Source organism: Homalodisca vitripennis, chromosome 3 (assembly GCF_021130785.1).
Source record: "Homalodisca vitripennis isolate AUS2020 chromosome 3, UT_GWSS_2.1, whole genome shotgun sequence".
NCBI classification, from domain to species: domain Eukaryota; kingdom Metazoa; phylum Arthropoda; class Insecta; order Hemiptera; family Cicadellidae; genus Homalodisca; species Homalodisca vitripennis.
Window position 1 is genome coordinate 39,483,523 of NC_060209.1, and position 72,089 is coordinate 39,555,611.

The 72,089-nt window shown below is 33.3% G+C and overlaps 1 long non-coding RNA gene across 6 annotated transcripts; it reads right to left on the reverse strand.

Moving 5' to 3' along the window:
* Positions 1 to 3,898: 3,898 nt before the first annotated feature.
* Positions 3,899 to 43,661, reverse strand: LOC124356834. 6 transcript variants are annotated; one of them, XR_006921899.1, is made up of 9 exons: positions 39,633 to 40,575; positions 36,198 to 36,287; positions 32,764 to 32,853; positions 25,901 to 29,422; positions 22,467 to 22,556; positions 19,033 to 19,122; positions 15,601 to 15,690; positions 12,170 to 12,259; positions 3,899 to 8,827 (listed from the first exon to the last, which is right to left on the reverse strand). It is a non-coding gene; the product is annotated as an uncharacterized LOC124356834 (long non-coding RNA). The 6 variants fall into 6 exon arrangements; XR_006921900.1 differs by having other exon boundaries at positions 3,899 to 5,396; positions 8,738 to 8,827; positions 12,170 to 15,690; XR_006921897.1 differs by adding an exon at positions 43,109 to 43,661 and having other exon boundaries at positions 3,899 to 15,690; positions 39,633 to 39,722.
* Between the last annotated feature and the right edge of the window lie 28,428 nt (positions 43,662 to 72,089).

Here is a 72,089-nt window from a genome sequence, read left to right on the forward strand (position 1 = left end):
CAAAAGCCTACACCTCAGACCCTCTCTGACATAAACCGCGACACCGCCACCAATCTTTAGAATTCTATCATTTCTTAGCAGCACATAGCCAGAGAGGGCCACCTCACTTGACAAAACACTCGGCTTAAGCCATGATTCTGATACGCCAATAATGTCAAATGTTTGAGGCCGAAAAATTTCTCTGATTTCGTCTATATGTCCAGGCAGTGATTGAGCGTTAATATGAGCAGCTTTAAAAAGTTTGTGATAAGGAGACAATGTTGAGGACAGGAGTTGAGCTGTGGAGATCACGTTTAAAGGAAGGGAAGAGAGTGCCGGCCCAGGACCGCGGTCGTCACCACGCGAACCCGCTAAAATGGATCCGCTGGTAGCATCGGCGGGACACGGCCGACCAGGCAACCGCACACAAGCTGAACCGGCAGGAGCTCCTGTACACGCACACACTCACACTTACATTCATACAACATGTAATAAAAAACAGATTCTAGAAATAGATATATACATAAGAAAAAACAAACAATTTTTTTATAACTAACGATCATAACAATGATGATCTATAGCACTTTTAAGCTCTAAGCTCATTTGTGTAGAAGAAAGAAAATTATATTTAAAATTTCCAGGGGTTCAGAACATTATATAAATTTGATCAATTAGGTCAGTAAGTAATTGCAATTTAAATCAATGCAATATAAGTAAGTAGTAAAAATAAATTTAGAAATATAATGTAAGTATAAATAAACAGTAAAATTAGTACTAGCTATAACTTGTTATATAATTTAAAGAAATAAATAAATAAAAAATAATAAGAAAAATAAAAATTTTCATCAATACCACATTACACTGACACATTACATTAAAAAAATAAATGAAACAAACAATACAATTTAAATCAAATATAAAATATATGTGAGTTTTTTGTATGGAGCTTCTAAGCTGAAGGAATATCATCCACAGACGTGGCAACTCTCTTTTGTCCATCCCTGTCAACCCAGAAAACCCTGCCATCAAGAGTCCAGACACTCCTAGGCCCAAATTTTTCAGTGGCCCTCTTGAGCGTCTCCATCCTGGCAGCAGTGAGGTCCTCCCGTATTGTTATTCTTGTTCCTTTGAGTTTTTTCTCAATGTATGTAGACATTTATTTGAAAGTGGTTGGACACTTTGGGTTGACACAACATATATTTGTGTATGTTTATCCTTCCTTTGAAAATTGTTAACTTTTAAAACCTCACAAATGTATCTTGAAGCTATACTAACTATATTTGAATGTATATGTACATTAATATTTTAGGGATGTGGCTCCATGATCAAACATTATTTTACACTAGTATTCTAGACGAGTTGTGGTCGGATAGATTGGCACCAAAATTGCCATTAAAATGTCTCTAAACTAAATACCCTATGACGGTTTCCGGTTCCTTTTGGGATAAGGAGGTGGTCAAAACAGTTTTCCTCGATTCTTCTAGGCCAGTTTCAAAATACTAAACTACATCCTTTAATGGAAGTCTACCTGAATCGTAAGGGCTGTGGTCTAAAACAGTAAACAGAATCTAAGTAATGTTCAAAAATATCTTATACTGGTTAAACTACCGCATTGAGCACAATATACCACAATTTTTTAAAAACAGACAGAGACAAATAACAATAAAAAAACATTAATTATTAATACCACATTTTATAACCAACTATTAGAATAAATTGATGCTAAGCCCAAACCTACAATTTCAATGCCTATACAAATAAGTTACACGCCACCGAGACTACCGGTGTATGAAAATTATTAAAACTTGATCTGGCTGGCCCGAACTCTAAACCAGACGTGATGGCGTGGTGGCGACAGAGGTAGATAGTTATTGCTTGTGCAGTTACTTACTGTCTGACTGTATCCGAATTGATTGGTAATCAATTGGCTTGATTGGAATTGTCCACTTCCTGTGAACCGTTATGGCCGCCCACCATCAAACAGTATTAAAACATACAAACGCCAACATACAATGGGCGGGGCCGTATCTGTTATTCAAATGAATTCTATTGATTACTTCAGTATTGGATTTTACCGAGATAAAAGTTTACCCCCAATAAACAGTGTATAATGGTGGATAGCCATTATTTTGTCATTTAAAAATTTCCAGCTTGTGTTGTAAAATGAATAACCATTGTTTGTACTATCTCTCTTACACACAAACGAAACTGGTCACCATAATCAATTAAACACGTAGCGTCCGTTAAATCTCTCAATTTACTTACATACTGAATATTAGTTTTTATTTTATTCGAAATCGTACTTGACCGACATAAATTTAAATCAAGAAGAAAGCGATTATACAAAATAATGTTTTTAACTATCGATAAGAATACTGCATATTACATATTGTGTATTGTGTAATGTATTATTGTATTAGATTTCAAATTACTTGGCCTTGTTCTATCGTCAGTTTGGAAGCTTATGTATAGATTATAGTCTTTTAAATGTACTTTTACTCTTATACATCATAATATTTTATTAAAGAGGATTTTGTTATAGGTGTATGTTTGGCACTTGTTTCCCATCACGTCAACGCATCCGAGCATTGCACTGAAATTATTAATTGAATTTAAACATCGATTTACTTAAAATGATGCTTAAAATACTGGATATGTAAGGATTAAAAATAATTTGATATATACTACACAAAAACGTTTATAATAACTTATACAGAAGATAATATAATATAGTAGCACTACGGTGTGAATTGTAATTTATATTTTTATAATTGTCTGTTTGTGTAAACATTTTCCTGTTTGTGCGTCAAGTCAAGTCATTGACTGTGGGGGGGGGGGGTGGTGGATCCCCCACATCTCTCAAGGCCTCTGCCGTGAAAGATGTGGGGGATCCACCCCCCACAGTCACAGCGACTTGACTTGACCGCAAACAGGAAAATGTTAAACAAATGGAATTGTGAGAAAAATAATGTTTGAAAGTGTGGATATTTCTATGTTTGAGTGTTCAGATGCTTGATAATCCATCACACAGAATCTAGTGAACGGATTTAAACGAAATTTGGCTTGGCCATTGCTTAGATATGAGAATAAAACATAGACATATTTTTATTCTGAAATAATACTTATTATACAATATTTTATTTCAGACTTTAATATTTTGTTGAACAAATACCATTTTTATATTGTGCTGCAAATAGATATGACAATAATGTTATTTAACTTTTGCTATAGATGGCAGCAGTGATGAATGAATTCGAACAATTTAGTTTGTTTTAGATGTTGAAAATTACCTTTGACATTATGGGACGATATATATGTACAGTAGCTGAAGAAACCAAAAAAGTGACTGCAATGACTCTGTGACTACAATTTGAGGAAACAAACGAGCGCAGTGACACAAAGTGCAATATGGCAGAAACCCAGCGAGGGGACAGTGGCTCTGTTTTGCACTGAAGATAGGTACGATACTGATTATGTATATAACAATGTACATATTTACTCCAAGACTGAACCAAGAAAATAGAATGATATAACGAACAAGACTGGTTATTGTAGGTTGTCATACCTTTGAAGAATTTATAACACAGGACTAAGCAGACATCGAACTGTGTAGCCAGCAAAGTAGGCATGCATTTCATCTTAGATATTAAAATATATAGCCTCTGCCGGTTAGGCTTTTGCCTTGTATCTCGAGGGTCAAAGCCCTAGTAGCTTTCGCTACCTGTCAGTGGGATGTCTCAAAATTTATATTTAATGTTATAATAAACAATTAGATTTATTTTATAAACGGGAAGGTAAACAACAAAGGTAAAATAATCTTGTTTCTGTGAATTTTATAGTATTATATAGTCATGGTCTTCCAATTACAATGTCACAGACGCATGTACATTTTAAATGACGAATTAAGGTAGACATGTTTTATTTTAAATTATAATTATTCATTTACATCAGAAGACCAAACAGCGGCACACAAAGTACGCATAAACTAACATTGTCGGCTGCTACCTGGCGGACAAGGACAGAACTAGAACGACCGTTAACTTGATGGCGAACTCATGACAGACGAGCTCCTCAAGGGCTGCGGTGTATGATCACCCCATCCAGGTGGCCCATGATGACCTCGTGAACAGACAGGGCTCTTTCAGTGCGTGTCCGACAGATAAAATGTGAAGCCCAAACGGACACGAGAGGTTAAAGTCCTCGCGAGCGTTGTTTGCAAGAATTGGAGAAGTTTGGGTCATTAAAATTCCGATTCTTAATTGAAGGGTTACAACATCCACTTGGATAACAAATAATAGATAAGCAAACATGATGGGTTTATCTGATATTAACTGTATTGAAGTTTAAACCCTTACTGCTGATTATTTTACAACGGTGTTTTTCTGTTAACATCTGCCATTTAAGAACCCAGGCTAGTAATTAAACTACTTTTATATTTAAGGTTTGAACAGTAAATCAATTGACCATTAAGAACAGAATTTCACTCATAAAAGTTTTGTAATACAAAAGTTTTGCTTTTAGGATAAAATAAACAGTAAATATATTTTAGTTGTAATGGTTTGACTATGAAGGACCATTGGCCTATGTAGACATTTATTTGAAAGTGGTCGGTCACTTTGGGTTGACACAACATATATTTGTGTATGTTTATCCTTCCTTTGAAAATTGTTGACTTTTAAAACCTTACAAATGTATCTTGAAGCTATACTAACTATATTTGAATGTATATGTACATTAATATTTTAGGGGTGTAGCTCCATGATCAAAGAGTATTTTACACTAGTATTCTAGATGAGTTGTGGTCGGATAGATTGGAACCAAAATTGGCATGAAAATGTCTCTAAAATAAATAACCTATGTTGGTTTTCGGTTCCTTTTGGATAAGGAGATGGTCAAAACAGTTTTTCCTCGATTATTCTAGGCAAGTTTCAAAATACTAAACATTATATTCTTTAATGGAAGTCTACCTAAATAATAAGGGCTGTGGTCCAAAACAGTAAACAAAATCTAAGTAATGTTAAAAAATATTCTACTGATAAACTACCGCATTGAGCACAATACACCACCATTTTTTAAAAACAGAGACAAATAATAATAATAAACAAAACATTAATTATTAATACCACATTTTATAACCAACTATTAGAATAAATTGATACTAAGCACAAACCTACAATTTCAATACCTATACAAATAAGTTACACGCCACCGAGCCTACCGCTGTATGAAAATTATTAAAACTTGATCTGGCTGGCCCGAACTCTAAACCAGGCGTGATGGCGTGGTGGCGACAGAGGTAGTTAGTTATTGCTTGTGCGGTTACTTACTGTCTGACTGTATCCGAATTGATTGGTAATCAATTGGCTTGATTGGAATTGTCCACTTCCTGTGAACCGTTATGGCCGCCCACCATCAAACTGTATTAAAACAAACAAACGCCAACATTCAATGGGGGTATCTGTTATTCAAATGAATTCTATTGTTAAATTACTTCGGTATTGGATTTTGCCGAGATAAAGGTTTACCCCAATAAAGAGTGTATAATGGTGGATAGCCATTATTTTGTCATTTAAAAATTTCCAGCTTGTGTTGTAAAATGAATAACCATTGTTTGTACTATCTCTCTTACACACAAACGAAACTGGTCACCATAATCAATTAAACACGTAGCGTCCGTTAAATCTCTCAATTTACTTACATACTGAATATTAGTTTTTATTTTATTCGAAATCATACTTGACCGACATAAATTTAAATCAAGAAGAAAGCGATTATACAAAATAATGTTTTTAACTATCGATAAGAATACTGCATATTACATATTGTGTATTGTGTAATGTATTATTGTATTAGATTTCAAATTACTTGGCCTTGTTCTATCGTCAGTTTGGAAGCTTATGTATAGATTATAGTCTTTTAAATGTACTTTTACTCTTATACATCATAATATTTTATTAAAGAGGATTTTGTTATAGGTGTATGTTTGGCACTTGTTTCCCATCACGTCAACGCATCCGAGCATTGCACTGAAATTATTAATTGAATTTAAACATCGATTTACTTAAAATGATGCTTAAAATACTGGATATGTAAGGATTAAAAATAATTTGATATATACTACACAAAAACGTTTATAATAACTTATACAGAAGATAATATAATATAGTAGCACTACGGTGTGAATTGTAATTTATATTTTTATAATTGTCTGTTTGTGTAAACATTTTCCTGTTTGTGCGTCAAGTCAAGTCATTGACTGTGGGGGGGGGGTGGTGGATCCCCCACATCTCTCAAGGCCTCTGCCGTGAAAGATGTGGGGGATCCACCCCCCACAGTCACAGCGACTTGACTTGACCGCAAACAGGAAAATGTTAAACAAATGGAATTGTGAGAAAAATAATGTTTGAAAGTGTGGATATTTCTATGTTTGAGTGTTCAGATGCTTGATAATCCATCACACAGAATCTAGTGAACGGATTTAAACGAAATTTGGCTTGGCCATTGCTTAGATATGAGAATAAAACATAGACATATTTTTATTCTGAAATAATACTTATTATACAATATTTTATTTCAGACTTTAATATTTTGTTGAACAAATACCATTTTTATATTGTGCTGCAAATAGATATGACAATAATGTTATTTAACTTTTGCTATAGATGGCAGCAGTGATGAATGAATTCGAACAATTTAGTTTGTTTTAGATGTTGAAAATTACCTTTGACATTATGGGACGATATATATGTACAGTAGCTGAAGAAACCAAAAAAGTGACTGCAATGACTCTGTGACTACAATTTGAGGAAACAAACGAGCGCAGTGACACAAAGTGCAATATGGCAGAAACCCAGCGAGGGGACAGTGGCTCTGTTTTGCACTGAAGATAGGTACGATACTGATTATGTATATAACAATGTACATATTTACTCCAAGACTGAACCAAGAAAATAGAATGATATAACGAACAAGACTGGTTATTGTAGGTTGTCATACCTTTGAAGAATTTATAACACAGGACTAAGCAGACATCGAACTGTGTAGCCAGCAAAGTAGGCATGCATTTCATCTTAGATATTAAAATATATAGCCTCTGCCGGTTAGGCTTTTGCCTTGTATCTCGAGGGTCAAAGCCCTAGTAGCTTTCGCTACCTGTCAGTGGGATGTCTCAAAATTTATATTTAATGTTATAATAAACAATTAGATTTATTTTATAAACGGGAAGGTAAACAACAAAGGTAAAATAATCTTGTTTCTGTGAATTTTATAGTATTATATAGTCATGGTCTTCCAATTACAATGTCACAGACGCATGTACATTTTAAATGACGAATTAAGGTAGACATGTTTTATTTTAAATTATAATTATTCATTTACATCAGAAGACCAAACAGCGGCACACAAAGTACGCATAAACTAACATTGTCGGCTGCTACCTGGCGGACAAGGACAGAACTAGAACGACCGTTAACTTGATGGCGAACTCATGACAGACGAGCTCCTCAAGGGCTGCGGTGTATGATCACCCCATCCAGGTGGCCCATGATGACCTCGTGAACAGACAGGGCTCTTTCAGTGCGTGTCCGACAGATAAAATGTGAAGCCCAAACGGACACGAGAGGTTAAAGTCCTCGCGAGCGTTGTTTGCAAGAATTGGAGAAGTTTGGGTCATTAAAATTCCGATTCTTAATTGAAGGGTTACAACATCCACTTGGATAACAAATAATAGATAAGCAAACATGATGGGTTTATCTGATATTAACTGTATTGAAGTTTAAACCCTTACTGCTGATTATTTTACAACAGTGTTTTTCTGTTAACATCTGCCATTTAAGAACCCAGGCTAGTAATTAAACTACTTTTATATTTAAGGTTTGAACAGTAAATCAATTGACCATTAAGAACAGAATTTCACTCATAAAAGTTTTGTAATACAAAAGTTTTGCTTTTAGGATAAAATAAACAGTAAATATATTTTAGTTGTAATGGTTTGACTATGAAGGACCATTGGCCTATGTAGACATTTATTTGAAAGTGGTCGGTCACTTTGGGTTGACACAACATATATTTGTGTATGTTTATCCTTCCTTTGAAAATTGTTGACTTTTAAAACCTTACAAATGTATCTTGAAGCTATACTAACTATATTTGAATGTATATGTACATTAATATTTTAGGGGTGTAGCTCCATGATCAAAGAGTATTTTACACTAGTATTCTAGATGAGTTGTGGTCGGATAGATTGGAACCAAAATTGGCATGAAAATGTCTCTAAAATAAATAACCTATGTTGGTTTTCGGTTCCTTTTGGATAAGGAGATGGTCAAAACAGTTTTTCCTCGATTATTCTAGGCAAGTTTCAAAATACTAAACATTATATTCTTTAATGGAAGTCTACCTAAATAATAAGGGCTGTGGTCCAAAACAGTAAACAAAATCTAAGTAATGTTAAAAAATATTCTACTGATAAACTACCGCATTGAGCACAATACACCACCATTTTTTAAAAACAGAGACAAATAATAATAATAAACAAAACATTAATTATTAATACCACATTTTATAACCAACTATTAGAATAAATTGATACTAAGCACAAACCTACAATTTCAATACCTATACAAATAAGTTACACGCCACCGAGCCTACCGCTGTATGAAAATTATTAAAACTTGATCTGGCTGGCCCGAACTCTAAACCAGGCGTGATGGCGTGGTGGCGACAGAGGTAGTTAGTTATTGCTTGTGCGGTTACTTACTGTCTGACTGTATCCGAATTGATTGGTAATCAATTGGCTTGATTGGAATTGTCCACTTCCTGTGAACCGTTATGGCCGCCCACCATCAAACTGTATTAAAACAAACAAACGCCAACATTCAATGGGGGTATCTGTTATTCAAATGAATTCTATTGTTAAATTACTTCGGTATTGGATTTTGCCGAGATAAAGGTTTACCCCAATAAAGAGTGTATAATGGTGGATAGCCATTATTTTGTCATTTAAAAATTTCCAGCTTGTGTTGTAAAATGAATAACCATTGTTTGTACTATCTCTCTTACACACAAACGAAACTGGTCACCATAATCAATTAAACACGTAGCGTCCGTTAAATCTCTCAATTTACTTACATACTGAATATTAGTTTTTATTTTATTCGAAATCATACTTGACCGACATAAATTTAAATCAAGAAGAAAGCGATTATACAAAATAATGTTTTTAACTATCGATAAGAATACTGCATATTACATATTGTGTATTGTGTAATGTATTATTGTATTAGATTTCAAATTACTTGGCCTTGTTCTATCGTCAGTTTGGAAGCTTATGTATAGATTATAGTCTTTTAAATGTACTTTTACTCTTATACATCATAATATTTTATTAAAGAGGATTTTGTTATAGGTGTATGTTTGGCACTTGTTTCCCATCACGTCAACGCATCCGAGCATTGCACTGAAATTATTAATTGAATTTAAACATCGATTTACTTAAAATGATGCTTAAAATACTGGATATGTAAGGATTAAAAATAATTTGATATATACTACACAAAAACGTTTATAATAACTTATACAGAAGATAATATAATATAGTAGCACTACGGTGTGAATTGTAATTTATATTTTTATAATTGTCTGTTTGTGTAAACATTTTCCTGTTTGTGCGTCAAGTCAAGTCATTGACTGTGGGGGGGGGGGTGGTGGATCCCCCACATCTCTCAAGGCCTCTGCCGTGAAAGATGTGGGGGATCCACCCCCCACAGTCACAGCGACTTGACTTGACCGCAAACAGGAAAATGTTAAACAAATGGAATTGTGAGAAAAATAATGTTTGAAAGTGTGGATATTTCTATGTTTGAGTGTTCAGATGCTTGATAATCCATCACACAGAATCTAGTGAACGGATTTAAACGAAATTTGGCTTGGCCATTGCTTAGATATGAGAATAAAACATAGACATATTTTTATTCTGAAATAATACTTATTATACAATATTTTATTTCAGACTTTAATATTTTGTTGAACAAATACCATTTTTATATTGTGCTGCAAATAGATATGACAATAATGTTATTTAACTTTTGCTATAGATGGCAGCAGTGATGAATGAATTCGAACAATTTAGTTTGTTTTAGATGTTGAAAATTACCTTTGACATTATGGGACGATATATATGTACAGTAGCTGAAGAAACCAAAAAAGTGACTGCAATGACTCTGTGACTACAATTTGAGGAAACAAACGAGCGCAGTGACACAAAGTGCAATATGGCAGAAACCCAGCGAGGGGACAGTGGCTCTGTTTTGCACTGAAGATAGGTACGATACTGATTATGTATATAACAATGTACATATTTACTCCAAGACTGAACCAAGAAAATAGAATGATATAACGAACAAGACTGGTTATTGTAGGTTGTCATACCTTTGAAGAATTTATAACACAGGACTAAGCAGACATCGAACTGTGTAGCCAGCAAAGTAGGCATGCATTTCATCTTAGATATTAAAATATATAGCCTCTGCCGGTTAGGCTTTTGCCTTGTATCTCGAGGGTCAAAGCCCTAGTAGCTTTCGCTACCTGTCAGTGGGATGTCTCAAAATTTATATTTAATGTTATAATAAACAATTAGATTTATTTTATAAACGGGAAGGTAAACAACAAAGGTAAAATAATCTTGTTTCTGTGAATTTTATAGTATTATATAGTCATGGTCTTCCAATTACAATGTCACAGACGCATGTACATTTTAAATGACGAATTAAGGTAGACATGTTTTATTTTAAATTATAATTATTCATTTACATCAGAAGACCAAACAGCGGCACACAAAGTACGCATAAACTAACATTGTCGGCTGCTACCTGGCGGACAAGGACAGAACTAGAACGACCGTTAACTTGATGGCGAACTCATGACAGACGAGCTCCTCAAGGGCTGCGGTGTATGATCACCCCATCCAGGTGGCCCATGATGACCTCGTGAACAGACAGGGCTCTTTCAGTGCGTGTCCGACAGATAAAATGTGAAGCCCAAACGGACACGAGAGGTTAAAGTCCTCGCGAGCGTTGTTTGCAAGAATTGGAGAAGTTTGGGTCATTAAAATTCCGATTCTTAATTGAAGGGTTACAACATCCACTTGGATAACAAATAATAGATAAGCAAACATGATGGGTTTATCTGATATTAACTGTATTGAAGTTTAAACCCTTACTGCTGATTATTTTACAACAGTGTTTTTCTGTTAACATCTGCCATTTAAGAACCCAGGCTAGTAATTAAACTACTTTTATATTTAAGGTTTGAACAGTAAATCAATTGACCATTAAGAACAGAATTTCACTCATAAAAGTTTTGTAATACAAAAGTTTTGCTTTTAGGATAAAATAAACAGTAAATATATTTTAGTTGTAATGGTTTGACTATGAAGGACCATTGGCCTATGTAGACATTTATTTGAAAGTGGTCGGTCACTTTGGGTTGACACAACATATATTTGTGTATGTTTATCCTTCCTTTGAAAATTGTTGACTTTTAAAACCTTACAAATGTATCTTGAAGCTATACTAACTATATTTGAATGTATATGTACATTAATATTTTAGGGGTGTAGCTCCATGATCAAAGAGTATTTTACACTAGTATTCTAGATGAGTTGTGGTCGGATAGATTGGAACCAAAATTGGCATGAAAATGTCTCTAAAATAAATAACCTATGTTGGTTTTCGGTTCCTTTTGGATAAGGAGATGGTCAAAACAGTTTTTCCTCGATTATTCTAGGCAAGTTTCAAAATACTAAACATTATATTCTTTAATGGAAGTCTACCTAAATAATAAGGGCTGTGGTCCAAAACAGTAAACAAAATCTAAGTAATGTTAAAAAATATTCTACTGATAAACTACCGCATTGAGCACAATACACCACCATTTTTTAAAAACAGAGACAAATAATAATAATAAACAAAACATTAATTATTAATACCACATTTTATAACCAACTATTAGAATAAATTGATACTAAGCACAAACCTACAATTTCAATACCTATACAAATAAGTTACACGCCACCGAGCCTACCGCTGTATGAAAATTATTAAAACTTGATCTGGCTGGCCCGAACTCTAAACCAGGCGTGATGGCGTGGTGGCGACAGAGGTAGTTAGTTATTGCTTGTGCGGTTACTTACTGTCTGACTGTATCCGAATTGATTGGTAATCAATTGGCTTGATTGGAATTGTCCACTTCCTGTGAACCGTTATGGCCGCCCACCATCAAACTGTATTAAAACAAACAAACGCCAACATTCAATGGGGGTATCTGTTATTCAAATGAATTCTATTGTTAAATTACTTCGGTATTGGATTTTGCCGAGATAAAGGTTTACCCCAATAAAGAGTGTATAATGGTGGATAGCCATTATTTTGTCATTTAAAAATTTCCAGCTTGTGTTGTAAAATGAATAACCATTGTTTGTACTATCTCTCTTACACACAAACGAAACTGGTCACCATAATCAATTAAACACGTAGCGTCCGTTAAATCTCTCAATTTACTTACATACTGAATATTAGTTTTTATTTTATTCGAAATCATACTTGACCGACATAAATTTAAATCAAGAAGAAAGCGATTATACAAAATAATGTTTTTAACTATCGATAAGAATACTGCATATTACATATTGTGTATTGTGTAATGTATTATTGTATTAGATTTCAAATTACTTGGCCTTGTTCTATCGTCAGTTTGGAAGCTTATGTATAGATTATAGTCTTTTAAATGTACTTTTACTCTTATACATCATAATATTTTATTAAAGAGGATTTTGTTATAGGTGTATGTTTGGCACTTGTTTCCCATCACGTCAACGCATCCGAGCATTGCACTGAAATTATTAATTGAATTTAAACATCGATTTACTTAAAATGATGCTTAAAATACTGGATATGTAAGGATTAAAAATAATTTGATATATACTACACAAAAACGTTTATAATAACTTATACAGAAGATAATATAATATAGTAGCACTACGGTGTGAATTGTAATTTATATTTTTATAATTGTCTGTTTGTGTAAACATTTTCCTGTTTGTGCGTCAAGTCAAGTCATTGACTGTGGGGGGGGGGTGGTGGATCCCCCACATCTCTCAAGGCCTCTGCCGTGAAAGATGTGGGGGATCCACCCCCCACAGTCACAGCGACTTGACTTGACCGCAAACAGGAAAATGTTAAACAAATGGAATTGTGAGAAAAATAATGTTTGAAAGTGTGGATATTTCTATGTTTGAGTGTTCAGATGCTTGATAATCCATCACACAGAATCTAGTGAACGGATTTAAACGAAATTTGGCTTGGCCATTGCTTAGATATGAGAATAAAACATAGACATATTTTTATTCTGAAATAATACTTATTATACAATATTTTATTTCAGACTTTAATATTTTGTTGAACAAATACCATTTTTATATTGTGCTGCAAATAGATATGACAATAATGTTATTTAACTTTTGCTATAGATGGCAGCAGTGATGAATGAATTCGAACAATTTAGTTTGTTTTAGATGTTGAAAATTACCTTTGACATTATGGGACGATATATATGTACAGTAGCTGAAGAAACCAAAAAAGTGACTGCAATGACTCTGTGACTACAATTTGAGGAAACAAACGAGCGCAGTGACACAAAGTGCAATATGGCAGAAACCCAGCGAGGGGACAGTGGCTCTGTTTTGCACTGAAGATAGGTACGATACTGATTATGTATATAACAATGTACATATTTACTCCAAGACTGAACCAAGAAAATAGAATGATATAACGAACAAGACTGGTTATTGTAGGTTGTCATACCTTTGAAGAATTTATAACACAGGACTAAGCAGACATCGAACTGTGTAGCCAGCAAAGTAGGCATGCATTTCATCTTAGATATTAAAATATATAGCCTCTGCCGGTTAGGCTTTTGCCTTGTATCTCGAGGGTCAAAGCCCTAGTAGCTTTCGCTACCTGTCAGTGGGATGTCTCAAAATTTATATTTAATGTTATAATAAACAATTAGATTTATTTTATAAACGGGAAGGTAAACAACAAAGGTAAAATAATCTTGTTTCTGTGAATTTTATAGTATTATATAGTCATGGTCTTCCAATTACAATGTCACAGACGCATGTACATTTTAAATGACGAATTAAGGTAGACATGTTTTATTTTAAATTATAATTATTCATTTACATCAGAAGACCAAACAGCGGCACACAAAGTACGCATAAACTAACATTGTCGGCTGCTACCTGGCGGACAAGGACAGAACTAGAACGACCGTTAACTTGATGGCGAACTCATGACAGACGAGCTCCTCAAGGGCTGCGGTGTATGATCACCCCATCCAGGTGGCCCATGATGACCTCGTGAACAGACAGGGCTCTTTCAGTGCGTGTCCGACAGATAAAATGTGAAGCCCAAACGGACACGAGAGGTTAAAGTCCTCGCGAGCGTTGTTTGCAAGAATTGGAGAAGTTTGGGTCATTAAAATTCCGATTCTTAATTGAAGGGTTACAACATCCACTTGGATAACAAATAATAGATAAGCAAACATGATGGGTTTATCTGATATTAACTGTATTGAAGTTTAAACCCTTACTGCTGATTATTTTACAACGGTGTTTTTCTGTTAACATCTGCCATTTAAGAACCCAGGCTAGTAATTAAACTACTTTTATATTTAAGGTTTGAACAGTAAATCAATTGACCATTAAGAACAGAATTTCACTCATAAAAGTTTTGTAATACAAAAGTTTTGCTTTTAGGATAAAATAAACAGTAAATATATTTTAGTTGTAATGGTTTGACTATGAAGGACCATTGGCCTATGTAGACATTTATTTGAAAGTGGTCGGTCACTTTGGGTTGACACAACATATATTTGTGTATGTTTATCCTTCCTTTGAAAATTGTTGACTTTTAAAACCTTACAAATGTATCTTGAAGCTATACTAACTATATTTGAATGTATATGTACATTAATATTTTAGGGGTGTAGCTCCATGATCAAAGAGTATTTTACACTAGTATTCTAGATGAGTTGTGGTCGGATAGATTGGAACCAAAATTGGCATGAAAATGTCTCTAAAATAAATAACCTATGTTGGTTTTCGGTTCCTTTTGGATAAGGAGATGGTCAAAACAGTTTTTCCTCGATTATTCTAGGCAAGTTTCAAAATACTAAACATTATATTCTTTAATGGAAGTCTACCTAAATAATAAGGGCTGTGGTCCAAAACAGTAAACAAAATCTAAGTAATGTTAAAAAATATTCTACTGATAAACTACCGCATTGAGCACAATACACCACCATTTTTTAAAAACAGAGACAAATAATAATAATAAACAAAACATTAATTATTAATACCACATTTTATAACCAACTATTAGAATAAATTGATACTAAGCACAAACCTACAATTTCAATACCTATACAAATAAGTTACACGCCACCGAGCCTACCGCTGTATGAAAATTATTAAAACTTGATCTGGCTGGCCCGAACTCTAAACCAGGCGTGATGGCGTGGTGGCGACAGAGGTAGTTAGTTATTGCTTGTGCGGTTACTTACTGTCTGACTGTATCCGAATTGATTGGTAATCAATTGGCTTGATTGGAATTGTCCACTTCCTGTGAACCGTTATGGCCGCCCACCATCAAACTGTATTAAAACAAACAAACGCCAACATTCAATGGGGGTATCTGTTATTCAAATGAATTCTATTGTTAAATTACTTCGGTATTGGATTTTGCCGAGATAAAGGTTTACCCCAATAAAGAGTGTATAATGGTGGATAGCCATTATTTTGTCATTTAAAAATTTCCAGCTTGTGTTGTAAAATGAATAACCATTGTTTGTACTATCTCTCTTACACACAAACGAAACTGGTCACCATAATCAATTAAACACGTAGCGTCCGTTAAATCTCTCAATTTACTTACATACTGAATATTAGTTTTTATTTTATTCGAAATCATACTTGACCGACATAAATTTAAATCAAGAAGAAAGCGATTATACAAAATAATGTTTTTAACTATCGATAAGAATACTGCATATTACATATTGTGTATTGTGTAATGTATTATTGTATTAGATTTCAAATTACTTGGCCTTGTTCTATCGTCAGTTTGGAAGCTTATGTATAGATTATAGTCTTTTAAATGTACTTTTACTCTTATACATCATAATATTTTATTAAAGAGGATTTTGTTATAGGTGTATGTTTGGCACTTGTTTCCCATCACGTCAACGCATCCGAGCATTGCACTGAAATTATTAATTGAATTTAAACATCGATTTACTTAAAATGATGCTTAAAATACTGGATATGTAAGGATTAAAAATAATTTGATATATACTACACAAAAACGTTTATAATAACTTATACAGAAGATAATATAATATAGTAGCACTACGGTGTGAATTGTAATTTATATTTTTATAATTGTCTGTTTGTGTAAACATTTTCCTGTTTGTGCGTCAAGTCAAGTCATTGACTGTGGGGGGGGGGGTGGTGGATCCCCCACATCTCTCAAGGCCTCTGCCGTGAAAGATGTGGGGGATCCACCCCCCACAGTCACAGCGACTTGACTTGACCGCAAACAGGAAAATGTTAAACAAATGGAATTGTGAGAAAAATAATGTTTGAAAGTGTGGATATTTCTATGTTTGAGTGTTCAGATGCTTGATAATCCATCACACAGAATCTAGTGAACGGATTTAAACGAAATTTGGCTTGGCCATTGCTTAGATATGAGAATAAAACATAGACATATTTTTATTCTGAAATAATACTTATTATACAATATTTTATTTCAGACTTTAATATTTTGTTGAACAAATACCATTTTTATATTGTGCTGCAAATAGATATGACAATAATGTTATTTAACTTTTGCTATAGATGGCAGCAGTGATGAATGAATTCGAACAATTTAGTTTGTTTTAGATGTTGAAAATTACCTTTGACATTATGGGACGATATATATGTACAGTAGCTGAAGAAACCAAAAAAGTGACTGCAATGACTCTGTGACTACAATTTGAGGAAACAAACGAGCGCAGTGACACAAAGTGCAATATGGCAGAAACCCAGCGAGGGGACAGTGGCTCTGTTTTGCACTGAAGATAGGTACGATACTGATTATGTATATAACAATGTACATATTTACTCCAAGACTGAACCAAGAAAATAGAATGATATAACGAACAAGACTGGTTATTGTAGGTTGTCATACCTTTGAAGAATTTATAACACAGGACTAAGCAGACATCGAACTGTGTAGCCAGCAAAGTAGGCATGCATTTCATCTTAGATATTAAAATATATAGCCTCTGCCGGTTAGGCTTTTGCCTTGTATCTCGAGGGTCAAAGCCCTAGTAGCTTTCGCTACCTGTCAGTGGGATGTCTCAAAATTTATATTTAATGTTATAATAAACAATTAGATTTATTTTATAAACGGGAAGGTAAACAACAAAGGTAAAATAATCTTGTTTCTGTGAATTTTATAGTATTATATAGTCATGGTCTTCCAATTACAATGTCACAGACGCATGTACATTTTAAATGACGAATTAAGGTAGACATGTTTTATTTTAAATTATAATTATTCATTTACATCAGAAGACCAAACAGCGGCACACAAAGTACGCATAAACTAACATTGTCGGCTGCTACCTGGCGGACAAGGACAGAACTAGAACGACCGTTAACTTGATGGCGAACTCATGACAGACGAGCTCCTCAAGGGCTGCGGTGTATGATCACCCCATCCAGGTGGCCCATGATGACCTCGTGAACAGACAGGGCTCTTTCAGTGCGTGTCCGACAGATAAAATGTGAAGCCCAAACGGACACGAGAGGTTAAAGTCCTCGCGAGCGTTGTTTGCAAGAATTGGAGAAGTTTGGGTCATTAAAATTCCGATTCTTAATTGAAGGGTTACAACATCCACTTGGATAACAAATAATAGATAAGCAAACATGATGGGTTTATCTGATATTAACTGTATTGAAGTTTAAACCCTTACTGCTGATTATTTTACAACAGTGTTTTTCTGTTAACATCTGCCATTTAAGAACCCAGGCTAGTAATTAAACTACTTTTATATTTAAGGTTTGAACAGTAAATCAATTGACCATTAAGAACAGAATTTCACTCATAAAAGTTTTGTAATACAAAAGTTTTGCTTTTAGGATAAAATAAACAGTAAATATATTTTAGTTGTAATGGTTTGACTATGAAGGACCATTGGCCTATGTAGACATTTATTTGAAAGTGGTCGGTCACTTTGGGTTGACACAACATATATTTGTGTATGTTTATCCTTCCTTTGAAAATTGTTGACTTTTAAAACCTTACAAATGTATCTTGAAGCTATACTAACTATATTTGAATGTATATGTACATTAATATTTTAGGGGTGTAGCTCCATGATCAAAGAGTATTTTACACTAGTATTCTAGATGAGTTGTGGTCGGATAGATTGGAACCAAAATTGGCATGAAAATGTCTCTAAAATAAATAACCTATGTTGGTTTTCGGTTCCTTTTGGATAAGGAGATGGTCAAAACAGTTTTTCCTCGATTATTCTAGGCAAGTTTCAAAATACTAAACATTATATTCTTTAATGGAAGTCTACCTAAATAATAAGGGCTGTGGTCCAAAACAGTAAACAAAATCTAAGTAATGTTAAAAAATATTCTACTGATAAACTACCGCATTGAGCACAATACACCACCATTTTTTAAAAACAGAGACAAATAATAATAATAAACAAAACATTAATTATTAATACCACATTTTATAACCAACTATTAGAATAAATTGATACTAAGCACAAACCTACAATTTCAATACCTATACAAATAAGTTACACGCCACCGAGCCTACCGCTGTATGAAAATTATTAAAACTTGATCTGGCTGGCCCGAACTCTAAACCAGGCGTGATGGCGTGGTGGCGACAGAGGTAGTTAGTTATTGCTTGTGCGGTTACTTACTGTCTGACTGTATCCGAATTGATTGGTAATCAATTGGCTTGATTGGAATTGTCCACTTCCTGTGAACCGTTATGGCCGCCCACCATCAAACTGTATTAAAACAAACAAACGCCAACATTCAATGGGGGTATCTGTTATTCAAATGAATTCTATTGTTAAATTACTTCGGTATTGGATTTTGCCGAGATAAAGGTTTACCCCAATAAAGAGTGTATAATGGTGGATAGCCATTATTTTGTCATTTAAAAATTTCCAGCTTGTGTTGTAAAATGAATAACCATTGTTTGTACTATCTCTCTTACACACAAACGAAACTGGTCACCATAATCAATTAAACACGTAGCGTCCGTTAAATCTCTCAATTTACTTACATACTGAATATTAGTTTTTATTTTATTCGAAATCATACTTGACCGACATAAATTTAAATCAAGAAGAAAGCGATTATACAAAATAATGTTTTTAACTATCGATAAGAATACTGCATATTACATATTGTGTATTGTGTAATGTATTATTGTATTAGATTTCAAATTACTTGGCCTTGTTCTATCGTCAGTTTGGAAGCTTATGTATAGATTATAGTCTTTTAAATGTACTTTTACTCTTATACATCATAATATTTTATTAAAGAGGATTTTGTTATAGGTGTATGTTTGGCACTTGTTTCCCATCACGTCAACGCATCCGAGCATTGCACTGAAATTATTAATTGAATTTAAACATCGATTTACTTAAAATGATGCTTAAAATACTGGATATGTAAGGATTAAAAATAATTTGATATATACTACACAAAAACGTTTATAATAACTTATACAGAAGATAATATAATATAGTAGCACTACGGTGTGAATTGTAATTTATATTTTTATAATTGTCTGTTTGTGTAAACATTTTCCTGTTTGTGCGTCAAGTCAAGTCATTGACTGTGGGGGGGGGGGGGTGGTGGATCCCCCACATCTCTCAAGGCCTCTGCCGTGAAAGATGTGGGGGATCCACCCCCCACAGTCACAGCGACTTGACTTGACCGCAAACAGGAAAATGTTAAACAAATGGAATTGTGAGAAAAATAATGTTTGAAAGTGTGGATATTTCTATGTTTGAGTGTTCAGATGCTTGATAATCCATCACACAGAATCTAGTGAACGGATTTAAACGAAATTTGGCTTGGCCATTGCTTAGATATGAGAATAAAACATAGACATATTTTTATTCTGAAATAATACTTATTATACAATATTTTATTTCAGACTTTAATATTTTGTTGAACAAATACCATTTTTATATTGTGCTGCAAATAGATATGACAATAATGTTATTTAACTTTTGCTATAGATGGCAGCAGTGATGAATGAATTCGAACAATTTAGTTTGTTTTAGATGTTGAAAATTACCTTTGACATTATGGGACGATATATATGTACAGTAGCTGAAGAAACCAAAAAAGTGACTGCAATGACTCTGTGACTACAATTTGAGGAAACAAACGAGCGCAGTGACACAAAGTGCAATATGGCAGAAACCCAGCGAGGGGACAGTGGCTCTGTTTTGCACTGAAGATAGGTACGATACTGATTATGTATATAACAATGTACATATTTACTCCAAGACTGAACCAAGAAAATAGAATGATATAACGAACAAGACTGGTTATTGTAGGTTGTCATACCTTTGAAGAATTTATAACACAGGACTAAGCAGACATCGAACTGTGTAGCCAGCAAAGTAGGCATGCATTTCATCTTAGATATTAAAATATATAGCCTCTGCCGGTTAGGCTTTTGCCTTGTATCTCGAGGGTCAAAGCCCTAGTAGCTTTCGCTACCTGTCAGTGGGATGTCTCAAAATTTATATTTAATGTTATAATAAACAATTAGATTTATTTTATAAACGGGAAGGTAAACAACAAAGGTAAAATAATCTTGTTTCTGTGAATTTTATAGTATTATATAGTCATGGTCTTCCAATTACAATGTCACAGACGCATGTACATTTTAAATGACGAATTAAGGTAGACATGTTTTATTTTAAATTATAATTATTCATTTACATCAGAAGACCAAACAGCGGCACACAAAGTACGCATAAACTAACATTGTCGGCTGCTACCTGGCGGACAAGGACAGAACTAGAACGACCGTTAACTTGATGGCGAACTCATGACAGACGAGCTCCTCAAGGGCTGCGGTGTATGATCACCCCATCCAGGTGGCCCATGATGACCTCGTGAACAGACAGGGCTCTTTCAGTGCGTGTCCGACAGATAAAATGTGAAGCCCAAACGGACACGAGAGGTTAAAGTCCTCGCGAGCGTTGTTTGCAAGAATTGGAGAAGTTTGGGTCATTAAAATTCCGATTCTTAATTGAAGGGTTACAACATCCACTTGGATAACAAATAATAGATAAGCAAACATGATGGGTTTATCTGATATTAACTGTATTGAAGTTTAAACCCTTACTGCTGATTATTTTACAACAGTGTTTTTCTGTTAACATCTGCCATTTAAGAACCCAGGCTAGTAATTAAACTACTTTTATATTTAAGGTTTGAACAGTAAATCAATTGACCATTAAGAACAGAATTTCACTCATAAAAGTTTTGTAATACAAAAGTTTTGCTTTTAGGATAAAATAAACAGTAAATATATTTTAGTTGTAATGGTTTGACTATGAAGGACCATTGGCCTATGTAGACATTTATTTGAAAGTGGTCGGTCACTTTGGGTTGACACAACATATATTTGTGTATGTTTATCCTTCCTTTGAAAATTGTTGACTTTTAAAACCTTACAAATGTATCTTGAAGCTATACTAACTATATTTGAATGTATATGTACATTAATATTTTAGGGGTGTAGCTCCATGATCAAAGAGTATTTTACACTAGTATTCTAGATGAGTTGTGGTCGGATAGATTGGAACCAAAATTGGCATGAAAATGTCTCTAAAATAAATAACCTATGTTGGTTTTCGGTTCCTTTTGGATAAGGAGATGGTCAAAACAGTTTTTCCTCGATTATTCTAGGCAAGTTTCAAAATACTAAACATTATATTCTTTAATGGAAGTCTACCTAAATAATAAGGGCTGTGGTCCAAAACAGTAAACAAAATCTAAGTAATGTTAAAAAATATTCTACTGATAAACTACCGCATTGAGCACAATACACCACCATTTTTTAAAAACAGAGACAAATAATAATAATAAACAAAACATTAATTATTAATACCACATTTTATAACCAACTATTAGAATAAATTGATACTAAGCACAAACCTACAATTTCAATACCTATACAAATAAGTTACACGCCACCGAGCCTACCGCTGTATGAAAATTATTAAAACTTGATCTGGCTGGCCCGAACTCTAAACCAGGCGTGATGGCGTGGTGGCGACAGAGGTAGTTAGTTATTGCTTGTGCGGTTACTTACTGTCTGACTGTATCCGAATTGATTGGTAATCAATTGGCTTGATTGGAATTGTCCACTTCCTGTGAACCGTTATGGCCGCCCACCATCAAACTGTATTAAAACAAACAAACGCCAACATTCAATGGGGGTATCTGTTATTCAAATGAATTCTATTGTTAAATTACTTCGGTATTGGATTTTGCCGAGATAAAGGTTTACCCCAATAAAGAGTGTATAATGGTGGATAGCCATTATTTTGTCATTTAAAAATTTCCAGCTTGTGTTGTAAAATGAATAACCATTGTTTGTACTATCTCTCTTACACACAAACGAAACTGGTCACCATAATCAATTAAACACGTAGCGTCCGTTAAATCTCTCAATTTACTTACATACTGAATATTAGTTTTTATTTTATTCGAAATCATACTTGACCGACATAAATTTAAATCAAGAAGAAAGCGATTATACAAAATAATGTTTTTAACTATCGATAAGAATACTGCATATTACATATTGTGTATTGTGTAATGTATTATTGTATTAGATTTCAAATTACTTGGCCTTGTTCTATCGTCAGTTTGGAAGCTTATGTATAGATTATAGTCTTTTAAATGTACTTTTACTCTTATACATCATAATATTTTATTAAAGAGGATTTTGTTATAGGTGTATGTTTGGCACTTGTTTCCCATCACGTCAACGCATCCGAGCATTGCACTGAAATTATTAATTGAATTTAAACATCGATTTACTTAAAATGATGCTTAAAATACTGGATATGTAAGGATTAAAAATAATTTGATATATACTACACAAAAACGTTTATAATAACTTATACAGAAGATAATATAATATAGTAGCACTACGGTGTGAATTGTAATTTATATTTTTATAATTGTCTGTTTGTGTAAACATTTTCCTGTTTGTGCGTCAAGTCAAGTCATTGACTGTGGGGGGGGGGGGGTGGTGGATCCCCCACATCTCTCAAGGCCTCTGCCGTGAAAGATGTGGGGGATCCACCCCCCACAGTCACAGCGACTTGACTTGACCGCAAACAGGAAAATGTTAAACAAATGGAATTGTGAGAAAAATAATGTTTGAAAGTGTGGATATTTCTATGTTTGAGTGTTCAGATGCTTGATAATCCATCACACAGAATCTAGTGAACGGATTTAAACGAAATTTGGCTTGGCCATTGCTTAGATATGAGAATAAAACATAGACATATTTTTATTCTGAAATAATACTTATTATACAATATTTTATTTCAGACTTTAATATTTTGTTGAACAAATACCATTTTTATATTGTGCTGCAAATAGATATGACAATAATGTTATTTAACTTTTGCTATAGATGGCAGCAGTGATGAATGAATTCGAACAATTTAGTTTGTTTTAGATGTTGAAAATTACCTTTGACATTATGGGACGATATATATGTACAGTAGCTGAAGAAACCAAAAAAGTGACTGCAATGACTCTGTGACTACAATTTGAGGAAACAAACGAGCGCAGTGACACAAAGTGCAATATGGCAGAAACCCAGCGAGGGGACAGTGGCTCTGTTTTGCACTGAAGATAGGTACGATACTGATTATGTATATAACAATGTACATATTTACTCCAAGACTGAACCAAGAAAATAGAATGATATAACGAACAAGACTGGTTATTGTAGGTTGTCATACCTTTGAAGAATTTATAACACAGGACTAAGCAGACATCGAACTGTGTAGCCAGCAAAGTAGGCATGCATTTCATCTTAGATATTAAAATATATAGCCTCTGCCGGTTAGGCTTTTGCCTTGTATCTCGAGGGTCAAAGCCCTAGTAGCTTTCGCTACCTGTCAGTGGGATGTCTCAAAATTTATATTTAATGTTATAATAAACAATTAGATTTATTTTATAAACGGGAAGGTAAACAACAAAGGTAAAATAATCTTGTTTCTGTGAATTTTATAGTATTATATAGTCATGGTCTTCCAATTACAATGTCACAGACGCATGTACATTTTAAATGACGAATTAAGGTAGACATGTTTTATTTTAAATTATAATTATTCATTTACATCAGAAGACCAAACAGCGGCACACAAAGTACGCATAAACTAACATTGTCGGCTGCTACCTGGCGGACAAGGACAGAACTAGAACGACCGTTAACTTGATGGCGAACTCATGACAGACGAGCTCCTCAAGGGCTGCGGTGTATGATCACCCCATCCAGGTGGCCCATGATGACCTCGTGAACAGACAGGGCTCTTTCAGTGCGTGTCCGACAGATAAAATGTGAAGCCCAAACGGACACGAGAGGTTAAAGTCCTCGCGAGCGTTGTTTGCAAGAATTGGAGAAGTTTGGGTCATTAAAATTCCGATTCTTAATTGAAGGGTTACAACATCCACTTGGATAACAAATAATAGATAAGCAAACATGATGGGTTTATCTGATATTAACTGTATTGAAGTTTAAACCCTTACTGCTGATTATTTTACAACGGTGTTTTTCTGTTAACATCTGCCATTTAAGAACCCAGGCTAGTAATTAAACTACTTTTATATTTAAGGTTTGAACAGTAAATCAATTGACCATTAAGAACAGAATTTCACTCATAAAAGTTTTGTAATACAAAAGTTTTGCTTTTAGGATAAAATAAACAGTAAATATATTTTAGTTGTAATGGTTTGACTATGAAGGACCATTGGCCTATGTAGACATTTATTTGAAAGTGGTCGGTCACTTTGGGTTGACACAACATATATTTGTGTATGTTTATCCTTCCTTTGAAAATTGTTGACTTTTAAAACCTTACAAATGTATCTTGAAGCTATACTAACTATATTTGAATGTATATGTACATTAATATTTTAGGGGTGTAGCTCCATGATCAAAGAGTATTTTACACTAGTATTCTAGATGAGTTGTGGTCGGATAGATTGGAACCAAAATTGGCATGAAAATGTCTCTAAAATAAATAACCTATGTTGGTTTTCGGTTCCTTTTGGATAAGGAGATGGTCAAAACAGTTTTTCCTCGATTATTCTAGGCAAGTTTCAAAATACTAAACATTATATTCTTTAATGGAAGTCTACCTAAATAATAAGGGCTGTGGTCCAAAACAGTAAACAAAATCTAAGTAATGTTAAAAAATATTCTACTGATAAACTACCGCATTGAGCACAATACACCACCATTTTTTAAAAACAGAGACAAATAATAATAATAAACAAAACATTAATTATTAATACCACATTTTATAACCAACTATTAGAATAAATTGATACTAAGCACAAACCTACAATTTCAATACCTATACAAATAAGTTACACGCCACCGAGCCTACCGCTGTATGAAAATTATTAAAACTTGATCTGGCTGGCCCGAACTCTAAACCAGGCGTGATGGCGTGGTGGCGACAGAGGTAGTTAGTTATTGCTTGTGCGGTTACTTACTGTCTGACTGTATCCGAATTGATTGGTAATCAATTGGCTTGATTGGAATTGTCCACTTCCTGTGAACCGTTATGGCCGCCCACCATCAAACTGTATTAAAACAAACAAACGCCAACATTCAATGGGGGTATCTGTTATTCAAATGAATTCTATTGTTAAATTACTTCGGTATTGGATTTTGCCGAGATAAAGGTTTACCCCAATAAAGAGTGTATAATGGTGGATAGCCATTATTTTGTCATTTAAAAATTTCCAGCTTGTGTTGTAAAATGAATAACCATTGTTTGTACTATCTCTCTTACACACAAACGAAACTGGTCACCATAATCAATTAAACACGTAGCGTCCGTTAAATCTCTCAATTTACTTACATACTGAATATTAGTTTTTATTTTATTCGAAATCATACTTGACCGACATAAATTTAAATCAAGAAGAAAGCGATTATACAAAATAATGTTTTTAACTATCGATAAGAATACTGCATATTACATATTGTGTATTGTGTAATGTATTATTGTATTAGATTTCAAATTACTTGGCCTTGTTCTATCGTCAGTTTGGAAGCTTATGTATAGATTATAGTCTTTTAAATGTACTTTTACTCTTATACATCATAATATTTTATTAAAGAGGATTTTGTTATAGGTGTATGTTTGGCACTTGTTTCCCATCACGTCAACGCATCCGAGCATTGCACTGAAATTATTAATTGAATTTAAACATCGATTTACTTAAAATGATGCTTAAAATACTGGATATGTAAGGATTAAAAATAATTTGATATATACTACACAAAAACGTTTATAATAACTTATACAGAAGATAATATAATATAGTAGCACTACGGTGTGAATTGTAATTTATATTTTTATAATTGTCTGTTTGTGTAAACATTTTCCTGTTTGTGCGTCAAGTCAAGTCATTGACTGTGGGGGGGGGGGTGGTGGATCCCCCACATCTCTCAAGGCCTCTGCCGTGAAAGATGTGGGGGATCCACCCCCCACAGTCACAGCGACTTGACTTGACCGCAAACAGGAAAATGTTAAACAAATGGAATTGTGAGAAAAATAATGTTTGAAAGTGTGGATATTTCTATGTTTGAGTGTTCAGATGCTTGATAATCCATCACACAGAATCTAGTGAACGGATTTAAACGAAATTTGGCTTGGCCATTGCTTAGATATGAGAATAAAACATAGACATATTTTTATTCTGAAATAATACTTATTATACAATATTTTATTTCAGACTTTAATATTTTGTTGAACAAATACCATTTTTATATTGTGCTGCAAATAGATATGACAATAATGTTATTTAACTTTTGCTATAGATGGCAGCAGTGATGAATGAATTCGAACAATTTAGTTTGTTTTAGATGTTGAAAATTACCTTTGACATTATGGGACGATATATATGTACAGTAGCTGAAGAAACCAAAAAAGTGACTGCAATGACTCTGTGACTACAATTTGAGGAAACAAACGAGCGCAGTGACACAAAGTGCAATATGGCAGAAACCCAGCGAGGGGACAGTGGCTCTGTTTTGCACTGAAGATAGGTACGATACTGATTATGTATATAACAATGTACATATTTACTCCAAGACTGAACCAAGAAAATAGAATGATATAACGAACAAGACTGGTTATTGTAGGTTGTCATACCTTTGAAGAATTTATAACACAGGACTAAGCAGACATCGAACTGTGTAGCCAGCAAAGTAGGCATGCATTTCATCTTAGATATTAAAATATATAGCCTCTGCCGGTTAGGCTTTTGCCTTGTATCTCGAGGGTCAAAGCCCTAGTAGCTTTCGCTACCTGTCAGTGGGATGTCTCAAAATTTATATTTAATGTTATAATAAACAATTAGATTTATTTTATAAACGGGAAGGTAAACAACAAAGGTAAAATAATCTTGTTTCTGTGAATTTTATAGTATTATATAGTCATGGTCTTCCAATTACAATGTCACAGACGCATGTACATTTTAAATGACGAATTAAGGTAGACATGTTTTATTTTAAATTATAATTATTCATTTACATCAGAAGACCAAACAGCGGCACACAAAGTACGCATAAACTAACATTGTCGGCTGCTACCTGGCGGACAAGGACAGAACTAGAACGACCGTTAACTTGATGGCGAACTCATGACAGACGAGCTCCTCAAGGGCTGCGGTGTATGATCACCCCATCCAGGTGGCCCATGATGACCTCGTGAACAGACAGGGCTCTTTCAGTGCGTGTCCGACAGATAAAATGTGAAGCCCAAACGGACACGAGAGGTTAAAGTCCTCGCGAGCGTTGTTTGCAAGAATTGGAGAAGTTTGGGTCATTAAAATTCCGATTCTTAATTGAAGGGTTACAACATCCACTTGGATAACAAATAATAGATAAGCAAACATGATGGGTTTATCTGATATTAACTGTATTGAAGTTTAAACCCTTACTGCTGATTATTTTACAACGGTGTTTTTCTGTTAACATCTGCCATTTAAGAACCCAGGCTAGTAATTAAACTACTTTTATATTTAAGGTTTGAACAGTAAATCAATTGACCATTAAGAACAGAATTTCACTCATAAAAGTTTTGTAATACAAAAGTTTTGCTTTTAGGATAAAATAAACAGTAAATATATTTTAGTTGTAATGGTTTGACTATGAAGGACCATTGGCCTATGTAGACATTTATTTGAAAGTGGTCGGTCACTTTGGGTTGACACAACATATATTTGTGTATGTTTATCCTTCCTTTGAAAATTGTTGACTTTTAAAACCTTACAAATGTATCTTGAAGCTATACTAACTATATTTGAATGTATATGTACATTAATATTTTAGGGGTGTAGCTCCATGATCAAAGAGTATTTTACACTAGTATTCTAGATGAGTTGTGGTCGGATAGATTGGAACCAAAATTGGCATGAAAATGTCTCTAAAATAAATAACCTATGTTGGTTTTCGGTTCCTTTTGGATAAGGAGATGGTCAAAACAGTTTTTCCTCGATTATTCTAGGCAAGTTTCAAAATACTAAACATTATATTCTTTAATGGAAGTCTACCTAAATAATAAGGGCTGTGGTCCAAAACAGTAAACAAAATCTAAGTAATGTTAAAAAATATTCTACTGATAAACTACCGCATTGAGCACAATACACCACCATTTTTTAAAAACAGAGACAAATAATAATAATAAACAAAACATTAATTATTAATACCACATTTTATAACCAACTATTAGAATAAATTGATACTAAGCACAAACCTACAATTTCAATACCTATACAAATAAGTTACACGCCACCGAGCCTACCGCTGTATGAAAATTATTAAAACTTGATCTGGCTGGCCCGAACTCTAAACCAGGCGTGATGGCGTGGTGGCGACAGAGGTAGTTAGTTATTGCTTGTGCGGTTACTTACTGTCTGACTGTATCCGAATTGATTGGTAATCAATTGGCTTGATTGGAATTGTCCACTTCCTGTGAACCGTTATGGCCGCCCACCATCAAACTGTATTAAAACAAACAAACGCCAACATTCAATGGGGGTATCTGTTATTCAAATGAATTCTATTGTTAAATTACTTCGGTATTGGATTTTGCCGAGATAAAGGTTTACCCCAATAAAGAGTGTATAATGGTGGATAGCCATTATTTTGTCATTTAAAAATTTCCAGCTTGTGTTGTAAAATGAATAACCATTGTTTGTACTATCTCTCTTACACACAAACGAAACTGGTCACCATAATCAATTAAACACGTAGCGTCCGTTAAATCTCTCAATTTACTTACATACTGAATATTAGTTTTTATTTTATTCGAAATCATACTTGACCGACATAAATTTAAATCAAGAAGAAAGCGATTATACAAAATAATGTTTTTAACTATCGATAAGAATACTGCATATTACATATTGTGTATTGTGTAATGTATTATTGTATTAGATTTCAAATTACTTGGCCTTGTTCTATCGTCAGTTTGGAAGCTTATGTATAGATTATAGTCTTTTAAATGTACTTTTACTCTTATACATCATAATATTTTATTAAAGAGGATTTTGTTATAGGTGTATGTTTGGCACTTGTTTCCCATCACGTCAACGCATCCGAGCATTGCACTGAAATTATTAATTGAATTTAAACATCGATTTACTTAAAATGATGCTTAAAATACTGGATATGTAAGGATTAAAAATAATTTGATATATACTACACAAAAACGTTTATAATAACTTATACAGAAGATAATATAATATAGTAGCACTACGGTGTGAATTGTAATTTATATTTTTATAATTGTCTGTTTGTGTAAACATTTTCCTGTTTGTGCGTCAAGTCAAGTCATTGACTGTGGGGGGGGGGTGGTGGATCCCCCACATCTCTCAAGGCCTCTGCCGTGAAAGATGTGGGGGATCCACCCCCCACAGTCACAGCGACTTGACTTGACCGCAAACAGGAAAATGTTAAACAAATGGAATTGTGAGAAAAATAATGTTTGAAAGTGTGGATATTTCTATGTTTGAGTGTTCAGATGCTTGATAATCCATCACACAGAATCTAGTGAACGGATTTAAACGAAATTTGGCTTGGCCATTGCTTAGATATGAGAATAAAACATAGACATATTTTTATTCTGAAATAATACTTATTATACAATATTTTATTTCAGACTTTAATATTTTGTTGAACAAATACCATTTTTATATTGTGCTGCAAATAGATATGACAATAATGTTATTTAACTTTTGCTATAGATGGCAGCAGTGATGAATGAATTCGAACAATTTAGTTTGTTTTAGATGTTGAAAATTACCTTTGACATTATGGGACGATATATATGTACAGTAGCTGAAGAAACCAAAAAAGTGACTGCAATGACTCTGTGACTACAATTTGAGGAAACAAACGAGCGCAGTGACACAAAGTGCAATATGGCAGAAACCCAGCGAGGGGACAGTGGCTCTGTTTTGCACTGAAGATAGGTACGATACTGATTATGTATATAACAATGTACATATTTACTCCAAGACTGAACCAAGAAAATAGAATGATATAACGAACAAGACTGGTTATTGTAGGTTGTCATACCTTTGAAGAATTTATAACACAGGACTAAGCAGACATCGAACTGTGTAGCCAGCAAAGTAGGCATGCATTTCATCTTAGATATTAAAATATATAGCCTCTGCCGGTTAGGCTTTTGCCTTGTATCTCGAGGGTCAAAGCCCTAGTAGCTTTCGCTACCTGTCAGTGGGATGTCTCAAAATTTATATTTAATGTTATAATAAACAATTAGATTTATTTTATAAACGGGAAGGTAAACAACAAAGGTAAAATAATCTTGTTTCTGTGAATTTTATAGTATTATATAGTCATGGTCTTCCAATTACAATGTCACAGACGCATGTACATTTTAAATGACGAATTAAGGTAGACATGTTTTATTTTAAATTATAATTATTCATTTACATCAGAAGACCAAACAGCGGCACACAAAGTACGCATAAACTAACATTGTCGGCTGCTACCTGGCGGACAAGGACAGAACTAGAACGACCGTTAACTTGATGGCGAACTCATGACAGACGAGCTCCTCAAGGGCTGCGGTGTATGATCACCCCATCCAGGTGGCCCATGATGACCTCGTGAACAGACAGGGCTCTTTCAGTGCGTGTCCGACAGATAAAATGTGAAGCCCAAACGGACACGAGAGGTTAAAGTCCTCGCGAGCGTTGTTTGCAAGAATTGGAGAAGTTTGGGTCATTAAAATTCCGATTCTTAATTGAAGGGTTACAACATCCACTTGGATAACAAATAATAGATAAGCAAACATGATGGGTTTATCTGATATTAACTGTATTGAAGTTTAAACCCTTACTGCTGATTATTTTACAACGGTGTTTTTCTGTTAACATCTGCCATTTAAGAACCCAGGCTAGTAATTAAACTACTTTTATATTTAAGGTTTGAACAGTAAATCAATTGACCATTAAGAACAGAATTTCACTCATAAAAGTTTTGTAATACAAAAGTTTTGCTTTTAGGATAAAATAAACAGTAAATATATTTTAGTTGTAATGGTTTGACTATGAAGGACCATTGGCCTATGTAGACATTTATTTGAAAGTGGTCGGTCACTTTGGGTTGACACAACATATATTTGTGTATGTTTATCCTTCCTTTGAAAATTGTTGACTTTTAAAACCTTACAAATGTATCTTGAAGCTATACTAACTATATTTGAATGTATATGTACATTAATATTTTAGGGGTGTAGCTCCATGATCAAAGAGTATTTTACACTAGTATTCTAGATGAGTTGTGGTCGGATAGATTGGAACCAAAATTGGCATGAAAATGTCTCTAAAATAAATAACCTATGTTGGTTTTCGGTTCCTTTTGGATAAGGAGATGGTCAAAACAGTTTTTCCTCGATTATTCTAGGCAAGTTTCAAAATACTAAACATTATATTCTTTAATGGAAGTCTACCTAAATAATAAGGGCTGTGGTCCAAAACAGTAAACAAAATCTAAGTAATGTTAAAAAATATTCTACTGATAAACTACCGCATTGAGCACAATACACCACCATTTTTTAAAAACAGAGACAAATAATAATAATAAACAAAACATTAATTATTAATACCACATTTTATAACCAACTATTAGAATAAATTGATACTAAGCACAAACCTACAATTTCAATACCTATACAAATAAGTTACACGCCACCGAGCCTACCGCTGTATGAAAATTATTAAAACTTGATCTGGCTGGCCCGAACTCTAAACCAGGCGTGATGGCGTGGTGGCGACAGAGGTAGTTAGTTATTGCTTGTGCGGTTACTTACTGTCTGACTGTATCCGAATTGATTGGTAATCAATTGGCTTGATTGGAATTGTCCACTTCCTGTGAACCGTTATGGCCGCCCACCATCAAACTGTATTAAAACAAACAAACGCCAACATTCAATGGGGGTATCTGTTATTCAAATGAATTCTATTGTTAAATTACTTCGGTATTGGATTTTGCCGAGATAAAGGTTTACCCCAATAAAGAGTGTATAATGGTGGATAGCCATTATTTTGTCATTTAAAAATTTCCAGCTTGTGTTGTAAAATGAATAACCATTGTTTGTACTATCTCTCTTACACACAAACGAAACTGGTCACCATAATCAATTAAACACGTAGCGTCCGTTAAATCTCTCAATTTACTTACATACTGAATATTAGTTTTTATTTTATTCGAAATCATACTTGACCGACATAAATTTAAATCAAGAAGAAAGCGATTATACAAAATAATGTTTTTAACTATCGATAAGAATACTGCATATTACATATTGTGTATTGTGTAATGTATTATTGTATTAGATTTCAAATTACTTGGCCTTGTTCTATCGTCAGTTTGGAAGCTTATGTATAGATTATAGTCTTTTAAATGTACTTTTACTCTTATACATCATAATATTTTATTAAAGAGGATTTTGTTATAGGTGTATGTTTGGCACTTGTTTCCCATCACGTCAACGCATCCGAGCATTGCACTGAAATTATTAATTGAATTTAAACATCGATTTACTTAAAATGATGCTTAAAATACTGGATATGTAAGGATTAAAAATAATTTGATATATACTACACAAAAACGTTTATAATAACTTATACAGAAGATAATATAATATAGTAGCACTACGGTGTGAATTGTAATTTATATTTTTATAATTGTCTGTTTGTGTAAACATTTTCCTGTTTGTGCGTCAAGTCAAGTCATTGACTGTGGGGGGGGGGGGGTGGTGGATCCCCCACATCTCTCAAGGCCTCTGCCGTGAAAGATGTGGGGGATCCACCCCCCACAGTCACAGCGACTTGACTTGACCGCAAACAGGAAAATGTTAAACAAATGGAATTGTGAGAAAAATAATGTTTGAAAGTGTGGATATTTCTATGTTTGAGTGTTCAGATGCTTGATAATCCATCACACAGAATCTAGTGAACGGATTTAAACGAAATTTGGCTTGGCCATTGCTTAGATATGAGAATAAAACATAGACATATTTTTATTCTGAAATAATACTTATTATACAATATTTTATTTCAGACTTTAATATTTTGTTGAACAAATACCATTTTTATATTGTGCTGCAAATAGATATGACAATAATGTTATTTAACTTTTGCTATAGATGGCAGCAGTGATGAATGAATTCGAACAATTTAGTTTGTTTTAGATGTTGAAAATTACCTTTGACATTATGGGACGATATATATGTACAGTAGCTGAAGAAACCAAAAAAGTGACTGCAATGACTCTGTGACTACAATTTGAGGAAACAAACGAGCGCAGTGACACAAAGTGCAATATGGCAGAAACCCAGCGAGGGGACAGTGGCTCTGTTTTGCACTGAAGATAGGTACGATACTGATTATGTATATAACAATGTACATATTTACTCCAAGACTGAACCAAGAAAATAGAATGATATAACGAACAAGACTGGTTATTGTAGGTTGTCATACCTTTGAAGAATTTATAACACAGGACTAAGCAGACATCGAACTGTGTAGCCAGCAAAGTAGGCATGCATTTCATCTTAGATATTAAAATATATAGCCTCTGCCGGTTAGGCTTTTGCCTTGTATCTCGAGGGTCAAAGCCCTAGTAGCTTTCGCTACCTGTCAGTGGGATGTCTCAAAATTTATATTTAATGTTATAATAAACAATTAGATTTATTTTATAAACGGGAAGGTAAACAACAAAGGTAAAATAATCTTGTTTCTGTGAATTTTATAGTATTATATAGTCATGGTCTTCCAATTACAATGTCACAGACGCATGTACATTTTAAATGACGAATTAAGGTAGACATGTTTTATTTTAAATTATAATTATTCATTTACATCAGAAGACCAAACAGCGGCACACAAAGTACGCATAAACTAACATTGTCGGCTGCTACCTGGCGGACAAGGACAGAACTAGAACGACCGTTAACTTGATGGCGAACTCATGACAGACGAGCTCCTCAAGGGCTGCGGTGTATGATCACCCCATCCAGGTGGCCCATGATGACCTCGTGAACAGACAGGGCTCTTTCAGTGCGTGTCCGACAGATAAAATGTGAAGCCCAAACGGACACGAGAGGTTAAAGTCCTCGCGAGCGTTGTTTGCAAGAATTGGAGAAGTTTGGGTCATTAAAATTCCGATTCTTAATTGAAGGGTTACAACATCCACTTGGATAACAAATAATAGATAAGCAAACATGATGGGTTTATCTGATATTAACTGTATTGAAGTTTAAACCCTTACTGCTGATTATTTTACAACGGTGTTTTTCTGTTAACATCTGCCATTTAAGAACCCAGGCTAGTAATTAAACTACTTTTATATTTAAGGTTTGAACAGTAAATCAATTGACCATTAAGAACAGAATTTCACTCATAAAAGTTTTGTAATACAAAAGTTTTGCTTTTAGGATAAAATAAACAGTAAATATATTTTAGTTGTAATGGTTTGACTATGAAGGACCATTGGCCTATGTAGACATTTATTTGAAAGTGGTCGGTCACTTTGGGTTGACACAACATATATTTGTGTATGTTTATCCTTCCTTTGAAAATTGTTGACTTTTAAAACCTTACAAATGTATCTTGAAGCTATACTAACTATATTTGAATGTATATGTACATTAATATTTTAGGGGTGTAGCTCCATGATCAAAGAGTATTTTACACTAGTATTCTAGATGAGTTGTGGTCGGATAGATTGGAACCAAAATTGGCATGAAAATGTCTCTAAAATAAATAACCTATGTTGGTTTTCGGTTCCTTTTGGATAAGGAGATGGTCAAAACAGTTTTTCCTCGATTATTCTAGGCAAGTTTCAAAATACTAAACATTATATTCTTTAATGGAAGTCTACCTAAATAATAAGGGCTGTGGTCCAAAACAGTAAACAAAATCTAAGTAATGTTAAAAAATATTCTACTGATAAACTACCGCATTGAGCACAATACACCACCATTTTTTAAAAACAGAGACAAATAATAATAATAAACAAAACATTAATTATTAATACCACATTTTATAACCAACTATTAGAATAAATTGATACTAAGCACAAACCTACAATTTCAATACCTATACAAATAAGTTACACGCCACCGAGCCTACCGCTGTATGAAAATTATTAAAACTTGATCTGGCTGGCCCGAACTCTAAACCAGGCGTGATGGCGTGGTGGCGACAGAGGTAGTTAGTTATTGCTTGTGCGGTTACTTACTGTCTGACTGTATCCGAATTGATTGGTAATCAATTGGCTTGATTGGAATTGTCCACTTCCTGTGAACCGTTATGGCCGCCCACCATCAAACTGTATTAAAACAAACAAACGCCAACATTCAATGGGGGTATCTGTTATTCAAATGAATTCTATTGTTAAATTACTTCGGTATTGGATTTTGCCGAGATAAAGGTTTACCCCAATAAAGAGTGTATAATGGTGGATAGCCATTATTTTGTCATTTAAAAATTTCCAGCTTGTGTTGTAAAATGAATAACCATTGTTTGTACTATCTCTCTTACACACAAACGAAACTGGTCACCATAATCAATTAAACACGTAGCGTCCGTTAAATCTCTCAATTTACTTACATACTGAATATTAGTTTTTATTTTATTCGAAATCATACTTGACCGACATAAATTTAAATCAAGAAGAAAGCGATTATACAAAATAATGTTTTTAACTATCGATAAGAATACTGCATATTACATATTGTGTATTGTGTAATGTATTATTGTATTAGATTTCAAATTACTTGGCCTTGTTCTATCGTCAGTTTGGAAGCTTATGTATAGATTATAGTCTTTTAAATGTACTTTTACTCTTATACATCATAATATTTTATTAAAGAGGATTTTGTTATAGGTGTATGTTTGGCACTTGTTTCCCATCACGTCAACGCATCCGAGCATTGCACTGAAATTATTAATTGAATTTAAACATCGATTTACTTAAAATGATGCTTAAAATACTGGATATGTAAGGATTAAAAATAATTTGATATATACTACACAAAAACGTTTATAATAACTTATACAGAAGATAATATAATATAGTAGCACTACGGTGTGAATTGTAATTTATATTTTTATAATTGTCTGTTTGTGTAAACATTTTCCTGTTTGTGCGTCAAGTCAAGTCATTGACTGTGGGGGGGGGGGGTGGTGGATCCCCCACATCTCTCAAGGCCTCTGCCGTGAAAGATGTGGGGGATCCACCCCCCACAGTCACAGCGACTTGACTTGACCGCAAACAGGAAAATGTTAAACAAATGGAATTGTGAGAAAAATAATGTTTGAAAGTGTGGATATTTCTATGTTTGAGTGTTCAGATGCTTGATAATCCATCACACAGAATCTAGTGAACGGATTTAAACGAAATTTGGCTTGGCCATTGCTTAGATATGAGAATAAAACATAGACATATTTTTATTCTGAAATAATACTTATTATACAATATTTTATTTCAGACTTTAATATTTTGTTGAACAAATACCATTTTTATATTGTGCTGCAAATAGATATGACAATAATGTTATTTAACTTTTGCTATAGATGGCAGCAGTGATGAATGAATTCGAACAATTTAGTTTGTTTTAGATGTTGAAAATTACCTTTGACATTATGGGACGATATATATGTACAGTAGCTGAAGAAACCAAAAAAGTGACTGCAATGACTCTGTGACTACAATTTGAGGAAACAAACGAGCGCAGTGACACAAAGTGCAATATGGCAGAAACCCAGCGAGGGGACAGTGGCTCTGTTTTGCACTGAAGATAGGTACGATACTGATTATGTATATAACAATGTACATATTTACTCCAAGACTGAACCAAGAAAATAGAATGATATAACGAACAAGACTGGTTATTGTAGGTTGTCATACCTTTGAAGAATTTATAACACAGGACTAAGCAGACATCGAACTGTGTAGCCAGCAAAGTAGGCATGCATTTCATCTTAGATATTAAAATATATAGCCTCTGCCGGTTAGGCTTTTGCCTTGTATCTCGAGGGTCAAAGCCCTAGTAGCTTTCGCTACCTGTCAGTGGGATGTCTCAAAATTTATATTTAATGTTATAATAAACAATTAGATTTATTTTATAAACGGGAAGGTAAACAACAAAGGTAAAATAATCTTGTTTCTGTGAATTTTATAGTATTATATAGTCATGGTCTTCCAATTACAATGTCACAGACGCATGTACATTTTAAATGACGAATTAAGGTAGACATGTTTTATTTTAAATTATAATTATTCATTTACATCAGAAGACCAAACAGCGGCACACAAAGTACGCATAAACTAACATTGTCGGCTGCTACCTGGCGGACAAGGACAGAACTAGAACGACCGTTAACTTGATGGCGAACTCATGACAGACGAGCTCCTCAAGGGCTGCGGTGTATGATCACCCCATCCAGGTGGCCCATGATGACCTCGTGAACAGACAGGGCTCTTTCAGTGCGTGTCCGACAGATAAAATGTGAAGCCCAAACGGACACGAGAGGTTAAAGTCCTCGCGAGCGTTGTTTGCAAGAATTGGAGAAGTTTGGGTCATTAAAATTCCGATTCTTAATTGAAGGGTTACAACATCCACTTGGATAACAAATAATAGATAAGCAAACATGATGGGTTTATCTGATATTAACTGTATTGAAGTTTAAACCCTTACTGCTGATTATTTTACAACGGTGTTTTTCTGTTAACATCTGCCATTTAAGAACCCAGGCTAGTAATTAAACTACTTTTATATTTAAGGTTTGAACAGTAAATCAATTGACCATTAAGAACAGAATTTCACTCATAAAAGTTTTGTAATACAAAAGTTTTGCTTTTAGGATAAAATAAACAGTAAATATATTTTAGTTGTAATGGTTTGACTATGAAGGACCATTGGCCTATGTAGACATTTATTTGAAAGTGGTCGGTCACTTTGGGTTGACACAACATATATTTGTGTATGTTTATCCTTCCTTTGAAAATTGTTGACTTTTAAAACCTTACAAATGTATCTTGAAGCTATACTAACTATATTTGAATGTATATGTACATTAATATTTTAGGGGTGTAGCTCCATGATCAAAGAGTATTTTACACTAGTATTCTAGATGAGTTGTGGTCGGATAGATTGGAACCAAAATTGGCATGAAAATGTCTCTAAAATAAATAACCTATGTTGGTTTTCGGTTCCTTTTGGATAAGGAGATGGTCAAAACAGTTTTTCCTCGATTATTCTAGGCAAGTTTCAAAATACTAAACATTATATTCTTTAATGGAAGTCTACCTAAATAATAAGGGCTGTGGTCCAAAACAGTAAACAAAATCTAAGTAATGTTAAAAAATATCTTCTACTGATAAACTACCGCATTGAGCACAATACACCACCATTTTTTAAAAACAGAGACAAATAATAATAATAAACAAAACATTAATTATTAATACCACATTTTATAACCAACTATTAGAATAAATTGATACTAAGCACAAACCTACAATTTCAATACCTATACAAATAAGTTACACGCCACCGAGCCTACCGCTGTATGAAAATTATTAAAACTTGATCTGGCTGGCCCGAACTCTAAACCAGGCGTGATGGCGTGGTGGCGACAGAGGTAGTTAGTTATTGCTTGTGCGGTTACTTACTGTCTGACTGTATCCGAATTGATTGGTAATCAATTGGCTTGATTGGAATTGTCCACTTCCTGTGAACCGTTATGGCCGCCCACCATCAAACTGTATTAAAACAAACAAACGCCAACATTCAATGGGGGTATCTGTTATTCAAATGAATTCTATTGTTAAATTACTTCGGTATTGGATTTTGCCGAGATAAAGGTTTACCCCAATAAAGAGTGTATAATGGTGGATAGCCATTATTTTGTCATTTAAAAATTTCCAGCTTGTGTTGTAAAATGAATAACCATTGTTTGTACTATCTCTCTTACACACAAACGAAACTGGTCACCATAATCAATTAAACACGTAGCGTCCGTTAAATCTCTCAATTTACTTACATACTGAATATTAGTTTTTATTTTATTCGAAATCATACTTGACCGACATAAATTTAAATCAAGAAGAAAGCGATTATACAAAATAATGTTTTTAACTATCGATAAGAATACTGCATATTACATATTGTGTATTGTGTAATGTATTATTGTATTAGATTTCAAATTACTTGGCCTTGTTCTATCGTCAGTTTAAACTTTGGAAGCTTATGTATAGATTATAGTCTTTTAAATGTACTTTTACTCTTATACATCATAATATTTTATTAAAGAGGATTTTGTTATAGGTGTATGTTTGGCACTTGTTTCCCATCACGTCAACGCATCCGAGCATTGCACTGAAATTATTAATTGAATTTAAACATCGATTTACTTAAAATGATGCTTAAAATACTGGATATGTAAGGATTAAAAATAATTTGATATATACTACACAAAAACGTTTATAATAACTTATACAGAAGATAATATAATATAGTAGCACTACGGTGTGAATTGTAATTTATATTTTTATAATTGTCTGTTTGTGTAAACATTTTCCTGTTTGTGCGTCAAGTCAAGTCATTGACTGTGGGTGGTGGATCCCCCACATCTCTCAAGGCCTCTGCCGTGAAAGATGTGGGGGATCCACCCCCCACAGTCACAGCGACTTGACTTGACCGCAAACAGGAAAATGTTAAACAAATGGAATTGTGAGAAAAATAATGTTTGAAAGTGTGGATATTTCTATGTTTGAGTGTTCAGATGCTTGATAATCCATCACACAGAATCTAGTGAACGGATTTAAACGAAATTTGGCTTGGCCATTGCTTAGATATGAGAATAAAACATAGACATATTTTTATTCTGAAATAATACTTATTATACAATATTTTATTTCAGACTTTAATATTTTGTTGAACAAATACCATTTTTATATTGTGCTGCAAATAGATATGACAATAATGTTATTTAACTTTTGCTATAGATGGCAGCAGTGATGAATGAATTCGAACAATTTAGTTTGTTTTAGATGTTGAAAATTACCTTTGACATTATGGGACGATATATATGTACAGTAGCTGAAGAAACCAAAAAAGTGACTGCAATGACTCTGTGACTACAATTTGAGGAAACAAACGAGCGCAGTGACACAAAGTGCAATATGGCAGAAACCCAGCGAGGGGACAGTGGCTCTGTTTTGCACTGAAGATAGGTACGATACTGATTATGTATATAACAATGTACATATTTACTCCAAGACTGAACCAAGAAAATAGAATGATATAACGAACAAGACTGGTTATTGTAGGTTGTCATACCTTTGAAGAATTTATAACACAGGACTAAGCAGACATCGAACTGTGTAGCCAGCAAAGTAGGCATGCATTTCATCTTAGATATTAAAATATATAGCCTCTGCCGGTTAGGCTTTTGCCTTGTATCTCGAGGGTCAAAGCCCTAGTAGCTTTCGCTACCTGTCAGTGGGATGTCTCAAAATTTATATTTAATGTTATAATAAACAATTAGATTTATTTTATAAACAGGAAGGAAAGGTAAAATAATCTTGTTTCTGTGAATTTTATAGTATTATATAGTCATGGTCTTCCAATTACAATGTCACAGACGCATGTACATTTTAAATGACGAATTAAGGTAGACATGTTGTATTTTAAATTATAATTATTCATTTACATCAGAAGACCAAACAGCGGCACACAAAGTACGCATAAACTAACATTGTCGGCTGCTACCTGGCGGACAAGGACAGAACTAGAACGACCGTTAACTTGATGGCGAACTCATGACAGACGAGCTCCTCAAGGGCTGCGGTGTATGATCACCCCATCCAGGTGGCCCATGATGACCTCGTGAACAGACAGGGCTCTTTCAGTGCGTGTTAGTGGTGGTTAAAGCTACCTTTACATTGGAAAGAAATTGCGCAAGTTGTGTGTCCGACAGATAAAATGTGAAGCCCAAACGGACACGAGAGGTTAAAGTCCTCGCGAGCGTTGTTTGCAAGAATTGGAGAAGTTTGGGTCATTAAAATTCCGATTCTTAATTGAAGGGTTACAACATCCACTTGGATAACAAATAATAGATAAGCAAACATGATGGGTTTATCTGATATTAACTGTATTGAAGTTTAAACCCTTACTGCTGATTATTTTACAACGGTGTTTTTCTGTTAACATCTGCCATTTAAGAACCCAGGCTAGTTATTAAAATACTTTTATATTTTTTAAGGTTTAAACAGTAAATCAATTGACTATTAAGCACAGAATTTCACTCATAAAAGTTTTGTAATACAAAAGTTTTGCTTTTAGGATAAAATAAATAGTAAATATATTTTAGTTGTAATGGTTTGACTATGAAGGACCATTGGCCTATGTAGACATTTATTTGAAAGTGGTCGGTCACTTTGGGTTGACACAACATATATTTGTGTATGTTTATCCTTCCTTTGAAAATTGTTGACTTTTAAAACCTTACAAATGTATCTTGAAGCTATACTAACTTTATATGAATGTATATGTACATTAATATTTTAGGGGTGTAGCTCCATGATCAAAGAGTATTTTACACTAGTATTCTAGATGAGTTGTGGTCGGATAGATTGGAACCAAAATTGGCATGAAAATGTCTCTAAAATAAATAACCTATGTTGGTTTTCGGTTCCTTTTGGGATAAGGAGATGGTCAAAACGGGTTTCCTCGATTATTCTAGGCAAGTTTCAAAATACTAAACATTACATCCTTTAATGGAAGTCTACCTAAATCATAAAGGCTGTGGTCAAAAACAGTAAACAAAATCTAAGTAATGATCAAAAATATCTTATACTGGTAAACTACCGCATTGAGCACAACATACCACAAGTTTTTAAAAACAGAGACAAATAATAATAATAAACAAAACATTAATTATTAATACCACATTTTATAACCAACTATTAGAAGAAATTGATGCCCAAACCTACAATTTCAATGTCTACACAAATAAGTTACACGCCACCGAGCCTACCGCTGTATGAAAATTATTAAAACCATTCTGGCTAGCCCGAACTCTAAACCAGGCGTGATGGCGTGGTGGCGTCAGAGGTAGTTAGTTATGGCTTGTGCGGTTACTTACTGTCTGACTGTATCAGAATTGATTGGCAATCAATTGGCTTGATTGGAATTGTCCACTTCCTGTGAACCGTTATGGCCGCCCACCATCAAACTGTATTAAAACAAACAAACGCCAACATACAATGGGGGTATCTGTTATTCAAATGGATTCTATTGTTAAATTACTTCAGTATTGGATTTTACCGAGATAAAAGTTTACCCCAATAAAGAGTGTATAATGGTGGATAGCCATTATTTTGTCATTTAAAAATTTCCAGCTTGTGTTGTAAAATGAATAACCATTGTTTGTACTATCTCTCTTACACACAAACGAAACTGGTCACCATAATCAATTAAACACGTAGCGTCCGTTAAATCTCTCAATTTACTTACATACTGAATATTAGTTTTTATTTTATTCGAAATCGTACTTGACCGACATAAATTTAAATCAAGAAGAAAGCGATTATACAAAATAATGTTTTTAACTATCGATAAGAATACTGCATATTACATATTGTGTATTGTGTAATGTATTATTGTATTAGATTTCAAATTACTTGGCCTTGTTCTATCGTCAGTTTTTGGAAGCTTATGTATAGATTATAGTCTTTTAAATGTACTTTTACTCTTATACATCATAATATTTTATTAAAGAGGATTTTGTTATAGGTGTATGTTTGGCACTTGTTTCCCATCACGTCAACGCATCCGAGCATTGCACTGAAATTATTAATTGAATTTAAACATCGATTTACTTAAAATGATGCTTAAAATACTGGATATGTAAGGATTAAAAATAATTTGATATATACTACACAAAAACGTTTATAATAACTTATACAGAAGATAATATAATATAGTAGCACTACGGTGTGAATTGTAATTTATATTTTTATAATTGTCTGTTTGTGTAAACATTTTCCTGTTTGTGCGTCAAGTCAAGTCATTGACTGTGACTGTGGATCCCCCACATCTCTCAAGGCCTCTGCCGTGAAAGATGTGGGGGATCCACCCCCCCACAGTCACAGCGACTTGACTTGACCGCAAACAGGAAAATGTTAAACAAATGGAATTGTGAGAAAAATAATGTTTGAAAGTGTGGATATTTCTATGTTTGAGTGTTCAGATGCTTGATAATCCATCACACAGAATCTAGTGAACGGATTTAAACGAAATTTGGCTTGGCCATTGCTTAGATATGAGAATAAAACATAGACATATTTTTATTCTGAAATAATACTTATTATACAATATTTTATTTCAGACTTTAATATTTTGTTGAACAAATACCATTTTTATATTGTGCTGCAAATAGATATGACAATAATGTTATTTAACTTTTGCTATAGATGGCAGCAGTGATGAATGAATTCGAACAATTTAGTTTGTTTTAGATGTTGAAAATTACCTTTGACATTATGGGACGATATATATGTACAGTAGCTGAAGAAACCAAAAAAGTGACTGCAATGACTCTGTGACTACAATTTGAGGAAACAAACGAGCGCAGTGACACAAAGTGCAATATGGCAGAAACCCAGCGAGGGGACAGTGGCTCTGTTTTGCACTGAAGATAGGTACGATACTGATTATGTATATAACAATGTACATATTTACTCCAAGACTGAACCAAGAAAATAGGATGATATAACGAACAAGACTGGTTATTGTAGGTTGTCATACCTTTGAAGAATTTATAACACAGGACTAAGCAGACATCGAACTGTGTAGCCAGCAAAGTAGGCATGCATTTCATCTTAGATATTAAAACAATAATAAATATTAATAGTACATCGGAACGGTATAAATAGATCTTAGTATGTGATTGTGTGTGTCTGCACGCACATTATCTAGAGAACCGTTGACGTTAAGTTGAGACATTTATTAGCAAACGGTGGTCTACTGTGTGTGACACACACATCCGGAGGAAGCTAGTTTTCCCCTCTATCCCGTATACAGAACCAGGTTATAAGCGCCGGAAGTTGTCACCTTTTGAAAATAGTGGCTTCTTAAGTCGTATATGTAATATTCCTTCACCAGAACAACAAGGAGGTAAGCTACGGCGGCAAAAATATAATTCTTTCGAACTAAAAGTGGTAAACTATCTTACATAAGTGTCAGTTTCCAGTTTGCTTATTCTCTGATCCTCCTAATCACAAACATTGGAACAATATACTTCATACATGACTATTTCCTTTTTTTAACCATCACAGGACTCCATCATAAGTGCTACATTATAAGTGCTTTCACTAAAAAGACTACGAAATCTGATTTGATTACTCCTTCTGAGAATATGTTCTGTAATAAACAGCTTTTCAACTGAGTGATTATCGTGTCAGCTTATCACCCTAGAGATAAGAATTTAAATTCAACAATTGTCCCGCCATCCTCGGACGCTGACAAATAATCATAAAAGCCTAGTTTGATATAATATAATGCACTGAACAGGAGTAGACCAGCCTGTCATGTTACTGTATAATGAACTGAAGTGGGAGAGCCTAGCTTAACATAGTATAATGAACTAAAACGGATGAGCTTATCAGAATGTAGTACAATGAATTGAAGTGGGAGAGCCTAGATTAACATAGTATAATAAACTGAACCGGACGACCATAGCCGAATATAGTATAATGAAGTGGGAAAGCCTAGATTGACATAGATAGTATAATGAACTGAACCGGACGAGCTTAGCCGAATATAGTATAATGAAGTGGGAAAGCCTAGATTGACATAGTATAATGAACTGAACCGGACGAGCTTAGCCGAATATAGTATAATGAAGTGGTAAAGCCTCTAGATTGACATAGTATAATGAACTGAACCGGACGAGCTTAGCCGAATATAGTATAATGAAGTGGGAAAGCCTAGATTGACATAGTATAATTGAACTGAACCGGATGAGCTTAGCCGAATATAGTATAATGAAGTGGGAAAGCCTAGATTGACATAGTATAATGAACTGAACCGGATGAGCTTAGCCGAATATAGTATAATGAAGTGGTAAAGCCTAGATTGACATAGTATAATGAACTGAACCGGATGAGCGTCGTCGAATATAGTACAATGCACCGAAGTGAGCCTAATTTGATGAAAAAAATGTAATCAGTACAGTTTGATGGGTTTGGTTACATAATTATTTACAAAATAAATTTAGTTTTAATATTGTTTCATATAGATAAATGTATTTCTAAACAGTATTCTAAATTCCATTCATTCTGTTTGAATGGCAATAAAATTAATACTGAAATAAATTAAGACTACTACACAGTAAAACAAATATAATTAGTCAACAGATAGTAGGATGAATATTCTCCTGAACAATATTAAAATTTATAAATTTAGCTAATTTTATTTAGAATTTTGCTAGTGACATAAAGTATATATATATATGTATATATGTATATCATTGTGTCTAGCCTGCAAAAAGTAAAACAGTGAATATAAATTGTGCAGCAAGTTTTCTAAAGTGGTTTTTATTATTAAAACGCAACTGGGAAAAAGTTAAGATTATTTCATCTACCACTGCTAACTTGTTAAAGTTGAGGTGGGTGGAGTTGGCAATCCAATCAACAATATTAAATATTTCACTTGAGGCAACGAGTTCCTAAACCGCAGAGTTTGCAGATAATTACCTCTGTGTTTCGCACTATTATGTATTTTACTTGACATATCCGAGATAACGTACTGACTCAAAACCAAAGTTAATAGATCGTGATATTATAGTGACTGTTTATTTTTGTTTAGATAAGTAGAGTGAACATCAACTCATTTGGATATAAAAGTTATCACCGTAAGTAATGCATCGGATAGTCACAGATTATTACATATTACTAACATTTACTAATCGATAAGTGACTTCAACATGATTGTTGTTATGGTCTATGGAATGTTAGAGGTTATATAATCAAAGGAAATGGCCACTGCGTCCTCGCATATGGCATTGCTGGTGAAATTATAAATTAACATACATACATATTTGAAATATGTATACATTCAATTGAAACATTATAAAAGTCTTAACATGTATATAATAAACAGCGAGTCTATGAAATATGGTAGACACGATTCGTAATTATTGAAAATCTTTATTGATATTTCAATCGGAACGGCGCTTATAGATAAGTGACACAGATAACACCGTAGGCAACTGATATAAATCAGTGATACTTGATCATCTATGATATGTTCATCACTACTTCATTACCATTAGACAACTAACAAACTGCACATCAACATTCAGGTGAGATTGACTGATGTGAAGTTCCCAAACAATAAGTTATATGCGTGCGAAGCCACGGGTAACATGTCTCAAAATTTATATTTAATGTTATAATAAACAATTAGATTTATTTTATAAACAGGAAGGAAAGGTAAAATAATCTTGTTTCTGTGAATTTTATAGTATTATATAGTCATGGTCTTCCAATTACAATGTCACAGACGCATGTACATTTTAAATGACGAATTAAGGTAGACATGTTGTATTTTAAATTATAATTATTCATTTACATCAGAAGACCAAACAGCGGCACACAAAGTACGCATAAACTAACATTGTCGGCTGCTACCTGGCGGACAAGGACAGAACTAGAACGACCGTTAACTTGATGGCGAACTCATGACAGACGAGCTCCTCAAGGGCTGCGGTGTATGATCACCCCATCCAGGTGGCCCATGATGACCTCGTGAACAGACAGGGCTCTTTCAGTGCGTGTTAGTGGTGGTTAAAGCTACCTTTACATTGGAAAGAAATTGCGCAAGTTGTGTGTCCGACAGATAAAATGTGAAGCCCAAACGGACACGAGAGGTTAAAGTCCTCGCGAGCGTTGTTTGCAAGAATTGGAGAAGTTTGGGTCATTAAAATTCCGATTCTTAATTGAAGGGTTACAACATCCACTTGGATAACAAATAATAGATAAGCAAACATGATGGGTTTATCTGATATTAACTGTATTGAAGTTTAAACCCTTACTGCTGATTATTTTACAACGGTGTTTTTCTGTTAACATCTGCCATTTAAGAACCCAGGCTAGTTATTAAAATACTTTTATATTTTTTAAGGTTTAAACAGTAAATCAATTGACTATTAAGCACAGAATTTCACTCATAAAAGTTTTGTAATACAAAAGTTTTGCTTTTAGGATAAAATAAATAGTAAATATATTTTAGTTGTAATGGTTTGACTATGAAGGACCATTGGCCTATGTAGACATTTATTTGAAAGTGGTCGGTCACTTTGGGTTGACACAACATATATTTGTGTATGTTTATCCTTCCTTTGAAAATTGTTGACTTTTAAAACCTCACAAATGTATCTTGTAGCTATACTAACTTTATATGAATGTATATGTACATTAATATTTTAGGGGTGTAGCTCCATGATCAAACAGTATTTTACACTAGTATTCTAGACGAGTTGTGGTCGGATAGATTGGAACCAAAATTGGCATGAAAATGTCTCTAAAATAAATAACCTATGTTGGTTTTCGGTTCCTTTTGGGATAAGGAGATGGTCAAAACAGTTTTTCCTCGATTATTCTAGGCAAGTTTCAAAATACTAAACATTATATCCTTTAATGGAAGTCTACCTAAATAATAAAGGCTGTGGTCAAAAACAGTAAACAAAATCTAAGTAATGATCAAAAATATCTTATACTGGTAAACTACCGCATTGAGCACAACATACCACAAGTTTTTAAAAACAGAGACAAATAATAATAATAAACAAAACATTAATTATTAATACCACATTTTATAACCAACTATTAGAAGAAATTGATACTAAGCACAAACCTACAATTTCAATGTCTACACAAATAAGTTACACGCCACCGAGCCTACCGCTGTATGAAAATTATTAAAACCATTCTGGCTAGCCCGAACTCTAAACCAGGCGTGATGGCGTGGTGGCGTCAGAGGTAGTTAGTTATTGCTTGTGCGGTTACTTACTGTCTGACTGTATCAGAATTGATTGGCAATCAATTGGCTTGATTGGAATTGTCCACTTCCTGTGAACCGTTATGGCCGCCCACCATCAAACTGTATTAAAACAAACAAACGCCAACATACAATGGGCGGGGCGTATCTGTTATTCAAATGGATTCTATTGTTAAATTACTTCAGTATTGGATTTTGCCGAGATAAAAGTTTACCCCAATAAAGAGTGTATAATGGTGGATAGCCATTATTTTGTCATTTAAAAATTTCCAGCTTGTGTTGTAAAATGAATAACCATTGTTTGTACTATCTCTCTTACACACAAACGAAACTGGTCACCATAATCAATTAAACACGTAGCGTCCGTTAAATCTCTCAATTTACTTACATACTGAATATTAGTTTTTATTTTATTCGAAATCATACTTGACCGACATAAATTTAAATCAAGAAGAAAGCGATTATACAAAATAATGTTTTTAACTATCGATAAGAATACTGCATATTACATATTGTGTATTGTGTAATGTATTATTGTATTAGATTTCAAATTACTTGGCCTTGTTCTATCGTCAGTTTAAACTTTGGAAGCTTATGTATAGATTATAGTCTTTTAAATGTACTTTTACTCTTATACATCATAATATTTTATTAAAGAGGATTTTGTTATAGGTGTATGTTTGGCACTTGTTTCCCATCACGTCAACGCATCCGAGCATTGCACTGAAATTATTAATTGAATTTAAACATCGATTTACTTAAAATGATGCTTAAAATACTGGATATGTAAGGATTAAAAATAATTTGATATATACTACACAAAAACGTTTATAATAACTTATACAGAAGATAATATAATATAGTAGCACTACGGTGTGAATTGTAATTTATATTTTTATAATTGTCTGTTCCCCCCCACCCCCCCCCCCCCCCACCCCCCCCCCCCCCCACCCCCCCCCCCCCCCACCCCCCCCCCCCCCCACCCCCCCCCCCCCCCACCCCCCCCCCCAGCACGAAATTGGGCCCTTCTCTCATATGTGAAATCGTAAAGGTTAAGAAAACTAAAATTTTAGAATCGGATGACTATACAATAACTCAATTATAATTGTTGACTGCATAAAAGTATAATATAAAAGGTATATTTTGAAGAGAAATAACTCACTATATTTTTATTTCTAACAATCCTAATTGCATTTGAACCTGAAGTAAAAATGTTATCTTTAATTAAATAGATCATAAGTTTTAATCTAGGGCTACGATATCTAGAACAGTTTTATTAAACCACCTGTTTGTATTTTCAATTTAAGTCTCAAGAATTGTATCTGTCACATCGGTAATGCAGTATATCTATTTTAATTTTCGTTTATTTAAATCATAAACAAATATACCTTTATTTTTCACACTAAAACGTGTATTTTTAATGATAATCTCATCGTAGAATTACTCACAGTAGAATTACTATTATTCTACGCAGTATAACCTCTTGCACTACCTCACCTACATTCCGACCAACAGTGGCGCGAACTGTAATATGTGACGGTATTAAATTTTTTTGATCGTACAGTAGTAAATATTTTATTTATATTTGTGGTTTTCTAACTGCCATCATGGTATACCCATATGACTTGTAAAAACATTTACGCTTCTAGTTCGCTTAGCTGAATCACAAGGAATGACATGCACCATAATCGAACTCGATGTTTCCTTTACAGAAATCAAGCTTTATGCAACATTTGAAGACTATATAGATCAATACTACAAAGAGTGCTGTCCTGACCTATACAAGAAGGAATGATCCTATTCTTTTTTACTACGATCCAGTCGGCACTGCATTGAGAGAGTATCGTGTTTTAGGGACCTGGGCGTGACAATGGCCTCGGATCTCGGTCCTGGGGAGCACATTGCTCTCATGTGTAGCAAAGCTAAATCCTCGCTGGGCTTTCTGTGTAGAGCGTCGAGTGACATTCGATCTCCAAAATCCTTGGTAACAATTTTTAAAACTATTGTTAGACCTATTCCTGGAATACGCCTCCGTCATCAAGTGTCCTTACCAATCAGGCCACATTGAACTCTGGAGCGGCTGCAGACTAAATTCATAAGATTGATGGGATTGCGGCTTGGCTACTCATATCTGGACGTTCCAGTTCAGAGCTTGAGAAAGGATTTTGGCCGTCCTTCCTTGCGGGCGAGAAGAAAATTGGCTGACCTCTCGTTGCTGCACAAACTGGTGAACGGGGTAATTTTACTGTCCCTCAGCTAATTGCACTACTGGAATTTCGCCTTCCAGGAAACACTCGCTCTCGAGGACATCTTATCCGACTCCGGAAGTCTCCGGTGAGGTGGACTTCTTCAGCACCACTCTGGCTGCCTTCAAAAAGTGCCTAAGACAAATGATCTTTCCACCACAGACATAATGTGAATACTCCTATAGATTCAATAGATCTTGCTGTTCTGCGTGGTTCTCTGTTGTTGTACTTACTATTTTCGTTTATTACCATTTATTATTTATTACTACTGTTGTGAAGCTCGACTGTTTGGTTTTTCTATAATATGTTCAGTTCTCATATCGTAATTGCACTGTTGATCTATTGTTATCTTACTTCATACTTTATTATCTGTTACTTGTTACTGTCTATAGTTTATATTATTACCCTACTCATGTTTCTATTAGTATCTTTGTTATTTATGAAAACATTGTTAGTTACTTTTGTATTATTATATTTTGTTCAAGCATGCTATCTCTACCATAATATAATCAATTGTAAAAATGGTTTACCGTTGGAAATGAAATAAATAAATGTGTTGTCGAGGTATCGTCGGTAAAGAAAAATATTTATTTTTACAGTCCCTTGAGTGACAAGTTTACTTAAGAAGTTTTTGAACATTTACATTAATGAACAAGTACTGCTACTATTTTTTATATATTTTAATTGCTATAAAAATTAAGCACTGCCAGGTAGAATTTTATAGGAGGCAGTATATCATATTATATCTTATGATATCATTAAATGTTTCAAACAAATTTATATATTATGGGTGTCATTTGCAGTAAATTAGTTTTAACTAAAATTTTACCTTGTAGAAGTAAGTAGAACTACCTGTTAAATCCAGCAATGGTATCCACTTTTATACCTGGTACTATAAAGTGATAACGTCATACGAACTTTAAGTTAGTGATTTCTCAATTGGCGGGGTAGCACGGCGCGGTGCGATAGCAGTCTGTCTACGGGCAGCAATACAAGTGATTGATAGGAGGATAATGGAGACTTGGGATAGGTCAATTTAGTCACTTCGGTAATGTAACACTTGTTATGATTGAGCGACGTTTCAAAATAAATCATCCGTACCTCACTAAATGCATATAAGCATTACAAATTTCGTTATTGCCAAGCATTTGTCATATTTTGATTCATAACAAATTTTTAATTTATTTTTAAATTTAGTCCTCTCGTCCTTTATTTTATGTCAATGGTACGGGTGGGTTTAACAAAATGTCCACCAATTTGGCGTCCTAGAGATTTATATCGTAAACTGTTAGAACAAAAAAATTTTACAATTATTCTGGACAAAGGTATTGTTTACTATTATATACTCTACGAAATAGCAATTAGTGTGTTATTCTTGCCATATATTTAATTTTACGGTAAAAATAGAGGCCTACTCAGTTCAATCTAGCTATATATATAGCATTATTAATTGTGGTTTAACCACAGAATACCAGTAAATACAAGCCAAACTTGAGGATTCATACAAATATCAGTGTTTTATGAATCTATATCAGTGATTGCTAGATATTATATTGGTCATTGAACGCAAATTCTGAAGACTTAAAGTCAAACACCTATATAAGTATGAAATGTAACGCATTTTATAACGTTTTTAGAACATAAAGTTTACAGAAAGAATAAAATTAATCAACATCGTGATATAAAATATATTTAGAAGAGAACACGATAACACGCTTAATTGCTAATCGTCTTGGGAAGGAGAATGTCAAGGGCTATTCTATGTTATCTCTTTGAGAAAATGTTTTAGTTTTGCCCTTTTGATTTATTAAAATGTATAATTTACCAGACAAATGCCTGTTTGATTCAGCTCTGGTGTCTATTGACCCTGACGTTATGGGTAGCTGGCAGTAGCCATTTTTTCTCACTCTTTCATTTAAAAAGTTTTACTTAAGTTTTAAAATGGAAATTTAAATTTGTAACTCTCTAAAAATCAAAACCATCATGTCTCGGTGAAACAGACGTAGCCTTACGCTAAGGTTTTGTCCTGACGTGACTGATTTGAAACAATATGTCTGCCTTCTCATACTCCAGTCCTGATAATTCTAACAAACAAACTATATCTATCCCTTATCACTTTCTTTAACCACCCACTTCGTTATAAACTATGACCAGTCACTAGTAATATGTTGTAGTGTAAAATTTACAATGGTCTATTTACTTTTTATGGTCTTAAACATATAGTTTATATATCACATCTGAAGAACACAGATTCCAGTTTAACGGACTTAATGTTCTAAAAAATTTGTAGTCACCTCAAAGACAGAAATTTTTTTTATTCCTGTGCTTCAAACTTTTGTTTCCTCCTAAACAATGTATCTTTTTCCTCCATATTCCTTTCTTGCTCCCATATAATTAGTCTTGGAATATAAAAAAGTAACTAACAATCTGTTGTAGTGTTAGATTTAAAATAAGTCTTAACATTTGGCAAGCTTCTAGTTAAGCTCATACGAGGTTCTGAAGAAGTTGAAAATGGCCTCTTATTGATATATATTACAATAATTAATGATGAGAAATCCTAATATCGTGATATCATATTCATTACGATTTACACTGATTACATCGTTTATAAATTATATATTGAACATGTATCTAGGACGATATTTTGTAATATTGTCCTAAATAAAGGGTAAATATATTTTTTTTGTAGACAGTTGCATATTTAACCAAAGTTATAATTTCGGTAAAAGCCTTTTTATATATAAAAATTTCCAGTGTTAAAATTTTATCCATGCTAATTCGCCTAGAGTGTATTGCTGATTCAGTTAATGTATGCTAATATCATTGAATATTTCAAACGTTATTTTAGGTAAGGTTTTTCCATGTTCTTAATTAAATTGATTAACTTGATAACAATCATTCTTATTTAATATTGTTTTTTATTGAGATATAAACGTTTAATTTAATAATAAAAATAAAAATATGATGATCCTTGATCCTTTATTAACTTGTAAATATTTGTTTTTTAAAATGTGAAGTTAAAACTTACTTTGTTAACGCAAGATAATATTTATGCAATGAGTAATAGTTTGGATAATATTTACTCAGATAATTTGTCCAAAATTAACGAATTAGAAAAGAACGCTAAAATTTCTTTATTAAGTGATTAACTGAAAATTAGGCTATTATTCCATTTACTCCCGTTTTCTAATTATATGAGTAAAATAGGTTTAAATTAAAATTCCTTTAATGGTTGCCATAATGTACCAGAGGAAACAAATCGAAAATGAAATTAATTTTTATTATAGGTACAGTATAGGCATAACACTAAATTAAATACCAATTTTCTGAATCATAAATATTAATTTGTTTGTACTTGCGAAATATATTCAATGTTACATTGATCTAACTTTATGAATGTATAAATGCTATCATCTTGGAGTAATGGGATAAACTAAATATATTGAAATGACAGCGATCAAAGTAGGATGTCAGAATCAGCAGGAGGTTCTTGATTGGCCCCCCTCTCCCACCTCCGCCCCACAACAACGATCCTAGTGTCAGCTAAAAGCTCTTTGTCAGTCTGTTCAGATAGATAACAGGCCCAGGGCTCACTGCGTTACACAGCTATGACACTCCCTTGAGGGAAAGACCTTGTTATTGTTGAGCCCGGGACAGCTGATATCTTTACCGAAGTTACAAGCTACTGTTCATTGTTTGACTTGAGACCAAAGTGCTTTGAGGTGTATAATAGAGCTATTTGTCCCTGATCTAAAATACTGCAACCATTTAACAGTGTTTGCTATAATATGATTTATAAAAATAATACGAAAATAACTGAATTCAATATATAACTAAGTTTCGACTGTTTTGGATTTTTTTCTTGCACATTCAATAGTTAGGCTGTGTGATTTCCACAAATCAAGTATATTACCCCTTAAAATATTTTTTTATAAAATTAATTTTGATTTAGGTACATATATGTTTATTTCCTACATGACTGAAATAATACTGATATGAAAAATAAAAATGAAATGAAAAAGGTCTTTATTAAATAAAAAGAAAAAGCATACTCAATTGGCAAGGTTAGGACTATTAAGTCCTCTCTTACACCTAACCATAAATGTAAATCTAAATTCTTAAATTTAAAAAACAAAATAAAAATCTAATGTAATCTAATTTGTGATATAAATGGTTATAAAATACATAATTGCAATTTATTATTGGATGATATAAAACACGTATAGGATTCAGATTGGAATCATTTTCACAAAGTTATTACAAGAATATGCCTCTAGAAAACCCATATAAGGAATAAGTAACAGGTGATTGTGTCATTTCATATTTCTAAGCACGTCTCCACATTCCTCTCACGCAGGGAACGGTCCCGGCATTTGATTGCGTCTTCTTTTATAACTAGATATATCTGTTGATTGTTCATTCGTGAAATATACCATCCCTACAGAAACTTTAAGAATGTATATTCATTCACTTATCATTAATATTTATTATACTTGTGAAAATTAAACCGTTCGTCTACCCGAGGCGGTCAGGTGAAGATTTCAAAATTTAAACCTTTTTAATGAAACCACTTATTACGTGGAGTAATTGCAAAATATTTATTAGATTACTTCACTATGACACACCAATAATATTTACTCTGACATTAGTGTTTATGTAATGATATAACTTTAAAATTCTTGTTGAGCCACATTGGATTGCTAAAAAACAGCCAGTTGGTTACTGTACGATCAGGTTTACCTTCTCTCTGATTGGTTCAAACAGACCATAGGCGAAATTAGGGATGTCGTGGTCATATCTGGTAACGTTCATTTCTCTATTCTTAGTAACCTAACTGTTTGTCTCGAGCGTGGCGTCACTCACTCGGATAGAGAAAATTGCGGCTTCTCGCCCTTCTTTCTCAAAATTGGTAATTAAATACGGTTTTTAATATAGATGTTTGTTTTTGATCCCTGTCATCCCGCATCAAATTATGATAATTCTATGGGTGTGTCCTACATACTGCCAAGTGAATTAGATTTTTTGCCATACGACTGTATAATTTAAACCATACACTTTTATCAAATACCCATACTATGTGATAACCCTCTGATAATTGGAGTTAAGCTAGTTCGTTGTTGCGTTGCTGTGTGTTAGATGAATACCGATTTGATGAGTTTGGCAGTCCTATAATATATAACTCTAAATTTGCTATTTTATTCCTTCCTCCTCTCATAATTTTTTTAAATTTAGTTTTTGTCTAGCGCCTCATATAGTCCAATATTACCGGTTTACTCACTGTGATTTATTTCTCGACTTTTATTATTTCGCTTGTCTACCCAATATATTTTGGCTCGCTATAGCCCGAAACAGTCTATATAGAATTCAATTTATCTAATTACTAGCTGGATTATGTTTTCTACTCAGTATAAATTGATTGGCCTTGCATTTTGTTCCTAGAGGAGTTAAATACTCACTATTTGATGGAGAGAACCTTATGATACGTTTCAAGTGGAATAAGAGGTACAAATTTAGTGATTTAAGTATAATGGGCGGTAGGAATAGGGATATAGGCGAAGGAAAACATGTGTTGTGTACAAAAAACACACACATATATACATACAGATATTCAAAATAAAATGTTTATACTTTAAAATAACAATAATAATGAGATAAGTTTCTTAGTGAGTCAGGTGTTGAAAACAGAATTAACGGAAACAATGGAGGAGAATAGACATCTGAGCAAACAAGAGGGCTTGAGGCACAATCTAGTGCTTGTCAAGTGTTTGTGTAATAATTATTATGGAACAATAGCAATATAGCATTAGAGAATAATTCGTCTGCATTATTCATAAATATATATGTACGATTAAGTTTTTTTTATATATATTTATAATAAAACAAATACGTCAACATTATAATCGTCCTAATTTTTTAAGTGCACGTTTTTTTGAAGCAAAATTATTAAATATTTTTAAACTTTGTTCTATTGTCCTCGACGGGTTGCAATTTATAAATTTATTACATCACGGGTTCATAAATGTTATATACTTTAAAATTATTGGTTTTTTAATTTTATGTATTAAGGTGTATGTATTTCTTACATGATTATTTACAATCGATTTAACAGTGGTTTTTAGGTAAAAAGATTATCACTTATCACAAGCATAAGGTGTTTTCTCAGATTTGTTTCATTTTAAGAAGCAGCTAAGCCATGGCATTGTTTGAAACCCCCCCCCCCCCAATATACAATTGGTTTGGATCCTAATTACTAAATAATCTCTTAAAATGCATCTTTATACATAAAAATGATTACTGTTAACGTATTATAGCATCCAAAACAACGCAGACACTGGTGAAAAAGTATTTATTAATAATTGTCATTAAAGTGCAGCAAGCACTTTTTTACCAGTAATTTTTTACCTGACATTCAGATTGAATCAACTACTTCCCACATATAAATATATGCTTTTTTATATTGAGAAACTCTCTTATGATAAACTGCTTCACATTGAAATATTAGTCAGTCTTAATTCTTGGAACTTTTCTATAGTTGATTTATCCTGTTCGAAGTGCAAATGATGCAAATTTAACAAGTAAAAATTTAAAAAGAATTAACTTACATTTATATACCACAAAACCCTTAACTTTAGATCAAAACTAGAAAACGATTGTTTTGCTCTTAGAATTACCGGGTATGTCGTTGTGCATTTTGGTGGTAATGTACGAGAAACTTCTCCCACCAACTACAACGCTCACACTGGAGAGGGGTGTTGATAGAAACTTCTGGATTTACATAAGTTTCTCACGGATACATTACCGCAGATACAGATGTAGCATTGCCTTCTACGATTTCGTTCTCTCTTTGATCATTATTTTAATATAACACACAAAGTATCATCTTGATAAGATAAATAAAAAGGGGGGAAGAAAACAATAACACAAGAGGAAAGGATTTATATAAAATGCGCTGAAAAGTCCATAATATTCCCCAAAAACATGAGGAAACAAATGGACTACTCTACCTAAAGCTCAAGTGAAAAGCTTATACAGGGACTCATTCAAATCCCTAAAACAGGAAACGTGATAAAACTCTCATAAGCTGGTCGTAAGATCCAACTTTATATTAAGCGCCGGAAACAAACATCCAAATTTTCGACATCCGCAATCATATTGACTAAAGAGCCGATTTGGTTCATCTTAAGAATGCACTACTCAAAACAGAGCAAATCTCTAAAATTAATGTATTCATCGTGCCTTATTCCTTTAGGTCAATTCTAAAAGGCCCCTAAACATACTATTACAAATACATCACTAACCCACCCCCCTTACCCTTTTTTGTGGTTAGTTTTTCATTGAAAGAAAACTTAGCACAAAAAAGATTGCAGTCAATAATTATGAATCATGTTATTTTGTGAAAAAAAGACTATGGTTTACAGACCATTGCTCCGAACTTTCCTCATCACATGAATGATTAATTATTTATTAAAAATAAAAAATTCTTGATTAAAATTTCTTTTTTTTAGATATTAGCGTTTTGCGGTTAAAATTACCTTATTGATATTTTAGACAACCCAAATCTAAAAAAGTCATTCAATCAATATTCTTTAATAAAATATATTACAAAATGAATTTTATATAAATAAAAAAAAATTATTATTGGGACTGCACATATATCTAGAAAATCTTACACGGTAAATAAATCTTCAATTGCATCAATATTATCACATCTTCACTACAGTGCAAACCTTAGTATTAAGAAACCATCAATATACCCCTAATCTATCGTACATATGAAGATAGTAAGAATTGTGTACACATGGCGTCGATTACACGGACAGATGAGGAGTTACTGCAACATAAAACCGACACAGTATAATGTCTCCTTGTGTTGGTAATTCCAGCAGGTACTGGCACTACCATATATGAAACGTAAATACACAAGAGAACCGCTTATTTAATGGGAGATAAGCGCTCCGCAAACGGCGGCGATTACACAGATAGATGAGGAAGTTACTAGAAAAAAGTGATTTGATTGAATGTAGTCATCCAAATATGATTCCAACTTAATAAAATACTAAAAAATGTATGTAAAAAGATTAAATATTTTAATAATTCAATATGCCAAAAACGTTTTAAAACGTTAAATCAGTTATATCACCGATAATTGAATAAAAACTCAACACCGTAGATTCGGTTACTGTCCGTTCACTGGTGAATAATTGTATTAAAGATCCATACCAGTCGATCCTCTAAATTGATCGGATTGATTCTTTTTTTAACTTGAATTGCATATAAGTTCATATATTAGGTTGACACTCTAAATTTCATTTTACAAGAATATATATTTTTGATTTTATTCGTTCCTCGATATTTAGTGTAACATCAGATTTTCATCAAATATTATTATATATTGAATGTTATTATAGGGAAAAGTGTATGTAACTCACTAAAAGTTTATAGAACAGACATTTTAAAACAAATAACTACGCAACCACACTTACTAAGGCCAACTTAATAAAAACGACAAAAAATAGAAGCTAAAAATAAGACTCATTGCCAGAAGAAGATTAAGTAGCAACTGATCCACCATGGTGCTAATTGTAATGTAACAATTGTTCAAATTTGTATAAAACATACGCAAAATCATAACAACATCCGTGCGCGCGGATATAATGGTTACGTTTTTAAACATCCTAGCTTAATGACGATGTTTAAACATATTTTGATAATTTGTTTTTAATGTATAACTAAATCAAATTCAAAATACGAAACACACGCATTCGCTTTACATTTGTGTGGTGTTACATTTATATCGCAGTCGGATTATTTATACTCAATTACTGTCTGCCCAAATTTATAGGAAGTTCCACGAATTTATTTTTGATATTACAGTCTATAACAATTTATTTGTTTACTAAGAAAAAAATCCTCAACAATAATTGATCAGTCTGCTTAAGGACTATTTTATATATATTACGTCATTATGCTCATTTTAATGTCCAGACAATCTCAAAGAGTTCACTGAAATTTATAGCTTGAAATAAAAAAATATATTGATTGTAGCAATCATCTGGTTCTGTCTGATTTAATTAAATTGTCGTCAGTCTGTCCTAATTGACAATTAGCCCACGTCACGGCACCGCGCTACCACGTGCAGCTATTCTCGTCAACGAGATTGCCTGCCGCTGGACAGATTACACAACGTTATATATCACGATTTAATCCCAGACCTTTAATACAATTTATAGGAACATGTGCACGTCTATGTTGATAATCCAAAATACAATTCCGCAAATTGGAACAAATCTGTTTACAGTTAAAATAAAATGACCACATTAAAATACTGTCTCCTATCCTATATTTTAATTATATTATGAAATAGCTGAAGTGCGCATAAAACATTATGTAAGAAGGGTTTGTTAAAATTCTCAATTTAAAAAGCTTAAATATTAGGTGAAATGGGTCTCACTATATAGTTATATGTGGACAAACTCTCTTGCCTTCTAATCATGAACGTAGCCAGGAGAGAGAGAGTCCCAAGGGGTTCGGATCCCCAAATTTTAAATGTGTTCAATTAATTTCTTAGTAAACTCTTATCATTATTTAAATAATTCATCATTACTGGACATGTACTGCTGAAAGATCATTCTCTAAAACGAAAAAGTCCAAGAACTTTTTAACGATCGGAATTGTTCCTTACTTTCTGTCCACTGGGAAAATATCAGTTGTCTGGACTCCAAACCTTTATCCTGGCTACGGCCTTGTTCTCAGATATAAATAAATAAACTAATATAAGGCTACACAAAGACAGACAAGTTTTCTAGAACATATATTTTCCATCTTAATTTACATGTGTTTGCAATAGTTATCCTTTCTTGTTTCGTTATAAGTCTCCATAGTACGATAAATTTGGCAATGCACCGGGATTCCTAGTAATATTATATCACTAGGATATGGACAGCATTGATAATGAAATAACCTTACCATCGTACTTTGTCACACCAGACTTAAAATGGTAATTGAAACTTACAGTCTCTCCTGGAAATCTTATCCATTATGTGGTATCACATAGGACAGTATCCCTTTTTCGTATCACTATAGCTTTGGAAAAGAATATATACTGTGAATAAATGAATAAATGATGTATTCCAACAAACAATATCTTGAAATATTACCAAGGTTTACACAATACTTGGGAATTAACCGACCACTGTTTCAAGTAGTGTGGCCGGTGATAACAGAATGAAAATATTATTATCAGCTACAATCCAGAGTTCAAAATTATTAAAACACCTGAGCCGGCTCTCTGTTACGTCTGTCCGACACAGCTGACCAACTTACGCTGCACAATACATATTATACAAATGAAATCAATTCACTAAAGCATTTACTATTTTTTGTAGTTACACATTTACTAATACTACACAATTTGAGAAAAGGAAAAAGATTTTCTCACTTACCAACCAGGGAGACTACAATAAAAAAATCAAATTGCTGAGTAAACACACCATATTTTTAATCAGTTACAAAATTTACTAATATTGCTTAGACTTTTTATTTCCAGAGGCAATTTATTAAATATATGTAGTCCGAGATAACAAAAAGAGTGTTTGAAAAATGATTTGTTAACTTTAGGCATTCTACAAATTCTACGGTAAATATTTATTGTAGCTTATATCAAATCAATTGTTCCGTGGTTACCACATCTGGAATAAAAGAGTCTTAAAACTTTGAACAAAAAAAGTACTATTTCTCCTGTACAATTAATGTTGCCGACTAATGAACTGCTCAGTTTTACAGGACCTTGGATAATACTCAGAGAGATAAGATAAGACTACATATATGCAATCAATAGACAATTAGACAACGTTATCAATGAGTAATTTAATAAAAGGAAAATATATCAAAAACTCTATGATTATTACAGTTAAAGTATACACGGTTTTTACTTATCACCTATAACAATTATTAATTATACAAAATCCATTTTTCCTAATTAAAATCTCTAATCTTACTACCTGAACATTACTATAAAACTGATTATATAGTTTAAATATAAATATAACGACTATATTAAACATTTTTTGCAAAAAAAATAGCTCCTTAAATAAATATTTATGTTGGGAAATTTCATGAATGGAAAAGTTAAATAAGGAATAAACGTTTTATATAATTTTTATTCATAATATTTAATGTGTATAATTTTAAATTTACACTATCATCCATTTCTTTTGTATTCTCGTAAAAATTTTGAAGTAGTGTAATAATTAAATGCAACCTGCAATATAATATAATCACATATATTTTCAACAAAGTGCTTTGAAACGTTAATTAAAGCTTTCCTAAAGTCGGTGTCTGGGAGGTAATCAAGCAATAAAAATCTGTTTAATATATTCTTAAATAAACCTGTCTCTTCATATGTGAATTTCATTTCTTAAAATCATTGTATTAATGGTTCAACAGTAGATTTAGATTTAATTTGGAAGATAATTTATTAATTTATCATGGGTAATCAAATTGAAACTAAATAAAAAAACATTATAACACAAATTTGTAATATATAAACATAAAAAGATCTATATTATTTGTAGTTTGTTTATGTTTATTTTATTGAAATTAAACAACTCTCCTTACGTCGGGTAACGTATAGACACCTATCTCAAATTCCGAAGCTTGCAAATGGTCGTAATCGTATATCACTACCAAGATTAAAAAACACACAGCGTCATACATTACTTGTGCTCTACCACCAGTTATAGTACCAACTACTAACGACCCAACCTCAGGCTCATATAATACCTGTACTCCACTAGCAGTTACTGTACTTACAACTATCGCCCAAGCCTCATACATTACCTGTAGTCCGCTAGCAGTTATAGTAACAACTATTAGCACCCCAGCCTCATACGTGACCTTTTCTCCACCAGCAGTTATAATTAAAACCACTAGCATCCAAGCTGCATGGATTATGTGTGCTCCAGCAGCAGTATTATCGTACATAATGTATCGTACATTTAACTTTCTATAAATTTACAAATCATACAATGTCAGGTGTATACAGAGAACGTTTGACTAAATTTTTCAAAAGCACGTTTGACAAGATTTACATAACCAACTACTAGCACCCCAGCCATGAGGCTGTATGAAACATTACCAGTGTTCCGTCAGTCACCAACTACACCAACCATAGCGCCACTTTAGAGGATTACACAGTGGCTAACAATCGTTTAGTCTATTTAGAATAGTTTCGCTATTAAATTAATTAGTTACTTTTATATACCATTATAAACTTATACGTTGTTAAAAAGTTGCCCTTAATCATGTAACATTATCTATTTAATAAAACTTTTATAAGTTCTTAATGGAGTTTTGTGTTGTGGGAATTACATGTGGTGAAACGTATAATATACCCTTTTAGTGATTTAAAAAGTTTCGATTTTAGAATACTTGATCGGATGCTTGATGGACAAAATTTAATCTCGTTAAATCTTTTTGATGTTATACGGTAGCATAGAACGTGCTGTTTTATCGTAGTAAACAATTAACAGCTGATTTTCATACGTAAGTCATCATATGGCACACAATTTTATGTTTTAGTGCGTTAATCTGAAACTTCTTTATTTTTGCCAATAACATTATGTAACTGTTGCTTTTTACGAAAACGTGTCACTTATACTATGTTATCCTAGGCTTTATCTCTTATCATAAAACAACGATGTGCACGGAAAACAGACTACCTTGCTCCTGGTGATGAAAACTACTATTAAAATAATGAAAATGTAACTTACATGACGCTATTGGTTACATTAACAGGTTCCAGGAAACACCCCAATTATGCTTGTCATATCTACAAATCGTTCGTTGCAGGTTCCATAAAATTATCCCATGATTATTTCCTAATGTACGAAGATTTGACTAAAAGGCGAATAAGTTATATCTGTATTCACTCTGCAAAACAACTGTTGCAGTCACACTGTGGTACAGTAAAAATATAAAATACGGGCTAACTATGAAACATAGATACACAAGAGAACCGCTCATTTACTGGGCGATAAGCGCTCCGCACACGGCGGCGATTACACGGACAGATGAGGAGTTACAGCCCCATAAAACCGACACAGTATAATGTCGCCTTGTGTAGTAACTCCACCAGATACTGGCACTACCATATTTAAAACGTAAATTACACAAGACAACCGCTCATTTACTGGGCGATAAGCGCTCGCACACGGCGGCGAGTACACGGACAGATTAGGAGTTACTGTCACATAAAGCGACATTGTATAATGTCTTATTTTGTAGTAATTCAGCGGATACTGGCACTACCATATACGAAACGTAAATACACAAGACAACCGCTCATTTACTAGGCGATAAGTGCTCCGCACACGGCGGCGATTACACGGACAGATGAGGAGTTAAAGCCCCATAAAACCGACACAGTATAATGTCGCCTTGTGTAGTAATTCCAGCAGATACTGGCACTACCATATATAAAACGTAAATACACAAGACAACCGCTCATTTACTAGGCGATAAGTGCTCCGCACACGGCGGCGATTACACGGACAGATGAGGAGTTTAAAGCCCCATAAACCGACACAGTATAATGTCGCCTTGTGTAGTAATTCCAGCAGATACTGGCACTACCATATATAAAACGTAAATTCACAAGAGAACCGCTCATTTACTTGGCGATAACTGCTCCGCACATGGCGGCGATTACACGGACAGATGAGGAGTTACAGCCCCATAAACCGACACTGTATAATGTCGCCCTGTGTAGTAACTCCACCAGATACTGGCACACGTACCATATATAAAACGTAAATTCACAAGAAGAACCGCTCATTTACTGGGCGATAAGCGCCTCCGCACACGGCGGCGATTACACGGACAGATGAGGAGTTACTGCCACATAAACCAACACATTATAATGTCGCCTTGTGTAGTAATTCCAGCAGATACTGGCACATTCGTAAGTATATAACTTGCTCCAACGTACATAGTACATCGGATCACAGTTTTCCATTTACAAACATTGCAGGTTTTCTGGTCATTCATATATTATGTCGTAAGTTTATTATAAACACAATTAATTATTCAGTTTATAAAGAAATTTATCGTGGTTTCTGAATTTTATACTTAAAAAATTTTAAATTTTAAATTATGAAAACCTAATCATTACCACATACACATGCGTTATATGCATTTCTTTCTAAAATATTTGCAGAACATTTTATACGGTAACCAAACAACTCTACAACTCAAAATTTGTATAGTTAAACGAAATTTTGAGTAAATACTTTTTGTTATTCTATATTCCATATGAACAATACAAAGAAAAATAGCTTCCATTGCACCTACAGCCTGAAAATAGAAGGTTATTTTTTGATAAGTAATCGCAAAAGTCATGAGTAATTCTTCTGTATCGTCCTGTGTGTGAATCTCACATCACTGTAAACTGTTGACAGTATGTTTTTACATTTTATTGGAAACTCTCGCAATAATCAGTTTGCCGTTTATTTGCAAAATTATTTTTTGTGAATCTCCACTTGCAATGAGGGTACGTTTTGGATTTGAGATCTTAAACGTTTAGAAACAATTGCAGTTAGAGTTTTTAAAGGCATAAATAACAGGATAGTTTATTAAGGAGTATAAACCATCTCCATCTAAAATCCTTCGTTTTTATGACACAACATTAGTCCTTTCTTTAACCGAAAAAGCTACTACCATCTTATCAATTTGCAGCACTCCGATCAACATCCTTCTTGATGTAAACACCTTCTAGAGATTAATGCGAGACTGCAATAAATGATGCTTAAATAATTAAAGTAAACGGACACTATTTGTATACATTGATAAAACTATGATAGTAGCCTACCAACTACTTAACCAATGAATCTAGCACAGCGTACAGTTAGATGAAGTGCCTTAATAGTTTCCATCGGATTATGGAAGTGTAACCTGCATACTGAAATTTATAACGGTAAACACATGATGAGCTTACATTCATCTTCAGTTAATCCTGAAATGGTCTTTAACTCAGTTTAATGCCAGTTAATCGGATCGGATGTTACTGATTAAAAATTTAAAGTGGTGATTACTATAAACTATTTATCATCCTTGGTCTCTTCGACCAGGTTTAATTCCCAAATATATTTTACATATAATTACAAGTAAAGTGTGTATAACATATTTTATGTAAGAACAGCTTATATGTATCATACTAAAATATATACCGTATAATAACACTAGCTGATACTATTAGTCATAGCCTTGTCTATGTTTTTAGTTCATAGTTTCCCATTAAATCATTTTGTACCGCAGTTAATTATCTGTAGGTAAGACATACTGTAAGTTGCATTACTCTAAAATAAAAATTCTTTCTCAATATACATTAGCATGTTAGAATGTTTTTCAACATTCTACAACAGCAATCGCACTCTCCAGGACCTCTGTTCTCAATTGAGGCGAAAACTGGCCGTTTCAAATGGCAGACATTTATCACCTCTGTTACTCGTTTATTATAACAGACAGTAAAAGTGAATACTGATGAGACAAATTCTTATTTGTATTTGTACATTTAAATAAAGTTATTTTTTCCTTTCCACTTCTTTTTTATCACATACCCAAAGTCCATAGATAAGTATCCCTTCATGAAAAAATATTTTATAGTACTTTCTTATGAGAAAAATATGCAGTTTGTCTTTCGCTATAAAATAAAGACTATTCCAACGCGATTGCTTTAAAACAAACAATATTTACTATTATATATAATAATAATTATTATAAATACAAATTGAAACTTAAACATCCTAATGCATTAATATAAAATATTCTTAAATACTAAAACAAATGAGAAATTCCTCTGCCACAGTTTTATCACACACATTTTTTCAAGGAACAGTGTGTCAAATCGTAATAAATTTTGATTAATTATCAATAATATACACAAATATATTACTATATACAACCTATCAAGAATAACCTTTAAACTACTGCTACTATTTAGTAGAAATTATGGAATTATGGATTGTTATACAAACAAAATAAAGGAAAAAACGTTCACCACATATCTAGTTTTTTATAATGTTACTGAGAACGGTAAACGAATGCTTGGCAAGCCACAGAGACATTTGACATTCACTGAAGGAAAATAATATAAATGCTTTACATTCTAACATTCAATTGTTATACTCGCCTGTGCGCGCACAGGGGAGAGTCCAATAGTGAAATATTGGGGTTGCCACTCCGGCCCACCGCTTGGTATCTTACATAATGTAGTTTCTTTTCAAAAATTTTATACATATATATATATATATATATATATATATATATATACTGAAAAAGTATTACATTTCAATAATCTATAATGACATTACAACAATAGTGAATATTTTGCTTTTGGGGTGTACTACAACAATAGTGAGAATTTTCAAGTGGGTTTGTCAAACGAGTAAATTTACCCAATAAGAATTAAAAATCACTCAAAGTTATGTAAAAATATTATTTTTAAAACAAAGTGAAATCCTGATGGTTAAAATCACATTAAAGTTTAATAGACTCTTAAAAAGCATACCGTTAAATAGTGCAATAACTTCCCTTAGTAATGTGTATAGTAAATGTGTGTCCACTACTTAAATTTGCCTAAAATAAAATAAATAATAATGAAATAATTATATTTATTCCGTAAGTACATAAAAATTAGAAATACACTTTCGTCTTGGAATTCCACTAACCATCATTATCCAGTATCGATGGTTAGGCAACAAAAATTAAAAACTAATTATTCAGTCTACCTCAAGTTGACACATAATATCTTCGGGCTAAAACCCTCAATAATAATAATTTAATAACATACACAATATCCGAATAAAAATATTGCACCGATTGTGAAGTACCAGTTGTATTAAAGCTAAAATAAACAATAATTATTATTGTTAATTAAAGGAGTGGCTTAGGCTAATGTACTAAGCGTTATTTAAGCATAACTAGAGGATATGGTAACACTAATAAGTGATTTACGTCACAAAATCGGACTAGTTTTGAGAAATTAAATACCGAAATGCCCTTTCAAACGTGATATTGAGTATTATGACATATATTAATACTCCATAATATTACTTAGCGTGAAATAGTAATTTCAATGTACGTAGGCCAGACCCCCTGTACAATATCATTACCGTAGAAGATGTCTTTAATGTCTGCAGTCTTGCTTTTAATCAGTAGGAAGTATGTTTAAACTATCGCCCTACTGTTTATTATTAAAATTATCAAATACATATAAACACATGATTAATTCGTAACCCAACGAATTGTTATTTTTCAATATCGTTTGAAAATACCTTAAATTTACGTATACTTCAAGTTTTAAATATTAAATGAGCTACATTATTTCAAAGAAAAACTTACACACACGCACACACACACACACACACACACACACACACACACACACACACACACACACACACACACACACACACACACACACACATATATATATATATATATATATATATATATATTATATATATACATATATATATATATATATATATATATATACATATATATATATTATATATATATAAAACGTACTTGTGGAGCGTCATCTACAAACCTCGTTTATGTTTGGATGACTACATTCGACACAGGATCAAGTCTTAACTTAACATTCATGACACGTACTTTCCTTACAAAGACGATAATCTCATAAAATCTAAGTTATTGAGATAATATCATCTCCTTTTTTAATAATATTATTGTTGATAAGTTTTAATTTTGAAAATTGACGCAGTATTACATGCTAATGGTGTCTGATAGTTTAGGGTACGTTTTTACGGAGACAAAAACACGTGTATTTTAACACACAAAACATAATTGGAACTTCAATTACAAATCAATGTTTTAAATATACTCTCAGTGTTTTGGTTATTAGTTTATATACCTACATAATATATGCCTAGAATATCCCTACTTTCCGTTTCTAAAGTTCAGAGATCCTCATATTTTATTAAATTGTAAGTGCGTTTCACGAAAATATAAGGAATTGTCAAGAAGTAGTTTCAAGTGCACATTAAAAAAAAAAAACTGTTAAACTCTTAAAACTTCATGAACTCTAAACACTGTTCTTTCAACTTAAATCTAAAGTGGATTAAGATGTTGGTATATTTTGCAGGAATTAACAGATATGTCTAAACTCTTAAAATTGTTATTAGTATATATATATGTATATAAATATTCTCATTTATATATATATATACAGGGTGTATATTATGTCTGGAAACACCCAAATATATCCTTTAATAATTTAAATATAAATTTGAAACCTCTTACAATCGTGATAGAGATTGGGCATCTACTTTTTGGAACAATTTTTTGTTATGTCACACCAACGGGGGACGTCCTGCCGAGGGTATCGTGAATATTCTTAATGGAAGCCTATACCTTGTGATACATAATTTTAAAGGTAATAGCTTACTGAATTGAATGCCACAAACCGCATCTCAAAGGAATTATTCTATCAGAAAATAGAGCATTTTTAGTATTGAAAATTTACTGATGTTCAACAATGTAATTTTAACATGGTTCTTGCCACAAAATGTGGTTACACTAATTTTTTAGCATTTTTTTAAATGTTCAATTAAATAAAACAAAAAATTTTCATTTTAAGCTGGTTCTATTAGCACAAATTTGCCAGTTTTTATTACAGTACAATTATGGAAATACTTATGTTATTGATTTTCTTATTACAAATAAAAAAATAATGTATGCTGTTAGAAAAGTCTTACAACAAACGTTTTTACCTGCATTTGGTGTCAAAGCAATTGTTCGAACTGTGTTCCTTCTACGGTTTGACAATGAGCCAATCTTGTGTAAAATGATTCGACAGAGTTGCCTAACATTTCTTCAGTTATCAAAGCAATCTCCTCTATAATCCTGTTTCTTAGGTCTTCCAAATTATGAGGCTTTCTTCTATAAACATTGGATTTTAAATGACCCCATAGGAAATAATCGATTGGTGACAAATCCGGAGATCTTGGAGGCATTCGATTTCTCCTCTTCGGCCAATCCATTTATGAGGAAAACCTTAAATCCAAATACTCTCTTACCTGTCTCCCATAATGGGGTGGAGCACCATCCTGCTGAAACCATACATTATCAAAGTATTCTCCTGATGCAATTTGAATAGCTGGGATTTATTTCATTTTGGAGCATATTGTAGTAAAGTTCGGCATTTAAAATTTCCATTGATGAAAAAGGGTCCAACAATTTTGTTACCTAAAATTCCACACCATACGTTCAGTTTTTGTGGTTGCTGTGAATGGGACTCAGTAATCCAATGTGGGTTTTCACTAGCCCAGTAACGGCAATTGTGCCTGTTAACATTGCCATTTAGGAAAAAAGTTGCCTCATCAGAAAATAGTATGTTGGTCAGAAAATCTCTATTGTCATCACATTTGCGCATTACAAGTTCACAAAACTCAACTCTTCTGTCGTAATCATCCTCACTTAACTGTTGGACTAAATGAACTTTAAATGGTTTGTATTTATTAATTTTCAAAATCTTACTCACAGACATAGGGTGCATATCATGTTGCTGTGCAGCTTTTCTGAGCGATGTATGTGGGTCTTCAATAAATGTTTGCAAAACATTCTAGTGCATGTTCTTCATCTGTTGCAGATTGTATCCTACCCGACTTTGGCCGATTACGTACACTCCCTGTCATTTCAAAACGCTCAATAGTTTTTGATATTGTTGAAACACTTATGGGATTCCTTTCTGGGAAAGTGTCATTAAACAAATTACAAACTTCCCGATAAGATCTTTGACGATCGCCATATCCTCGCATCATCAACAGAGTAATTCGTTCTCTTTCAGACAATTCCATTAAAATGCCAAATAAAAACTGAACTACTGTAATTAGATAACTTGTTGACAGCAATGCTTCAGAGACACTGATTAACTCGACAGGAATGATATGACCTTTGTCCATTTGTAATTCCCAAGCTTAGACCTGTCTAGTGAAAGCTCCATGCGCAACAAACTGAAACCTGTAGACCAGATGATTAATAACACAATAATGTTTCTCATAGGCTAGTGACCTTTGTCTCTTTAAACCTTCCTGCTGACTGGAAAACACCAAGTACAGATTCATAAGTAATCAGAGAAAGTGACTCATAAGTTTTTATTCATTGTAATAAAAAACTGGTAAATTTTTACTAATGAAACCAGCTTAAAAATAAATTGTTTATTTTATTTTAATTGAACATTTAAAAAATGCTAAAAAATTAGTGTAACACATTTTGTGGCAAGAACCATGTTAAAATTACATTGTTGAACATCAGTAAATTTTCAATACTAAAAATGCTCTATTTTCTGATAGAATAATTCCTTTGAGATGCGGTTTGTGGCATTCAATTCAGTAAGCTATTACCTTTAAAATTATGTATCACAAGGTATAGGCTTCCATTAAGAATATTCACGATACCCTCGGCAGGACGTCCCCCGTTGGTGTGACATAACAAAAAATTGTTCCAAAAAGTAGATGCCCAATCTCTATTACGATTGTAAGAGGTTTCAAATTTATATTTAAATTATTAAAGGATATATTTCACTCATATATCATGATATGAAATGTGAGACTATTTGGCAGAAGCCGCAGGATTAAAGTACTTTTGTTTCTGTTCGTTCGAATGATTGATAAATTAATGCGTGAAAATGTGTAAACTCTCTACAATGTTTGATAAGTTCCTCGAACAGAACAATAAGGCCCAAGAGGACGTGAATAATAACAGGAAAATCGATTAGGCTCTCTCTGTAAATAA